We start from the raw sequence: 72089 nt of genomic DNA on the forward strand, positions 1-72089 counted from the left end.
AATTTTGTCCTACAAAGTCTTCCTATTCTCAAAAAAGTCTAATTCAGCATTTTGATTTTGAACTGTTATTATCTGCTCCTGTTACCTGGAGTTTTTCAGAGTACTTTAGAGAGTTTTTCTAGCAAAATCGTATCTGACAAATAAAACTATTGTTATGTTTTGCATTTAAAATATTGTAGTTACTGTTTCCATTTTGGCCATAGTTTTTTCTCATGAGCTGCCTGTGCCTTAGCAAAAAACCTTGTTTATAATTAATAAAAGAAATGGATGACTTATTTTTAAAGATGTCTACCCCTTACTTGTAATCTGGCTTTCATGAACTGCAGCTGCTCCAGCTTTAGAATCATTGATCAATCGTGTGTGTAGAGACACAATTCTTTCCACAAAAAAATGCATGAAAACAATCAGATAATTTCCTTCTGGAAACATGATCTATGCTTCTGGAATTGCTCATGAACATCTCAGGTGGTACTGTAAAAGCAAACTCTCAAATAAATTGGTTTATACTCTGCTTAACATAGGTAATAATTCCTTTTTAGGGTACTTCATTTTCATTTAGTCTCTGGTTCAATTATATGCTGACACTTTGCATTAATGCAGCAATGTGTTAATTGAACATAAACCACAATACAAATGCAACATCTCTGTCCTGAAATTAATAACCATAATTTGTAAACCACATAATGTATTTTATTGTAGGAATAATTTAATGATAGGGCATTTTATGCTTAGTAGTGATTAAGAAACTGTGCAATTTACAACAGAAACAAACAGAGCCATATAAAATGTGTAATAAAATGTGTGTAGATGTATATAAATTTGTTTATATGAAACACAAATTAAAAATTTAAATGCTCTTGTAATATAAGGCAAAGTAGAAGGGGCTTTTTATATCATTATCCCTCAAATTGATATGCAACCAGCTAAAGGATCCAAATTTACTGGAGGATTTGCTTTATATAAAAACAAACCTAGACGGAAGCATCTGTTTCAGCCATTAATAACGTGTAATGTATACGGTGCTTTGAACTAAACGTTTCCATTATAGCAGAAAGCCCATTTACAGCGACAGAAGCAGTGCCTGAGTATGATCAGTCATAGTGTCACCCTAGCATACGATAACTGCTGCAGAGCTAGGAACTTGGGCATATGGTTCACCAAAAGCCTCTAATGTCACTCTCAAGCAGCAGGGGGGAAACACTCAGTGCACCTTGACACCATTAGTGTGGAAAGTAACATAAGTTCCTATGATTTGCTTGGCCAGTCACTTAGTGCTGGTACATGTTTATAAAAGTTAAGTTGCTGCACTGAAATGTATTCCTGGTTTACGGTTTATTACCACCTCTCTCATGTTCACTCCTGATAACAGAAAAATGGTATCCTTTCCTCATTCTTCCACAATTGTTTCTCCTTTTTAAAGGACTGAGCAAAAGCCATTTTTAAGAGGAGTTTTAGGAAGAAGGCTTTAAGTTTTTAAAATGAAACTTGAATGGGAGAAAGCTTGCACCTGCATTATTGACCTTAAATACTGTTAGCTAATGTAGCGAAAAGGCATTCAGCAGATTTTTCACACCAAAGTTTTCTGGGCAGCATTCCAAAACATAGCAGTAGTTTAAAATGACCCCAACTTTGTGAATGTGAAAGGAGCCATTATAGGGTAATCGTCTTTCCCAAGCTTTAAGTTACATTTAGCTGCTTGGACTGAACTAAGGAATTTTTTTCTAAATGACAAGCTTTAACTCCTTATAAAGTTAATTCTTCTGCAGATTTTTTTTCAGCAATGCACAATGAAACCTTTCCTAGTTTGTCTATGTAAGAAAAGTCTGCAATGGCTTGACAAATTCAAATATTATAGTGCTCTCTTTGATGACAAGTAAGAGATCATCTTAGTGCTCAGGTTTTCAATACCACATTTACACTCCTTAAATATAAATTCTGTGCACAGCTTTGCTTCTACCCTACAGTACATTATCAAGAAATGTGTTGAGCATAGGAAGTAACATACATAGGGCTGGAGGGATGAAATTTAATTGCAAAGCTCTCTACAAAAAAAATTGTTTGAACTATTTTCTGGAACCTGTATAAAATGAAAAACATTCTATAGAAGTTCTAATGGGTTGATGCTGTGTGTTCTTTAAATCCCCCAGCTGCATGATAAGGACCCTCTAAATGCAGGGGTTCCCTGTTCAGCATGAATCACATGCCATATATGCCTTCATAATTTTGTATTTTGGAGGAGTGCTTAATTCAAGTTCTGCAGCTGGTAAGCTCCCAGAACTCCACACAATCACACTGAAAGCCTGTCAGCATAATTTCACAGAAATCATTATTTTTCTGTGAAATGTATTAGTATGATCAGTTCAGTAATCATGAGAATGCAGTCCCTCAGAATAGCTGCCCCACAGCCACAGAGTACATCTCATATTGTTTAAGCAAAGATTTAAAAACAAAATATTTTCTTAGAGTGAATACAATTTTTTTACAGTATTAGACTTTTTCCTTGTGGAAAAAGAAGTTATCCCATTGTGGGGAGGTGAAAGGACTTTTTTAAATGCCCACATGGAAAAGTCATGACAAACTTAAAAACTGAGGATGTGTAAGCATTTGGGGGCAGTCAGACCATAGGAGATTCTATACTTTATCTAAATCATGTGTAAGTGCAATTAATGTTCTACAGAGTATACTGTGATAAAAATATTCAATTTTACTTTTATTTTTGTTGTTCAGGCTATTCATACTTTATGGAAGAAAATACAATGCGTATAGGAATAAAACAATATCTTATTCTTTACTTATCCTACTTGTAGCTGAAAATCAGAAACTAGTATTAGTTGGATTACTAAAACAACTACATTTGTCCTGAAGCCATGACAGAGTTTGGTAACCCAGTGAGAAGTCTGCTTCTGTCACAAATACATGGGAGGCTCTCAGACTGTCAAGCAATTAAGTGGACCTGAATAATCCTATGTAATTAAGCTTCTTACTGCATAATTATCTTTATTTTAAATGTGTCTTTTGATGAAACATCTGTTCCCTGCTCTAGATTTGAAAAGATATACCCATGCGCATGATGAAAATGGTGCTTGTGAGGCCATCACACATGGTACTGCTGCTCAGTTCCTTGGCGACAAAAGTTGTAATTTGCTCCGTCTTTGCATGCAAAAGGCAGGTGCTGCTGCATCCGTGGCCCGCTTTGCCTGACCTTCACGCTTGCTGCAGCTGCCTTTCACATTGTTACCCAGAGAAATAATTGTGTTTGAAAACCCAGCTGAGGATCATCACGCAGTGAAGTGGGGAAGGGGCTCTCGCAGTGCAAGTGCTGTCAGAGCTCTTGGAGGTTGCTCCGCCAACCCACTAGGCAGTAAGAGGAAAAGAGAAAAGAAAATTGGGCCCTAATAAGAGTATTCTAGTTTTTTTCCCATCTGACATCAAATATTGCTTGACTGCTGCTACAAAGAAGGCTGTTGGATTTCTGTTAAATCGTCTTTTCCCAAATATTTTAAATTTGCAGAATGTGTACCTTCATTTACAAACTACAGTCTTTATGAAATAGAATTACCTTCTCTGACTGATTTTTAAAGCAGAGAGAATTTCTACTAAATATAGGAATTATTTTCCACTTGGGCTTAAATAGTACATGTGCTACTAACTGTAGACTTCTACTAAGTTATTTATTTTCAACAAAACCACATGAAGTACTGGTGAACTGTCCTTGGCATCTCTAAAGACCATGGTGGAAGCTTTCATTTACTCTCTTTGACTCTGGGATGCTCAGGAATGCATTCTTAGCCTTCCCAGAAATATACATGGCCTCAGATGAGACTTCTGCGGACCACCAGACACAGAGACATCTGCGTTTCATTCGTTATCCTCTCTTCTTTCTGTGATATTTATGTCTATATCTACAGGAGGAGATCATGTACAAGCACTGCAGAGACCCATGTGGTTCCACACCCAGAAGAGAAAATTACCCACTTTCTGGTTGAACAGACATTATAGATATGCTGCCACAGCATGGTTCACAGTCAGATTCAAGGTCTTTAAATTTGGCCCTCTCTAGTAAAAATGAATGCAGGCACAGATGTTAATTCACTAGGAACTGGACCGGATCTTTTTTTTCAGTACTACTCTGCTGTTTACTGATTTTGAGTGTAGAAACTGGCGGCAAGTAGCTGAACACTGTGCTTGCAGTTGTAGAGAAAGGTGATGGAAGAATAATAAATACATATGGTTACTCCTGAACTTTTGCTTACCTGCTCCTCTACCATACAAAGATTCTTTTCTTTAATAATCCAATTCATTGCAAAATAAACCACCCTGACTAAATACTAAAATCTCAGCTTTATGGTTATTTTTGATAAAACATGAAAACAATTGAGACAGTTTAAACTTGCATCACTTTTGTTGGTCAGCACATCTGAATGAGCTGTTGAAAATAGCCTGAGGATGTATATAAACAGGCTGACATGCTGCAGTATTTCAGGTTCCAGGCACAGCCTTAACTAAATTTTGAAATGTTTTGGAAGGAAAGAGTTCTAAGCAGCATCCTGTCAGCAGCCCTAATTACTGTCATGCATCTGATTTTCAAAACAAACTGATCCACTCTGCTGTAGGAATCCTGAGGCAAATCATGGTCTGGGTTGTTGTCAAAATTCCTGGACCTTAATTTTTCATGACAGTGCTTACTAATACCACTGGGAACAACTTTATGTCTAGCATTTATGATAGGGTGTGGGATAGTATAGTGGAATTATCCAAAAGTGACTGAAGTCTGGAAGCAGTGTTGCAGAAAACAGACTGGGATGATCAGCCATACGTAAGAGGAGCGCAGGTCTCAGGTCCCTGCCACAACGAGAAGCTACCTGGCCCACACAACATCCAATTAGTGCTGATCACACACCTTGGCCCTTTAACCTAAGAACCCATCATAAACCACTGTGAGAAAGGCATACTGCCTCCTTACTCCCTTACATTTTGGTCTGCCAAGCAAGAAGTCCCATCATATTCAGGCATCCAGACTGCAGTAATTTCCTGAGCACAACATTTTACCTGAAAAGCGATGTATCATGCTGATGGAAACCATAACAATGCTAATGGGAACACATCATATTGTCCTCTACTCCCCACTTTCACCATGGCATCCAGTGCCACTATAAGCATCCGTACATTGCATATCCCTTTCAAATTGTCTTTCCAATGAGGTTTGCCTCTGATTTTTTTCATGAGATTGTATGAGCACAAGATCCTTTTTGAAACTGGTAATAGTTACAGGGCAAAATGTTCGAGAATGTCTCTGAAGAATTTTCGGAGAGACCAAACAAGATGGAGGAGTAGGCCAACAGGAATCTCATGCAGTTGAACAAGAATAGATGGGAACACCTGACATAAGAAGGAATAACCCCTTGCAGTGATACGTGTGGAGACTGCCTGTTTGGAGCATGGCTCTGCATTCAGTTTTGGGTCCCCCAGTACCAGAAAGACATCAATAAATCAGATTGAACTTAGAGGGTCACTGAGGTGGTTGGGGGTAGGGTACTTCCCTGTGAGGAGAGACTGGAGGACCAGGGCTGGTTCAGCCTGGAGAGGCAGCTCCAGAAGCCCCTAAAAGCAGCCCCCAGTGCCTAAGAAGGGTTGTGAGGGACTCGGAGCTATGCTTTTCTAAGCAGGCCACAGAGGGAGGGTGAGGATCACAAGAGGCTGGGACTAAGGAAACCTTTCCTCAGAGTCACCAGTCATAAGAAAACCTTTCCTTAGAATCACCAGTGAGCAGTGACAGAGGCTTCTTCTTTCCCTTAAGTGCCTTGTTTGACTTCATGGCTGATGCTGCTGTGAGCAATATATTAGACCAGACACATCCTGAGCTCCCTCCTGACCAGAGTTTTCCTCTGCTTCTGTTCTCTTGGATGTAAGAAAACTTAATTTGCTGTTGGTTTATAAATGCACTGAAAATATAAGAACACAGTTAGTGTGGTATTCATTTGGAGGAGGGGATGTTAATAATGAGCTCGTGTAGACATGTTCTGTAAGATGCTTCTGCTCCACAGAATTCTTATCATGTTTTTATAACTTCCAAACTTTTTTCTGTTCAGACTCAGTTTTCCAACAGTTTGCAGTTACAGGATTCTTTCATTTCTGGTAATGGTATTAGGGAGAAATTAAGCCTGTCTTTACAGCTTTTTCTTTAGAATGGTGTCATTTGGAGCAGTAGATTGTAACTAGCCTCAGGACCAGACCTTGCTTCACAGATGGGAGAGGGAAATAAAAAGTAGGACTTGAGTATGGGTTTCATAGGATAAGAAGTGATAATGTCAGGATATTTGAAATAGGACCTTGAAGAAATAAAACTAAAGAAATTATCACAAGAGAGAAAGGAGGGAGGAACTGAGAATTAAGGTTTCTACCGAATTCCTATAAATGCAAAGTTTTCCATTTTTGTGTAGAAATGTTTAACACTAGCCATATTGAGTCATTTTGGGTTTTGCTGGCTTTTACCTACATATAGAGGTTGATTAGTTAGTCTTTCCTGAGGTGAAGTTCCACTGAGGTCAAAAGGGATACAATAAAAGATAGGTCTTGCTATGTTAAATTGCAACTGGGAGAAAATACACTTTATATAGGTGGCAAAGGTATAGCAGAATATTGAAATTACAGTAGCATTACCATGAATATGTTGAATTCTTGCAGACTTTTTAATATAATTTCCACTTGTCAACATCTATTCCAGATGGTTTTATTGCTAAAGACAGTTAGCAATTTTTATAAAATGTATTTTATGAATACTATCTATCCTATAGTCTTCTCTGTGAAATACTCAACTGCATAGAGAACTTTCCTTTTAAAGACTTTGAATGCTGACATGAGAATTGCTTTACTTTACAATAAAATGTGCAAATTGCATGCCCTTTTTGTGTGCACTGTATGCAAATCAGCTTGATTGAACTCAATTGAATGTCTTATATGCTGGATGGGTGTGTAATGGGTAATAAGTTTTTTAATGTTCTTTTATGTTGTTTTGGGGTGATTTTTTTCAAAGCATGTTCCAATGAAAACTCCTTTTCATATATTTAAAAAGCCCTTCCAGGGCATTTCATTATCAAAGAGCAAAGATGAAATTTTAGAAAGAAAATCACCTGAATAGAAACTGCTCCACTGTTCCTTCTTAGTTCTGTTCCTGAATTCCCTACAGATCAGTTTTAATTCTGTTTCTCTTTTGCAGATTCCTGTATTTGCAGACTGATGTCAACCAATGTATGGATGACATCTTCTTCTGCAGAAAGTCCAGCATGAGGGAAGGGCGCTATCACTGAACTGATAAAGCAAAAAGAACTCTCCTTCACACTGATAAGGATGTGAAGTTTCACCACCATGAAACCAGTTTATGTGAGAAAGGGATTTGGCCTCTGGGATTAAAAAAGAACTATTTTAAACAATTTTTTTTTTAAAGCAATATAAAAAAGGAGAAGAGGAGGAAAAGCTGTTTTGAATCTAGTTCTGATTGCTTTTGTTGGGAATTTTTCTGTTCACACAGGCACTGCAGGATCTGATTTTTGATTATGCAAAGTGACACTCCACACTTTATTTAGTAACTTTCTGAGCAAATATTTCTTCGGAGCTAAAGGAAAAGACTGTTTTCCATGTGATAGCCTGGGTGGAGAGAATATGTGTAGTGACTGATTATACTTCACAGAAGTTTCAGGTCAGAATGCAGGTCACAGCTGGAATGGCCGATTAAGATCTTGCATCTCTTTGGGGAATTTCTCTAGCACCGTAAGCTTGACAGTCGGTAACTTTACTGTGGATGCATATGCTAAGCATGCTGTTCTCCACAGACAGCTGGAATCGACACAGTGATGGAGCTGCGCCAGTGTTCTGTCTCTGCCTTTTGGTGAGCCCTCAGCCAGCAGCAGAATTTACTATTTCTGAAGTTCCAGGGAAAAAATATCCAAAGACACTTATGTTATTATGAAAAAGAAGTAAAAAAACTGAAAATAGTTGCTGTATTCTTCTCTCCTCAGGTTTTTCAGTAGTTTTTAGATTCAGTACAATGTCTCCACTAATTAACCCAAATCTTGGAAAAATCTCTTTGTGTATATCCACCACTCATTTTTTTATACTGATTGAAAGGTTTCTGGCACTGGACTTTCAGGTGCAGTGGCTACCCAGAGACTGGAAATGTAAGAGGGATTTGTAGCAAACAGATAATACACAAAGGAGGAAGGAGCTGCAGAGGAACTGATGATGTGCCATGGATGAGGGGCCATTTGAACAGACCATGTTGAAGTGGGAAATAGAGAAATAGCAGGAAAATGTGCTATTACAAATGCAAGAGAATGGGAAATCATTCTTGTTTCCCATAATGCTTTTACTCCATGCCAGCACTATCAAAAAGTTCTTAATTTGTGTAATGCAATGCAAGTTTAATTACCAGCCACTAAACATTACATTTTATGAAAAATGGATATTTTGTAAATACAAATTAGACTTTGAGATTTTTATACTGAAAAAGGACCTTAAAGCCACTTGTGCCCACACTGCTATATAAAAGCTTCTGAAAGGGAGTGTACAGAAAGGCAGCTTTTCAGTAATTTTTTAATTACTGAAGGGGGAAGGGGGATGAGAGAGTAAACAAGAGAAAAGGGAGAAAGTTTCTATAACACATTAGGATACTGGTATTTTACACTTTACCATGCAAAACAAGAGGTTTTGTGTGAAAAAATATGCATACGAGATCTCAAGTTAGAAGAGAATTAAGTGAGAAACCCTTTCTTGGATGATAATGGGTGCTTCAGACTGTAACTGCTTTGTTACTTAGTGTGAACCTTAAATTTCTTTGTAGTTGGAAATCATTCCCTACTTACATATGTTAGATATATTCTGTTGCTTAATACACTCCTTTGAATATTCTCTGAATTCTGAATAGAAATAAACTTTTCTCCCTGAAAAATCATAATAGTTTCTGTGAACATCTTAATTTTCTTCTTCTTTCTGTGTGTTAATGTAAAGCCCCATAATTATATTGTAAGTTATAAAAAAATTCTCTGTGACGTGTATTTAACAATCCATGTGCTTGTTTGATATAGCATCTTAAAGAGTGCAAGTTCAGGCCCATAACATATAGGGACAAGAAGAAAAAGAACAAGGAAGCATGAAAAATCTTGATCTTGTTACAGACTTGTTCTTTGGGAAAAAAAATCACATAATAGAATTTGTCGCAAACTGAACTTTTTCTTAATCATGATCTCTGGCTTTCCAAGAGAGTGATGATAGCTTTGTTGGTTTTGATTTTCTTTTCTTTGAATTTCAGAATCCTTGTGTGTACCACAGAATGTGTTGGGTCATATTGTTAGTTTCAGGGGTTTTTTTGTGGTTTTTTTTATTCCACTTATAAAAAGAAAGATTGAGTTATAGGAATAAACAAGAAAGTTGACAGACTCTTTTGGTATTTGGATCACTTGTAATCTAGGAAATGGACATTGAATTACAGATGGCTTAGCATAATTTAGTGGTAAAAGCATGTGAAACCATTTATATACTTCAAGGTTCCTGTTCTTACCTCCCTTAGTTGAGCAAAGAGAAAAAATGAAAGATAACAGTACCACCTTTTAAAGAATAACTAAAACCATGATCTTATTTACACAGTACATTGCATTAAAAAGAGTGTATCGCTGTCAGATGTTATTGCAATGCCATAAGTAGATATGCAAACAAAACAGAGATTTAAAAATTAAAAAGTCTTTCTTATGGGCAATATCAGCTATTGTTCTGCTCTGTGATAAATATTATTCATATTAAAACAATCTGAAATATACATCTGTTCACTAGTTTGCAGACAATTGTTGTAATGATTTCTGCACTAGCAGTGTTATCCTAGTTTGTATTGCTCTTGAGTTTTCTCCATTTCTAGTTAGACAATCGTATCTAAAATACCATTAATAACTGAATTATTAATTGTTATCCCCAAGCTCTGGGTAATATTTCTGTCCACTGTTCTGCTGATGATTCCCAAATTAGAATCATCATTCTCCAAGATCCACGTTACATAGTAGTTTACGAAAACTAACCCTTGACCATTTAATAAATTATTTCTCTGCTATCTTCTGTCCTTTGATAACTCAGGGTTGCTTTTGTCTTTTAGTCAGAGATACCAAGAGACAAATGTAAACCCTTTTTCTAAAAGGTCTTTAGGGATTTCCTTTGATTCAATTTCCTTTAACAACATGTAAGGGAATTGCCTGCAAGCACCATCCTTCACTAATACCTCTTAGGATTAGTTTAGTCACCTCTTCTGTCAGAGTTACATCAGCTAGTGATATAAACAGTATCACAAATATTGGAGAGTAGTAACTGATGGACAAAGATATAACCTACTTATTTTGAGGATTTTCTTCAAGGAATGAAATACAGATAATACTTGTATTTTTCAAGCAATCAATTTTATCTCTCCCACCACTCTTAAGGGAAATGTGCTTATTTCAAGGCACAAGCAAGACTTAATTTTTCCTCAAATCAGTTAAATTTTTTTTTCAGCACTTGGGGAAAAATATATGTCTTTTTAACATATTACTTGAAGGTTTTGAAAACATATCTTTGTGAAATCCATTAAGGGAGGCAGTAGAGGTTGAGGAAAGGATTCTAAATTGAGCAGTAACAAGGATAAAATAGGCAAATCCCAAATTTAAAGTATTATTAGTCATATTTCTAATTTCCAGACTGCTGTGGAAGAGTTAATAAGCACCCTTTCTCTTTCTAGGCAGTACTGCAGCACTGGTACACTCAGGAGCAGAACCAAACTTTCTTGAAGCCAAGCATTAATTCACACTGACTCTCCTTTTTCAATTCTGTGTGCACTTATCCTCTAAGAGTTGCACTCAGTGAAGACAGACAAACATCAAGTAGGCACTTCCCGAAAAATTCTAAATTCTCCTGGGTATTTTCCTCATCGTACCTATCTTTACATAACTACTTTAAAAACTGTTTCCAGAAATAAGATTGGGTCATATTGTTTTTTACCAAGGGAAAAAAAAATCCCCTACTTGTAAGAAACACTCTAAATGCTGTTCTAACCAATCTATATGCTGCATGTACTACACTGGTAAAGAGATATGTCTGGTTAGAGGTGTCCTGCATTCCCCTCAGTCTTCACACTGGGTTGTAACACAAATCTCTTAAGGGTCCTCTTTTCATATAGTGCCTTGCCTTGCCTTGCCTTGCCTTGCCTTGCCTTGCCTTGCCTTTGCCTTGCCTTGCCTTGCCCTGCCTTGCCCTGCCCTGCCCAGCCCTCCCCTCCTCTCCCCTCCCTCTTTTTTCCTTTTTTCCTTTTTTCCTTTTTTCCTTTCCTTTTTTTCCGCCCCCTCCCCCCTTTTTTTTTTCCTTTCCCTAGCACGTTAATCTGTCTCTTTTTCTAGCCATATGTTCTGGGAGCTGGGCTAGGGGAAATCATTGAGAACTGTCTGATGAGAGCAGATGGGAGGACAAGCTTTTTGCATGGGAGGACAGGCCTTTTGCTTTTGGCTGCATTTCTGTCTTAGAGCAGCTCAAGCTACCTGTGAACCAGCAAACTTAAAACAATCATGTTGCCTTGTTACTTTAAACATTTTGCCACTCCTTACTTGAAAGACCTTCTTTTCTATTCTTCAATGTTTGCCAAAGCTGCTAGGAGCAAGAAGTGAGAAGAGGTGAGGAGGAAGAGGAAGTTAGTGCTGGGATTTAACTATTAAGCCTTTTCTTTATGAAAGTGACAATTTATTTCAGTGTCAGCTTCCTTTGGTTTTGTGGAAGGAAGGGTTCTGTTTGCTTTGTCTGCCTCCTTCCCAAAATCCAGATGTCTTTGTTTGCTTCTCACAGGGAAAGATATTTGTTTTTTTAGGGCATCTTTTTCACTGAGGAAAATACACATTCATTATACGCTAATGGTTTGAAACAAGTGACTACGAGTTCCAGTATGTAGATTTTCTGTCATTGTCAATCTCACCTAAGTGGTTGGTCTGGTTTGTTCTTCACTTTTTTTATTTTTTTGACTTTATGCCACTCTTCCGTTATATTAATTATGTTTCCCTTCTTCCTGACTTTTATTGCTTTGTGTAATTTTGCCCAGAGAGTGTTTTGAGACTTGTAAAGCATCATTTAGATATTAAACATTAAATAGTAATTATGAGCTTTTAGACTTAGTTTCTGCTGATAGAATCATACTGATATGAGACTGTCAAACCAGTGCTTGAAAACAGAATGTTTAAGCAAAATAGGACCAGACTTTGGTATAGAAAACAGTTCCTAGCAACCCAGTTTGTAATGAACAGTAGACCAGGCAATAAGTACTTGATTAAGTACTTGATCCCTTTGATGTGGCTGCCACTCATGCAGATTAGTGAAGTGATTTTTATGGCATTTCTTTAAAGCACATAGTACATAGAACTTTGTCAACTGAAAAGTTGTCCTCCAGCATATTTGGTTTCAGAGTTTGATTTGGCATATGTTAACAAGAAATGGTCTTTTTGATTACTGTAGGCATAAACACAGAATAAGCCTTGTGATCTTGGGTAGAATAGCCTTCATGCCGTCCTTGAAGGTTGTACCCTGCCAATTCATAGTATAGCAGTGATTGCAGGATTTGTGGCAAACAGATTACAGAGATAGTTTATTCACCTACTGTATTTTGTCCAAGTCCTTTCTCAAACTAAAGCAGTCATTGCAGCAGGGTGAACTAGTTGCTCATTTGCTGCAGTAACCTTTTCAACTGGACAGCATCTCATGTCTGATTTCAAGTTGATGTCTTTTTCCTTTAATTACAGTGTGATGACAGGGAGGTAAAGCTGGTGATGTGAAGTGCCATATAGTGCCTGCAATGTGCTTCCTATACTTTTCAGAGTTTTACTCTAAACACAACTCAGTAGGACTGTGTCTTCTGAGCACTTTATTTGTATGCTTCATATTCTGTCTAAGCTTAAAGCCAGTAGCATGAATACATTACTATAGTATGTATGTTGAAATACATTTAAAAACCACTTGTGAAAGACAATGAAGTCTTTTTTTTTTTTAATAAGCCCTAAAATAACATTAAGCAACTTTTTCTTTTACATTTATATTTAAACCTTTAAATAGCTGCCTCAGGATATATATTAGTTTTTCTTGGTGTGCCAGAGAAGAATTGGCTTCCAAGATCTTGCTAGCCAAAAAGGAGAACTAGCAGTCAACAAAGTTTTTTGTAATGGTAATGATTTCATCTGGTTTAATTATTTCTCGATCTCAATTTCTTCGATGCAATTTAGAATGTAAATGTGGTATTTGTCAACAGGATATAGTACTATCACAGCTGAATTAGTATGAGGGTTCTTCACATCAACAGTCTGATTCCCTGATTCAATGGGAATTCCAAAAAATATGTTTTAATTCTCAAAATTGAAAATTAAAGGAATATTCAGTATTCAAGGAGGTAAGCGGGTTTTGTTTGTTTTTTCCCCTTCTTTGTATTGCAATCACTGCAGAAACAAATGCTGTCCTTCCATTTGCTGGTGGTGCATCCAAAGACAGCTTACAGTCTCTCCTGTGTAATTCCAGAGGTCTTTGGCCAGATCATTAAGGGTCCCTTGCATCTCTCAATCTTGTCTATTACAACTCATAATTTTCCTACATAGGTGAAACTAAGCCAAAACTTTCAGCTTTGAAGCATAATTTAGCCAGGTAAAATCTGAGTACATCGTACATGATTCAACATAAATCATTTTTTGCCTATCCTCAGCCCATGCTCCAATTTTCCTACTGCTATGGTGTGCCTGCATTTCAGTATGAGCATAATGGCTTTCAGACACACTCCAGTAGTTGAGCACCACTGCACTAGAGGGTGTTTTGTTAAATGTGAGGTCTTAACAGTGACTGGCTATGGGACCTGCATCATTCTGCACTATTATCTTAATCATATTGGAATACTTTTTAAACAACTTAAAATCTGTAAGTTAATAATGAAAGTTATAAAAAGTATTTCTATTACAATGAAAGAGCTTTGGTATTAGATTAGTTGGTTTTACTGGCTTAGCAGACTGAAGGCTACAAATGGACTAAGGGAAGAAAACAGAAAATATCCATATTTTGAAACTTTAGAAATTGATGATGGATGTGGAGTCGTTTTTGCTTTCCCGAGATTTATGGTCAGTATCCTTCTGCACAATCTGAACATTCTGTAGATTTTTTTATTGCTAAACTTTACCTAGATAGAAGTAGTTTAGATGACTTCAGTGAAATGTGCAGAAAAATGTCCTGACTTGTGATGTGTTTGCTTGCGGTTTGGCCAACTTGAGGTATATTATGTTCTCTGTGTTGAACATTTTCATATATCTTTAGCCAAATGCTAAAGGTAGTACAGTATTTGTGTTTCAGAAAATAAAATACAGACTGAATAAAATCAAACATCAAGGAAAAGTTATTTTAAGCCTACCATAACATTTATAATTTGCACTTATTCCACTTTTCATCTTAATCTACTGAGAAGTAACATGACAGAGAAAAGGTTTTCTATTGTTTACTTTTGACACGTACAGCAAGAACAAAGAGAGCAATCAAAGATTATTTCATTAAATCCATCTATCTGTCACAATATTTCGTAGCATACCACTGTGGCTGCAAAATTAGGCATGAAAATTTAAAATAAAATAAATGTAAAATGGTTTTGTTTTGTTTTGTTTTTCCTGTTTGGGTGAATAAAGCCAGTGCTGAAACACATGATCTATAACCGCGCTGCACATAACGCAGCTCTAAAGACTGTTATCTGTACTTACACTGAGATTCAAACTAAAAGCCCAAAAGTGTCTGTATTAAGAGATTTTGACAAAGCCTCTGACAAAGTTACAATGATGACAGAAAAAGTTATGTTCAGTTTGTTTGCACTTGAAACAGTTGCAACAGGCTGGTCCAGCAGACATGAGTACTCACTAGTAGTCTAGAAAAGATGTAGCTCTTTTTGCCAGAAAATGCTTTGAAAGGCATTGAAGGAAAGGGAAAAACAAGACAGCAGTCCAAAAAACATCCATTTAAAACATTCATTGTTGCATTCCTGTATGATAAGATGCAATATTTCTAAATGAACCAATATTAACAAAATGCTATCAGTGAACTGCTAAATAAGGGAAAAGAACTCAGAAGTTCTGACTTAAAAATAATGAGACTAAAAATATTCCCAATGGATGAGGTAGCTTATTACGTCAAATTACATTTGACAGATGTCAGTTTGTCAGCAAAAGTTTCTTCTCTTTGATTTTTTTTTTTCCATCTCCATTTGTAGAGATGTATTAGCTGCTTTGGTAAGACAAATTGGCATAATGAAGACAGGAATATTAACTGCTTGAGTTTGAAAACCAGCCTCAATTTTATACCCACAATTAATTATAGCCATACATGACAGCAGATATATGGCTGAGAGCTAGGCAGGTGGGCTAGCCACCGAACACTGTCTTTTGCAGCATCACAGTAAACCATTGAAAACAGCATTTATAAAACTTCAACTTAATAAAATAGCTTCTATGTGTTAAGCAATTAATCCAATAGAAATGCAATTATTTTGTTCTTATCTCTGGTTTTTGTACCATATCATATTTTTGTACCACATAAGATCTGAGTAGATGTGGCAGAGACCTGTAGAGGAAACAAGTGGAGCAGCTTAAGAAACTACTGGCATTACCTATAAGGGTATATTATAACTCCTGCTTCGCACCACTGCTCCTTTAGCAGACCTAGATGTCCAGAAAACATGGTGACACCATGCACATTCTGCACTAAAACTTTAAACTCATAGTCACTGGAGCTTTGCAGTTTGCTACTTGTTTTTTCATTGAAGATGTGAGGGGTACACGTGTAGTGGCTGTGACGGTAACACCTCTGGCACAAGTAGCACTGGGTTGTTTTAACCAGGTCCTATAATCTACAGCTGGTGTCTCAGCCATATTCCAAACTATTTTAGAACCTTCTAAATTTGTCTTCTTCCAAATTAGGCTGTTACTTACTAGGTCACTGGCATATAGTTAACTTGTGGACAAGAACAGCTGGACTTGGCTTGAAGGATGAATTGCTGCAATGTGGTGCTTATTGTTTTTCTTTTGCCTCTTCTTGGCATAAGTCATATGTCCAGTTTTAACTCCTTGAAGAAGACGTTTGCAAATGATTTCCATGACATATATGTTATCTTACGTTTTACCATTTCAGACAATTGTGTCAGCTATGACATAAGCCATGAACGATGTCCATCTAGTATGTAACTGTCTCTTCTGTCCACATTATAAATTTCAGTTAAATTTATACCATAAAGAAAAAGTTTAAGCTGAAGCAACAATCCCTTCAGACAACTTATGAGTATGTAAACCTGCAGGCAGAGGTTTATGCTGTCAAAACTCTATTAATTATTTTTAAACACATTATAAAGGAGAAGATAGTACAATATTTCTGTGCAGTTAAACCATTAGAGATTAATTCTGCAGGAAAATTCACCATATCTGTAAGGAGAAAGTAACCTGTTTCAAATGTACCATTTCACTTTCAAACTTCAAGAATTTCCAAACTAGGTCAGAGAAATGCTGACTGGGAAAGTAAGAGGGAAAGCAAGGATGTCTATAGAGCCTGCATGTGAAGAACAGCAAAGAGCAGAGCTAAAACTTTCCCTCTAAGTAATGCCTTAACCTATGCAAGAGGAAGGAAAAGTGCAAGAGGCAGAAATTAACAGATTTATGTCTCTGAAGTAACAAGGGTAACTGGCCGCACACAGAGTGATGAGAGAACTCCAGCAAGCAGAGGAAACATTACATGTGTGGATCCCTTTGTAGCTGAGCCCTGGTTCCAAGAATTTTCAGGCTACCTGTAATATACTGTGAACACTGTGTTGTTGCCAACCTGAACTTTCACAGACCATGACTCATCCTCAAAACACTCACAAGAGTGACAGATTAATGTGAGCACAATAACCAATGCTGCATAATTTTTATTTGACTTGTGGATTTTAATCCTCCAGGGTACAGTGGGCTTTGCATGTACTCTCATTTGGCTGAAGCTGTAAAAACATTTAAAACACCACCCCAAACAAACAAAAAAAAACCAAGCAAACAAACAAAACAAAAAAAAAGAGAGAAATAAAACAAGTGGACAGGGTTGTCACATAGTCAGTGATTCTCTGGAACCACAGTGCATCAGCTATCATTACATTCTCAGTGCTAACTCTGCCAATATGTCATCTTAGAACTCTGCCCATTGCTTCCCAAGAAGCTGGTCATTTGAATAATGAACACCCAAGAGGAGAAAAGCAGTGTGAAGCAGAGAGGAGAGGCCTATAACATTCAGGAGGAAGTGTGTGAAAGAACAAATAGGGAGGCCAAATAGCAGCAAAAGAGAGCAAAGTAAAAGGCAGGGAAGGCAAACAAGGAAGCAAAGCGTTTTTAGGAAACAGAAAAAGCATCTCAGTGTGGGAGGTATGAAAACCCATCAGCATCTTAAAAGAAAGTGATAGTGAAGTGGTCCTGTGAATGTCAGAGTTCAGGACCTGAAGGAAGGCAGTGTGATAAAGGGATAAGGAAGACATGGGGAACTGCCACTGATGGAGCACAGACTATACAAGGAGTGTCTGGGATGTGGACTGTGCAGACCAAAAGAAATGTAACTTCATGAACAAAACTTGGGCTTGGGAACATGTGGGCTGTGAAATTCTAAGAAGAGAGCTGAGACAGTGTGAAGGAGCGTAAAGTGGGAAAAAGAAGAATATAGCAGTTTGAAAAAGGCAGGAGAAAGGTGATTAAAGGTAGTACGAGAAGTAGGATTTTATATCCTTGCAGAGAGACTTAAAAGGAGTAGACCTGATAAAGAACCTATTCTGATGGACAGGACAGGCAGAAGTCCAATAGTTTTTCACCAGTGGTTGGTGTAATGTGCAATCAAATACCCAAATCATACTTTCGCTTGTGTGATTAGTATTCCAACAGAAATTAGAATACTTAGTCATACAGCATTTACATTAAAAGGTATGGCAATACTCAAGAGTTTCAAAAATTGGAAGGCAGAAAGAATAAAAATAAATATATTTTTAAAATTTCTTGTGATTGTTTTAGAGTCAGTCCTGTTATTTTTATGGCATCTTCATTTGTGACTTTTGAATATAGGGAAATTGCAGTGAGTTGTATTTTTGAAATTATTTCACTACAGTTTTGGGCAGAGAAGGGTTAAAAATACCAGTTAAGAAACAGACTTCAATTTTCATACTTTTCATTGCCTTTTAAGGTTGACACAATTCTTCTAATAGCAAAGTTTAATGAAGAGGTTTTGCAAAGCATGAAGTGGAGACTGCTTTCTTAAAAAATAGAGCAGACGGTGATGGATTCTGTTTTTCAGAAAGCCATCTTCATTTCCATTACCATACAACATATTCTGCACTATTTGGCTTTCATAATAAGAAGCAATGCCAAGTTATGTCCCATCATATGAATTCAGGCATCTTGATTAATCTGGCATATCATCTCTCACCGATTGTGTTGCCTGAGTAAATCAGTGTTTTGCAAAGTCATTAAAAAAAAAAAATGAAACAAAACAACAAAAAAACCCAAACATACACCAAAAAAAAATTCCACCCAAACTGAAAAGGAATAGCAAGTAATTCATTATCATCACAAAGGGGCTTTAGAAATCAGTCTGTGCTGCAACTGTGTGACACTGGCCTGAGGCAGTCAACAAGTCCAGATGGCAACAAGAGTGTCAGTGTCCATTCCATTTTATCTTTGTGTGTCTCACATTTAAACCTAACCTTGTTGATAATGCTTGCTAGTTAACATATTTCTGGCAAGATAGGAACCTGTAACTTGACGCGAGTGGAAACAAACTTTTCCGTATTTTAGTGTGTTAAGAGCTGCTTTAGCATAACTGATTGCAGCAATTAGGGAAATATTATTGCAATAGAGCTACATTTTGATTAGATGACGTGTGGCCTAGAGCAGACAATAAACTCCCTGCTCCAGCATAAAAACATTAATCATTCTCTAATAAAACCATGAAATGTCGACATGTAGAACTCTAATTGCAATAATGACCTCAAATTCGGGCATTTCTTTTGTATTAATCCCACTAGCTTTGGTAAAACTATCTAATGGAACCATAGAACTCTGACATGAATGGGTTTAATTGTAATAATCACTCCAATCATGGGTATTTTCTTAAGTTAATCCTACTAGCCTTCATTAAACCTTCTTCCAGGAGTTAAATATTTACTTAGAAAGATGGTGCTGTTTAACTAACTTTCAATAAAATCTTGATTCTGTAACAGCTTAGGTTTTGAAAGTGAGAACAAAAGCTAAGAACAAGCTAAAATAGTTCTTATTTCAATTAATTTGGTTTTTTTCTTTCATTCAAGTCAAACTCATCTTACTAGAATGGAAGTTCCAGTCTTTATTGTAAGTAGTGTTTTTTTCAGCATTTGTATTGATTTTTATTTTTTTTTTTACCATCCCACTCTGATGTTTAGTCTGAATTTTAACTGCAGTGTTTATTTTGGGCCTGAGGCAAATTACAAATCATTTCAGTGATACTCAGTGAAATCCCAGGCTTTTTTATTTTTGTGGCAAGGGAGGATAACTTCTGATTATCCATGTAAGCGTGTTTTGTTTTTTAAAATAACAATTACTTTCCAGAAACAATGACAATTATTGCTGTGCCTCTATGACTGAAGATAAATCTCAGCATCAAAATATTTCAGTTGTCATTGTTATATTAATCCTGGTAGTAATATGAACTACATTACAGCAGTAACAAATGTGGCTTATTGATGTTAAATCTTTTTTGTCAAATCTGTTGTGGAAATATACGAAAGGGAAATACTCTTTTTCTTGTGACAAAAAACAAAGGACTCTTTAATAAATGTGAAAGGACTATGACCACTGTTCCATGGGAAGAATAGTGCACTTATTCCTAAACAAAATCCATAATAGGAATGAGTACTATACATAATTCTCCAAAAATTTATTAGAACCTTAGTTAATGAGGTCTTGATCCTCATAGTCTTGATAAGCCTTGATAGTCATAGTATAAAAACAATAAGTAAGTTTTTTTGATGAAAAACAGTATGTGAAGAAGGTTTATCAAGAATGGATCACCCCTCATGACACTTAGTGCCTAACCTGGGTTGCCTCCATCTTCCATGTCAATAGAATAAATTTCCCATTGACCACACTGGTGATGTCCATGTGACACCTCAGCTACTCTGAAACCTGATTTCTCATTACTGGTGCCTTTTAGTAACTGTATCTGCAAGTAACATTCAGCTACTTTCAACTTCTATAGCGCAAACATGTCCGAATTTGTCCCCTAGACATGTCTTATAAGCACTGCAGAGAAACAAGTTGTTGTGCTTACTCATTTCAGGAACTTTAATCTCCACTAGGGTTAGATTAAGGAAGCCTTGGAAATTACTCTCTCCCTTAACTGATTACAGAGATTGTATGGATAACTTCTTCAGCTGTAGATGCCTACTAAGTGTTAAATGAGATGTCTCCCCCACACCTCACTTAAAACTTCTATTCAGATCTCAAGCTTGGCTTTTCTAAGATAATTGGGCCAGTTCAGCCACACAAGCCTTCTACAATGTCCTATGAGGATGTGAAAGGTAGCGAGGCCATGCACTGTCAAAATCAAAGTCCATCATAAGAAACAAAATTATGTAAACAAACTTTTCTACCGATCAAACCATTTTATGTTGCCCAAACACAGAACGTATTCATGGTCCCTACATTTGCAGAATGCTGTTGGAATTGAGACTGCCTATTTCTTTCTTTATCTCTAAACAGCTGTATTCTTCTTCTTGTCAAAATGAGGAGTATAAAAGGTTATCTGCTTCCAAAAGCATTGTGTTACAGCTAGACCTATATGATCTTTGACAGTAAATCATAATTTATTTTTCACCCTAGTAAACTTACAAGAGCAAGCAGAGAAACACGAGCTTTACCTGTGCACCAAATTCCTGCCTTGTCTGCTGGAAGATAGTGCACTGTACAGGAGAGCACACTGGCATCTCTTACAGTATGAGAGAAGAAATAATGTGGTCTGTGATGGGAAATGCATCTCATGTAAACAGAGTCAAGAAGCCTTCAGGATTACTTGTTTGAGGGAGATGGGAGAATTAATGGAGTATAATTGACAATCTCACTCTTGGCAAAAGTACCATTTATTGTGAATCTCAATAAAGCATTACACTCTCCACCTACGTATAAAGTTATTGTTAACATTAGCTATATGGATGAGGTTAATGAAAGTGATACTCTCCAGTGTGCTTGAGAATTTAAAACAAGTCTGAGCTGAGGCCTGTGTGAGGTAGCTACAGAAATTGTCACTGAAAGATGTCAGGCTCTGAAAAAGAATTGTTATTAATGTCATTCTTATCTGTTCAAAATCTTGGTTTTGGAGAATGAGTTGTGCAATAGCAGCATACATATTTTAAAGCATTTGCACTCACTAAGTGAAATAAGTAAGCAATTCAATGTCTGTGCCATAGGCAGCTTGGACTCCATCTTTATATTCCTGGCACATTTTTTGTAGACATGAAGTATAAAATCATACTTTTTAAGTTATAAAAGCCAGTATTCTGGTTTCACTTCACCACTCTGAGACCAGGAACATTAAAGAACACCTATAATGCTCTAGTTCAGCCCTTCACTACAGGTTATGGTATAGTTTCAGAAAAAAAAGCTTTATATTTAATATTGGCATGAGGTAAAAGGTGGGATATAGAATTTAATCCCTATGAGTCACCAATTTTCATTTCATTTGAAGGCAAAGGCCCTTTCATCACTGTTGTTAACTGATGTGCCAATCAGTCTTACAAATCTAATTGCAGTAATGATTAAACGATTAGTTGGGAGCCTTCTTAAACTCCACCAGTAGGGTTAACAGGGCCATGAGTTTGTTGACTAGAAGTGACACTCAAATATGCATGCAAAAATCCCTTTAATATCAATAGGAGTTCTTTTTCAGTAATAATTTGTCCTTTTTGTTTTAGTATTACCTCACGATTGTATTAATTAAAGATGCTGGTTTCCAGCAAGCTATATCCTTGTGGAATTTTGCTACAGTGATAGACATTCCATGGCACAGTGTTGAGCAAAAAACTTATTGTTTATGGGGGGAGTTCGTGTTTAGAGTCTAAAGTAGGACAGTGTCTTTGCAATCAAAATCCATTTTCCAAAAGACCCCTCTCATTATAGGTTTTGAAGCTTTTTTTAAAGGGGAAATGAGTATTACAAGAGGAAATGTCTATAAATTTATTTGAATCTATAACATACAGTGAATAGTATTGGCCTAACTGCAAGATTATAGTTCATGATATAAGGAATAGAGCTCAGTAGAAGATAGAAACATATTTCCTGAAGCTGGACTTCTTCAGGAAGGAGGAGTCATATCATCTCTAACATGTCTTCATGTACTGCCACATTTCAGCACAGTATATTAAATTAACTCACACAAAATGATACTGTAATCCAGGAAATGGGAATGGTTCCAAGAAGATTTAGATTACCTTCTGTAAAGCAAAATAACAGGGTGGAAAACACAGTGATAAAATCGTGAAGTTATTAGAAGCTGCGATGTGATCAAACATATAAAAAGCACATCTTTATTCTGTCTTTGTGTTCAGTCTTTAATCTCTTCTAATGAACTCAGTGGTTATAACAATTCAGCTTGCTGAAATACTGAATTGGATCAAGCTGTGTCCTTTTCCAATTTTTTTTCTATTAGTAGTTTTAATGCTTTTCATTAATTATCCATAAAATGGCAACAAATAGGAAAGATACACTGCATAAAAATTAATATTAACTACTTCTAGAAGTGTAGTTCTCCACCTAGGCTGCTGTTTTTTTCTTAGGACTCACAAATATTAAATACTTTAAAAAGGTAATTTATTTTGGTTGAAAACAGAGTATTGGTTTTACTATGGAAAGATTAAATCCCTAATGATTTTCTGGTACTTTATTGAAGAAGAAGTCTGTGAAATAAATAATGTGGAAGAAGTGCACAAGACGAGGATCACGCTGTAAGTGTAATTTCCATTTAACAGATGATGTGTACAGTAAGGGGGGGAGGGAGGGGAAAGATACAAAATTCCACATATACTGCCATAAATAGAAGCAGTCGCAGTTACACTGAGCAGTCCTTTCCACTGTGAATTCGGATTATTATTTGACTTGACCATAGAATTCTAGAATCATATAATGATTTAAGTTGGAAGGGACCGTAAGGATAATCTAGTTCTAATCTCTCCGCTACAGGCAGTGACACCTTGTGCTAGACCAGGTTGCTCAGAACCCCATCCATCTGAAGCTGGGGCATCCAGAGCTACTCTAGCCACTCTGTTCCAGTGCTTCTCCATCCTCACAGCAAAGCATTTCTTCCTGATATATAATCTAAATTTACCTTCCTTCAGCTTACAGACACTGCCTTTTGTTCTATCATTATATGTAACTGTAAAAAGACCTCTCCAGCTTCCCTGTAGGCTCCCTCTAGGTACTGGAAGGTGCTATAAGATCTCTCTAGAGTCCTTTCGTCTCCAGGCTGAACAGCTCCAACTCTCAGCCTGTCTTCATAGGGGAGGTGTTCCAGACCTGTGATCATCTTCAAGGCCCCCCTTCTGGACTCACTCCAGCAGGTCCACATCCTTCTTGCTTGGGGAACCCAGAGCTGGACAGAGCAGTTCAAGTGGGGTCTCAAAAGAGCAGAGTAAGGGGACAGAATCACTTCCGTCTCCCTGCTGCCCACACTCCTTTTGATACAGCCCAGGATAGGGTTGGCTTTCTGGGCTGCAAGAACACATTGCCAAGACATCTCATCCTCCAACACCTCCAAGTCCTTCTCCCTGAAAAAATGCTGCCCTTGAATGCTGATTGCGATGTGGTGTGTGTAACGCTGACCAGTCACTTGTAGTTAAAACTATACTAGTTAACTACTTACAATCACATTAATGTTTTATGTTTGACAAAAATTAATCCAAAATAGAGAGTGAGTCTCCCTTTTTTATCGCTTTTATAAGGGGATAAATGCCCCTTATAGAGGATAGAAATGTCTGTGAGGGCTGTGAAAAGGTCTGCATCCAATGAACAATCTACTCATCCTGGATCTGCAGAAAATAGCCTTTGAAGGCTTCCTTCATAATCCTACTGAGACCGGGACACAGAGCAACTCAGACGCTTCCTTGAGTGAAACAGGCAGAAGCCCGCTCTGGTATAGTCTCCACACAGAACTTTCCAGGAAGTACAAAAAGAACAAGCCAAAATGAAAAAAACGAAGTGATTGGGATGGGTATCACTACTGCAAAAAGTCTAATAATTATGCATAAGAAAACATGCAGCAAAAACACTATATAAAACTGTTACAAAAGCTTTTCATTTAATGAGTGCACCTGGGTGATCATGAAGAGCATTGCTTATTTTAAACCCCAAAACATTCATATTTGTTGATTCTAAACAAATTTCATCTAAGGAAAAAAGAAAGGAACCAAAGTTATGTCTTTGCAAGGGAGCAGGCATACCACAGAATGCATGTGCATTGCCTTTATGTAGCTGTCTCTACCAGTAAACTGCCTTCAATAGGTGATGTGTGAAGAGCAAAAGAAGAGCATTTTATATGTTCCTAGATGACTTTCCCATCCTCCAGTATGTTGCAGCCTAGGGACCTCCTGAATAATAGGAACAGGAATAATAGTAAATAATTATATCAAGTAACACTTATGAATTATTCACCACATAATATGTATAAACATTCTTTTTCTCATGCATACACAGACCCATAAAATTTGATCTATGTTGCAATGTTTAAAAATGTTCATTGCCAAAAAAAAAAGGCTCTATTTTCCTTTATGAGTGAAAGAGAACAGGAGAAGAGTCACAGGAGGGGTTTTTTCCTATACTATTTTTGTAGTACTTTGCAAAGTCTGAACTTGGCAGATTGTTTCTATAAAAGAGGAAAACTTAACCAGGGAGGTACATATCTCTTTGTAATCTATTCTATTTACAGACAATATCTAGTCATGCTTTCTTTAATAAATGAGGAATCCAACACCAGGATGTGGTTGACATCCTGTCCAAAGGGTATCTCCTTCTGAACTTTTGCTTTCATGGATATGTCTCACTGTTGAAGATTTTTTTCATCTTTCTTCTTGTCTTGAAGACCAGCAGGCAAATGGAGCTCCACCACATGGGACTGTCTTCAGTTATTTGCTTTAACAATATCCCTTTGGACTGTGCGGTTCTGGTTTTGTTCAAAATACAATTGTGTTTCTGCTACCTGACTACAGAAAATGAATTTTATATAGCTATCTTAAGTAAGAGATTGTTTTCTGTCCATCATCTTCAAATATGTCACTTAACACCTAACAGTACCAATTCTTGATCACACGGTGTGACTGAAACTGCCTTGTTTAATGGAGAAACAGAAAGGTCTGCCATGTTGAGAATGAGAAATCTCTAATCTATGCCCTTTATTTTAAGTATTTGTGAGTGAATAACAAAAAAAAAAAAGAAATAAATATAGAGGCAAAGGAGTTTTTTATCATTTTTTAATTGTTGTTTCACAATAAGATAAATATTGCATGAAAATATGGAGGCAGCAATGAGAAGAGACTCTCAGTAGAAGTACAGGGATTACTATTTCATTAATTTATTCTCTAGGGGATTTAATCACGACTTGAGGTAAATAGTTCTTGACTGAACTGTGCATCTGGAGGTAATCTTGTTAAGGGTCTAGTTTCCTTTAGATCTAACATGGTAACATGAACAAGACCATTGAGATCCCTTCTGTGCAGCAGTCTGCACTGGTTCAGTAAGTTTCTCAGGCATAGCATTTGGTAAGCTCTGTCCAATGGAAAAAGAGACAAGAAATGCCTAGGAGAAATACAGTGGTGTGCTGAAACTGCTCATGTGCAGTGTCTTGCATGTTTGTTCTTTGCTGCGTGTGAAGGCAGTGAAATAAATAATGATCTAATGAATAGCATGCCTGCAGTTTAGATAAAAACTATTGATCTGTGTAATTTATTTTCTTGTTAATTACCTTGTATTTGAAATAAATTCATCTGTGTGGGTCTACTCAGCTCAGCCACACATATGTATTTTAACACATGAATAGAGCTAATACATGAGTAATCATATAAATTTATGCCTTTCCCTTAAGTATCTTGCAAAGAAGAATTCAATTGCCACAGAAAGGATGTTTACCAATATCTTCATTTAAATATGCTTGTATAACGGATTTAGTTATATTTCCTGAATACTTCATTTTAGTTGATTTAGATAATCAGGAGAAGTAACTACAGGAAAACTTACCTTTCTGCATCTGGCTTGACTTAAAGAAGAAACAATATTTTATATTTTAAAAAAGTGTGAAGAAATAACTATTTGTATTGAAGAAACTCTTTATTTACCTCAGTCTTACTCACAAGGGCTGCTCCCAGGTTCCCCAAGTCTCAGTACATGATATCAAACTTTGAGGTGAGACGTGCTTAGAGCAATGGAAGAGAAATGCATTAGAGGCTGCTTCAGGGATTTGAATATGAACAGTTTCACTGCACAGATGCCATAGGTTTAAGGATGTCGTAAGAGCTGTATGGCATTGTTAATTTGTCCTTTTTGAAATGTTGTGGAGATTGGAAGAGATTCTCAAAGACTGGAAGAGGACAAATGTTTGTCACTTCTTCAATGAAGGCAAGAAGTATGTGGAAGCATGAACTGGTCTCATGTCAACATCCAGGCAAATAGTGAGCACGAAAGAGAAGAAGGTGATTGGAAACAGAAAGTGAGAAAAAAACTCTTTGGACTTCTGAGTTCCCAGGATAGAGGTCAACAGTTTGAAACCAAACTATCAGTCAGCCATGACTGACACATTTTGGTATTAAAACTGTCATGGAAAGTGTTCAACAACTTTGCCAACAGTCTAGCCAGTGGATGAAATGGACCCTCAGTAAGTTTGAAGGACACCATGGTGGGGGCAGAGTGAGTAGCTGATACACTGGAGAGCAGACCTGCCTCTTAAGGGGCAGGAAACATGGGCGAACAGGCACCTTACAGAGCACCACAGGACAAATGAAAAGCTGAAGTAGAACAATTACTATTGTTCTGCTACATTACTGCAGGAAGGCTGGGCTGGCAACCCAACAGCTCTGTCAGAAACACTCTGGGGGTTCTGCTGGACAATCCGAACAAGCTGAATAGAGATATCATCTCAGGTGTAAGTGTGCGTGTCTGGAATATTTTCATTGATTTTAGTAGTTATTCTAGATAACTCCATCAAAGTTACTGCAGATTTACGTCAGTATGAGATCAAAAGTGAATATTACTTGCCTTACGGTGGAAAGTAATATGATTGATTGCTCCATTTTAAGTTTCCTTCTACATACCTGTGATAGCTTTGTCAGTTCTCACCTAAACTCTCACACACAGGGAAACCACAGTGGATATAGATTTAACATCCAAGAAGTTACTCCAAGTCTTCAAAGAGTACTCAAGCTATATTAAACCTCCTAATGCAAAAAACATTCTAATTCCACAACTCGGCAGAAGGTTATTTGGAAATTGTTGTGTTTGCTTCACAAACCAGGACCCAACATTCTCAAATACTCAAGACTCTAAAAATGCATAATATTCTGAAGAACTCTGTTTCAGTTACTCTTGGAAAGTGAGCACTTAGAAAATCATGCACTAAAAAAACAAAGATGAAACGAAGAGGAATTATGGCTGACCAGAATAAGCAGATCTGATAAAATAATTATCAAAGGTACAAATACGATTAACCTTAACTTCACCCTGTGCTGCTCTTTTTGTCTTGGCTGTTCTAGACCATCATCTGCGAGGATAAGGAAAAAAAAGAAGACTGAGTAGGAAAACAAAGAACATACCTTTATAATAGTTTGCTATAAACATGCAATTATTTGGGCATCAGGGGAAAGGAAGTAAAGTCACATCTTCATGGCTCTGATAAACTTACACAGTAAAAAAAAAGAAAAAGAAACGTATCTCAGACACAGAGATGTTTTTTTTAGTTTTCTGTTACTGAGGTTAAGAAAAAGCATTCAAACTTATTGTCATTGACAGTGACCCAGATCTTGTTAGGTATCAAATTCAGCCCTAGTCATTTACCATCTTATGGTTAAGGACTATGTAGTTCTTACAGCCTCTCATGTTCACTTCTGCTTTGTTTTCACTAAGTAGTCGAATCTTTATTTAGAATTCCTTGAAAAGCTACCAAAACTGTTTATGTTGCCTTCTATAGAAATGCAGATCTTTACATCTTTATTTTGCGTTTACGTGCTTTCATTCAGGAGGGTGAACTGAGTACAAACTGAGTTGTACTTGTCCTGTCCCCAGGCTATTATGACTTTACATTTCCCATCCATGTGTGATTAATCATATTAAAATTTGCCAAGAAGCAACTTTGATCCCATGTCAAATAGACAAATGATATCTTTACAAAAATACTGAGCCTGTAAAATGGAATATATTTCCTTTTTTTGATATGCAACCTATTCTCTATCCCTTCTCTCTATCCCTTTATAACCAAGAATTATACTCAGCTTAGAAAGTAGAATTTTTTTCAGAGGTTTAATACAATTAGCAGGACACAAAATTACAGTTTTTTCTGAACTGAAGTAGTCTCAAAGAAAGACAAGTAAAAAGGTAGCCAAATTCTCTATGGTTGACAATATTTTCTGAGATCATCACAGAGATCATCACAGCTGGGGCAACTATTAACAGAGGTCTGTCTGTCAGTGACTGGCATCACAGTACATCGCCTTCTCAGCCTTTATGTCAACTGTGATTTGTAATAGGGAAAGAAACCAGCTCCTATAAGCGAGACAATGTTCGGTAAAAAATCCCACTGAGAGAATTTATCTTTCTTGCATATTTAATCTCCTTGGAAGCTACCATCTGTGTGTCACAATATATTAAAATATAGGTGTGGATTTTTAAAATATCACTTTAATTGCAAAAACTGTGTGTTAAAACTTGTTTAATGTTCTTGCTTGTTTTGATGTAATACACTGTGGAAATATATACCCAACACAGTGAGGGCAGGAGGGGAATTCTGTTAATCTCATTTTACCAACATCTTCCATGGTGTTTTTCTTTTGCTGTTCTTATTTGTTTGGTTTTTTTCATTTGTTTGTTTATTTGTTTTTGTGCTGTATCTGAATATAAACCCATCTCTTTTAGGCACTAATATGTATCTTACTTTGTATTGTGATATCCTGTGCCCTGTCACACTGGAGAAGACTGCAGCTGTCTAAAGTTTAATTATGCATGAATGCAAAGCCGAGATGCTTGGCCAATAGTGCCTCAGCAGAGTATGGTTTCTACTTGTTTTTGTTTGAATTATAATTGGGTAGATTTATATTTCCCAAACCATTTTGCCCCTTGTGCATGTTCCTTCTCTCTTCTGTTGCCTTTGTTTGAACCAGCTTTTGAACAAGCCTTTTTCAATGTGAACTGTCTATTAGATCTAAGGTAGGTCTTTAATGGATTTGACAAATCTTTTCACCTTTAAGGCAGTTAAAAAAGGTACAGAAATGAGTACCCTCCCCTACCAGTTCTACTCCAGATGGTTGGAGGTGGGGTGTTCTTTATTTTTTTAATGAATAGTTAAATAGAGGCTGGCATCTGGGTTGAAACAAAGGAGGCTTGGAGCCAGACTTCAGAAAGGGAGGGTAGTATCAAGCAGTAAAGTGCTACACCTGCTAAGGGGAAGGTAATAGAGGCACTGAAAGCACATTTGTAGTCACAATTATCCTGTATAGAAAGGCTTTAGACAATTGTTGTCAAGAAGAGGTAGGTGGTCAATCTACAAAGTCAACAAATAACATTGTCAAGGGTAGTAAAATATATGGCTCTATCATTTTATATGAATAGCACAAATTGGCAGCAGCAATAGCACCTATTTTCTGAGAGACCTACATATTTATTCAGACTTGTTCCCAGCAGATAAGTGTCTCTGTTTCTGCTCTGCCTTTTGTTAGATTTATGGTGTCAGCTCCTGCACACTGTAAAACACACTTTAAGTCAACATCTGCATGCACATCCTTTAGAAATGCATAACCATAACCATAAACATGGAGACATTCAAAGGAAAACTAGAGACAGATGGCTATGTCTTTGTGCTGACTGTCCTAATTCCAGGAAAATTAATCCCTTTTGGAATTGCTGTTATGAGCTGTGAAAAGCTAGAAGAAGGTGCTGCAGCCATGAAATAGCACTAGCAGCATTACCTGAAGGGTAGCTGACAAATGTATTTATTTCCCCACCGTTATCTTCAGATTTAAACGCTGATGGATAGAGGATTATTGCTCTTTAACTTTCTCAAAGGCACAGGCACTTGCTAGCTTCTCTCTGCCATGATCCCAGTACAGTCATCAAAACTTTACTAGTTAGCAGAGATATTTTATACCCCATTTCATTTTGTGATGCCATTCTGAAGATAGGGGAGGATGTTAAAAAAAATTGAAGCAATGCTTATCTCTGTCTTCCTCTTTCACCCCTTCTCTGGGAGAGTTTTGCTTGGCAGAGAGCTGTCACAGTGCTCAGTGAGCTGCTGCCTGCATCCCTCCTCCCTTCCCTGCATCCACCTCAGACACAAGCTGTGCCCAAGAGAAGGGCAAGGCCTGTGGCATCTCCCAGCTGCTCTCCCTGTCTTGTGCAACTGCTCCCCTCTGGTCTTGGTGAGCTTGAGTCCAGGTATTGCTTAAGAGAACTAGCCCTCATTAAAGATTTAACACACAGGAAATTTGAATTGGCACTAAACAAATGACCACTGTGTCAAATGGTTCTGCATTTTGACACGTGATTCTCTGTGGATTTAGCTCTTTTTTAACATCAGTTTAATGTGATTTTAACAGTGACCTGAATGTGAACAGGATGAGGTTTTTCTCTTCTGCTTCTTTCCTAGATTGTAGCACGTCGTGTCAAACAGATTTCTGGTAAGGTTTTCTTATACATGCAGGTGCTTTTAAGTATGTATTTTTATGGAGTATAAGGGAATCAATTTTTTTCATATGTAATGTATTATTTTCTGCTGATCCTGACACATACCATTCAACATATGTCTTACAAGGGACAGCAGAGTAAAAAAAATAATATCCACAATAGATAAAGGTTGTTTTGCCCAGTGGATGATGGGAAAATGACTGGGTGTGCAGAGGGCAATTCCTTGCCCTCTTGAAATCTGAGGCCAGAAAGATGGAGCTTTTGTGTGTCTGTTTTAAAAGGAGTGAAATCCATTTACACATCAATGTCAGCTCCTGCTAAAGAAAGCCAACATTGTTGATGTTATGCTTGTCAAATACAAACAATTTGTTTTCAAGGGGAGACAAGTACAAAGCTTCTTGTCCACTAAACAGAGCACATTAAATATGACCCTTTCTCTGGGCACATGTACACTAGAAGAAAGCACAGGAGATATATAATTAATATTAGCTAACATACAGTAAGGTTAATTGTTACTTCTCTGAACACTTAATCTGCAAGCAGTTGATAAATCCCACAATGAATAAAAGCAGCTCGTATTTAGGTCACACAAAGTCATTGCTGTTTTTTAATTTAAACTGTGCACTAGATTAAAACACAAGAGTATTGCAGGAGGACAATTCAGAAGCAGTAGCAATAGGCTGTCATTTGGCGTAAAAAGTTTCCCCAGCACACCCTAGGGACATGTTAATCAAAGCTTTTTTAATGGATTCAGTCTGATCTGTGACAGGCTTTGTTCCAGAGATGGCATTTGCAGGATAGAGCTGCAAGTTATCAATAAGACACAGTAATTGCTGGGAATGATTGAGCCTTGTTCCGTAGGCTTCATACCATTCACTCCTTTTTATTATCAGTCAAGGCCAGGGATGTCTTGCAATAAGCAGTCAAGTGATGGCTTGTTTCTTTCTTTAATCCTAAGCCATATAATGAGAGAAAATGAAGCAACATGAAAATCTGCATTAATTAAAAAACGTATAAAACTCGTTCCTGTTTTTCCCCTGCTATGTTTTATGTTATTTTTTTGCCAGGATTTACTGGTAATTCTTCAGCCTCTATCATGTACAGATAAATCCTTTTTAAGCAGTCAAAGCCTTTCACTGCTCGGTTAAAGGCTTCACTTCATCCATTGACAGTTTTTTATTAAGTTATTCATTATCTTTTGAAAATCAAAGCATTGGCACAATCAGTAATAACTAGGGATAACGCTTATCACCTACATGGATAGTTAGCCCTACATCCATTTAGGAAAGATAACTCCCAATACTGAAATGAAAATTCTTCAGTGCTATTCAAGAAGGTAATAGAAACCTAACATTTTTATATAGTGAAAGGTCATAATCCTCCTTTTATAACACCACGGTCATTCCCATAGCAACACATTATACCTAAAACCACTAGGGATTATGACCTCTCAGTATGAGCAAACAGAAGGAAAAGTTGTTTAGAAGAGAAGGAATCTCTTTGATTAGCAAAAGCCAACCTCCTGTGTGTGCACACATAAGACAGACACATACACAGCAGCTAAATTGATTTTGGTTTAAAGTATGAACAGATAATGAAATGATTGTTAAATTTGTTGGTTTCAATGAGGTTTTGTTTTATGTGGTAGCCAAACAAAGTACAATAGATTCTGCTCACTGTACTTTTTTTTTTTTTTGATTTATGTTTGTTGGAAATCGAGCTGAGATTTGATTGTTCTGATAACACTATTCTTGACAAAGCTTGGTGATATTAACAGGTGAAAGCTACCAACTGAAGAATAACAAAGCTGGGGAGTAAGAATTAGTCCTCTCTTGTTGTTTTTACTACCCAGTAAATAATCAGTCATTGTATAATTACAGATTATCAGAATGATATAGATTTGAGGTTGTGTGATGAAAGTAATTCTTCTGTTAAAACTTCATTTTATTTCGCACCTAACTAGAAAAACAAAAAAAAGAGACTAAGTATCACACTACTTTGATTTATATAATGTGCTTGATTAAATCTTGTTTTACTTCTAGTGTGTGAAATTAATAGATTTTTTTGCATATCTCCTTTTTATTTTAAATAGTTAAACTCTGAATACATTATTTCATTTTTATTGAAAAAACTTCTGAAATTTTGAATTGGGATTTTTTTATCTATTCTAGTTTTGATGTGGGGGAGTGTCACAGAATTTCCTATGAAGCAGGAAATGTAGTACCCACCCTGCCCACTAATTGTACTTTTACCTCACAAGGGAATTATTTGCTCTATGTTTGGGAAATATTCTGAAGTTTTCAGCCTGAAAACATTGGAAATACAAATATTATATTTTTCTCCATGTTAGTTATGTCTGTGCTGAAATTTAAAAAAACATTTGAAATATTTAGAGACTGAAAAAAATCATAGATTTTAATTAAAAAAAATTTACAAAATTTTAATTTTCCATCATCATTAAAAGCTGCTCAGTTTTCTTATGATATTGTTAATGATATTGCCAATGATTTGAGAAGAAAAGTAAGACTATTCTGCATTCAACATATGAAAACTGAAGCACTTCCACTGAGGAACAACATTCTCCTGATGATATATATTATGTTGCCATTTTCTGCTTTCTCTTTAAACTGCAGTTCTTATAGTAGGCGTCTGAACAAGAGAGGTCATGGTGCAGGAGCTATACAGTAGTAGGACACTGGAATATAACATGACCAGCCCATGTGCCTTCTGCTTTGCTTGTATGAGGTAACGACATAAGGCAAATAGTGATACCTTATTTTAATCTTTACTCTTAAAAGAAGAATTTACTCCTTAAAGTTTTTTGGGGGCTTTGCGTTGTTTGTTTTAATCTTCCCATCCCCCCTGTAAGTATCTAAAATACTCAGATATTTATTTTTCATAAAAATATTGAGTTTTCAATAACGTGCATCTAAACTTGATAGAAAAAGGTAATGTGACATTTGACTGTATTAAAAAAAGCTATCTGGAAAAGAATAGGGAGATGTAAAACAAGAAAATGGAACTAATGGGACTAAAAGATAACGTTATAACAGATATGCTAGCAAAAGTACATTATAAGTCCAGTCCTTCCTGGGGATTGAACCTTTCATATGCCAATAACTTCAGAGAGAGCTGCTGCAAAATAAGAATTCAACACCTTTTTATGCGTGGTGAAATGTTTATGCTGGCTGTCACAAGAACTACAGAGGGAAAGCACTCTACGTGCTCTAGGAATGCAATTCCGTAAAAGAGGTACAAAGCGTGATGCCTCAGGAATTCAGGAGAAACCATAGGAGAGAGGCAGTGTGACATGATGCTAATGTAAAATTTTGACTCAAAGAGAACTGTGGAGTCTGCCAAAAATAGAGTGGTTTATTGCCCTCTTAGTGCTATAAAAACTTGCCTTTCTATTGGTTATACCACATAACATTTTAACACTTTATATATTTACAAATGTATTGTGAATACTCCTGGTTCTCATGAGAAGACAGAAAAGCTTGTACTTACCTGTTTTTGCTGTTAAGTAGCTGAAGAGTGGAGAGCCCACTACTGTCAGCTTTCAAGATATTTCAGTATCTATTTAGACAACAAATTACAGTATAAAGAACATAGTACACAATTTTGCTACTCCCAAAAATGTGACACTAAATCCCTAATGATCAGTGTAGAGCCTTAAAAAAGAGAGATTTTTGTGATATTTTAAATAACCACAATTGGCTTGCCTTGTGTTAGACAACGTAACTGTGTTAGAGCCAGGATATTAGGGCATCCCTCTCTGACTGCAAGAACTCATTAGGAACAGAAATTTATTGCAAGCACACACAGATTTACCAAGGAAATTTTATCCTCTGCCATTTTCTCCGTGTGATGCTGTGAGTTAACTCTATGGGTAACTAGCATTAACCTGAGTTACCAGCAGGTCCTGTCTTACAACTGAGTATAGGTGAACCATTGGTGTCCACAGGCATGCAGTCTAATGCTATACAGAAAACAAATACTGAAATAAAGCAGGGATGGAACTGAAAAATAAAGGTGATTTAGTTCAAGAATAGTACACAGTATCAAAAGCAAACATTAGTAAACTTGAAAGTTTGACTACATACATATATATATTTGTAATGGATATTCTAATAAAACTGTGATTGATCCAAATTTCCTTTCTAATTTTTCATCTGAGTGAACACATTATGGCTATTTAGGGAAGGCAGTGCTATCACTCCCATGCTACAAAAATAACAGCTCACAGTATATATTTTTAGTTTTACAAGTGTGCCAAATTCTACAAGTATTTTTGGCCAAAGGAAATAATTATTTTATGTCAAAAAGTGATTTTATTACATCTAAAAGTGTAATACTCGTCTTTTAGAAAGCATCCAATTGCAAACATTGAAAGATATTAAGTTGCTGAGACATCCTATCCTAAAGTCTAATTTGATGTGGTCTTGGATTTAAAAATTTAATGATCCAAGGAGAAAGTTTAACTTCAATAAGACTTGAAATAAGATCCCTTTAGTTTTGGAATATTGTTCAAAAGGCCAAATGCAGAAGAGAAAGGAGGGAAAGTCTAACAAAAAGATGTGAGATGAGCTAAAAACTTAAAATAATTATAAAATTATAAAATGCTATTATTCTAATTTTGTTCATAAAACATATTTTAACAGGATGTTTGTTATCCCAAGACCCATCTTTTCTATCATCTTAAAGGAAGAATAATCATAGAATCATTAAGGTTGGAAAAGACCTCTAAGATGACCAAATCTGACCACTGACAGCACCACCATGTTCACCACTAAATCATGACCTTAGTGTCACATTCCTGTGTTTTTTAACACTTCCCTCGATGGTGATTCCCTTCTTCCCCAGTCAGACTGTTCCGATGCCTGATCAGCCTTTTAGTGAAGAATTTTTTCCTAATATCCAATCTAAACCTCCCTTGGCACAACTTGAGGACATTTTCTTCTGTCACTTTTTATGTGGCAGAAGATGCTGACCCCTACCTGGCTACAACCTCCTTTCAGGTAGTTGTAGAGGGTGATGAGGTTTCCCCTGAGTCTCCTTTTCTCCAGGCTAAACACCCTCAGCACCATCAGTCACTCCTCATACGATTTGTGCTCCAGATCCCTCATCAGCTCTGTTGCTCTTCTCTGGACATGCTCCAGCACCTCAATGTCTTCCTTGCAGTGAGGGGCCCAGAACTGGACATGGGATTGCAGGTGTGGCCTCACCAGTGCTGAATACAGGAGGACTGTCATTGCTCTGTTCCTGCTGGCCACCCTATTTTTGATAAAACCTAGAAGCCTTTGGCCTTTTTGGCCACCTGGGCACACTGCTTGCTCATGTTCAGGTGGTCATCAACCAGCACTCCCTCATCCTTTCCTTCTGGGTAGCTTTCTGATTACTTTTCCCCAAGCCTAGGTCCCTGCATAGGGTGGTTGTGACCAAAGGGAAGGACCTGGAAATTTGCCTTATTGAACCTCATCCAATCAGCCTCATCCCATGAATTCAGCCTGTCCAGATCCCTCTGCAGAACCTTCTCTCCAGCAGATCCTGCCCGATCTGGTAGTGTCATCTGCAAACTGACAGGGGAGACTCAATCCCCTTGTCCAGATCATCAATAAAGGTGTTTAACAGGGCTGTCCCCAGTACTGAGCCCAGGGGAATACCAGTTGTGACCAGCCACCAACTGGATGTAATTCCATTCATCATCACTCTCATGGGTCCTACTATTCAGCCAGTTTTTCACCTAGCAAAGAGTTCACCAGTCTAAGCCATGAATAGCCAGTTTTTCCAGGAGAATGTTGTTTGAAAACACAGTCAAAGGCTTCAATAAAGACCAGATAGACACATTCACAGCCTTTCCCTCACTCACTGAGTGCATCACCTTGTCATAAAAGGAGATCAGATTAGTCAAGCAGGACCTGCCTCTCCTAAACCTGTGCTGGTTGAGCCTGATCCCCTGGTTGTTTTGCACATGCTTTGTAGGGGCACTCAAAATGATCTGCTTCAAAATGATCTTCCTCAACAGGAATCAGGATCAGGCTGACAAGCCTGTAGTTCCCCAGATTCTCCTTCCAAATTTTCTTGTAGATAGGCATCACACCAGATGACCTACAGGTGACCAACATTCCCAGTTGTCCAGAACTGCTGTGGCTCAGTGTGCATTTCTGCCAGCTCCCTCAGTACCTCAGTACACTTGGGTAGACCTCTGCCAACTCCATATACTTTTATGTTTGTCACTGGTCATTTCCTCCTGGATTATAGGGGCTTCATTCTGTATCCTGTAACTGGCTCAGGAGCCTTGATACCCAGAGAACAACTGGTGTTGCTGTTAAAGACTGAGGGAAAGAAGGCACTAAGTACCTCAGAAACAGTGATGCTTCCCTCGCATCCAATAAAGGATGAAGATTCTCCTCGGTCCTTGTTTTGTTGCTGACGTATTTATAAAAACATTTTTTGTAATCTTTTACAGCAGTAGCCTGTAGAAATGTAACAGTAAGGCTGATTACTGCTGAGATTTTTGTCGTGTGCTGTAGTAGGGTACATGTTGCCATATTTCACTTACTGGGATATCATGAAACAAAGTGAGTTATATGTCTGCTATCATGTTTATTAAAAATGCAAATGATGCTCAGAAGTATGCTTTTAAATTAATTTGGGAGAAAAAAACCCAGTAAGTATTAAGAAATGCAGCCAGCATATTGTTTCCTTCAACAACTACTGTGCTTCACTAGTTGTTTCAGAAGAAAAAAAGAAGACCCTACAAGGAAAGTATTACATTCTTGGTTCAAAGGAAAAATGTGTGTGCTAAAAGATGTGAAATTATTCCTACTTATTTCAAGTGTTAACATATATTTTAATAGTTAATACTACACTACAATGAGTTTTTTAAAGTCAAATTACAGTCATATCAATGCCAAGGAAACCTTAAGATTCAGATTTTTACTATGGTGAAAGTTCTTTGGTCCAAATAAACATGGCTTTTCATTATTCCACAAAACAATTGTTACCTGAGATGCTAAAAGAGAAGAGACTCATTACTATCAGTGTTTTCTGTCTCCTTGAATTCAGTTCAAATTCTTAGGGAGAAGAATTTGAACTCCACTAGTGAGAACAATTTTCAAATGCTACAGTCCAATTTTGTTTCTTCTTTCAATTTGTCATTTACCTTGTTTCCCCCTTATATTTAATTATAAATATTTAAATTATTTTCCCCTATTATTATTAGACAGTATTCCATTAAAATTTCTGATTGTACCTCTTCTGCTCTGGCACTGGGTGTAGCAATAGTGGGTCAAGATTTTTTTAATCTTTGTATTTTATAAACATAAAGAAAGGCCATTTTGGAGGACCTAGAGACTGAATTCTGTGCCTTTGCACAGGAAGACATTAGTCAGATGATGTTTTCACACTGACTTCAGATGTTTCTTAGATCATGGTTCTAGCGCTGTTCCTTAACTTGCAGAGCATGAGTTGGTTCCACCTTTAGAGAAGAACGTTGTTCCATGTCACTTCATCCTGCCCCGTTGCTGACACCTTCTAACAGCAGTTCTTCAGGGGAAACTCTGGTGCCTTGGATCGCTTAAGACTATCTAGCAGTTCCTAGAAGCTAACAGAGGAGACTCTGTGCCTCCCTGGTTCCTCTCCCAGCCACGAATTTAACCTCTCACCACCGCCACCTCCAGCGTTCACACCCTATCCTGAGATGATTAGGCAGAAAATTAACCAAACAAAAAAGTGAATAATTTCTGTAGTTTGTATTGCATTGATTCTAAAATATCTGTCTACTTCATACTGAAAATTCATAAATGAGAACCTGTATGAAGAAATTAGAAAACAACTTGAAAAAATGTCAAAAATACTTTCGCTTTCCATAACTAAGGTACTGCTAAGTTTCTGTCTCCTAACTTTTTCCATCAGTGCATATGAGATTTTAAAATACAGAAACTGTCATACAAATGCCTAGATGTAAGTTTAAAAATAGCTCCAAACAAAACAGTATTTCTCTATCCCATTGATGTTTATCTCCTTATCACCCCTTCATCCAGCAACATCTTGTTAATGGTAAAACAGAAACAAAATTAGAAATGGATTTTGAAATTATTTTTAAATCATTAATTTAAATGCTAACATCCTAAGATCAAAAATACAAAACATACTGATTTCCTGCAGGCAAGATGAGCACTAAATATGGTGGGTTTTTTAGCTAGAGCCTTCCAAGCTAATGACAGAAGACCCTCTTTCATGTATAAAAATATAATACAATCTATGGAGTTGGTGGAAGACTTGGAAGGGCACTCACAGAACTTCCTCCAGTTCTGGGAAAACAAATATTAAAACAAATATGTAGCTACTTCAAAACTAAGTGAAGGTTATACTAATTGTTCATCCTGTTAGTCCTCAGGTCTCCTTACTGTGATGATTCTGTGTTCAAAACGGTTGTTCTGAATTACCAGGGCAGTCATTGCAATGGTTAATATCCAAATGAGCATAACTACATGATGTGAACTATATCACATATTTTCCTCCAAGGCATACATGTAAGAGTGCCAAACCTTTACACAAGGTTTTCAAAAATCAATACATGATTTTCAATCTCTATCAAGTAACAAGAAATCTGATGACAATAAAATTACCATATAGTACACACATGCACACACACCATATAAGCTTGACTTATGTACACCCTTATAATAAAAATAAATTTAGCTGTGCTTTTGCTTGAAGAAAACAGGAATTTTTCAAAGATGGTGTGCATTATTTTCCAGGCTACGCGATGTCTCTACCCAACAGTTCTAATCAAAGAGAATAAAAAATGAGAGACATCGTTTTTATCTGATAATAACTCACAATTGTCATGTCATGTTCTGTAAATAAGGGCATAAATTTGAATAAATTTAAAAACTTTTAACAATATATCTCGTATAACATAACATCATATATAAAGACAAAATCTCAAAAGATTTTTTTACTTCATGGAAATATGACTTTTAAAGGAAACTTTTATTCTCTTGACAGGTATACAAACAGATGTCATAGCACTTAGAATGTAGTAAAGGTTTGAGGTGTTCTCAATGTGTTCTTTTCTGCTCAAGAACAAACATTTACATATAGGTGAGCAGAATTAAAATTTTGTGTAAGACAAATGCAATTTCTCTCAGTGTCCAGACAAAGAGTGGACTAAAATTGAACAGAAGGTATATTGCATTCACATAAGTATGTAAGAGTAAATATCGTGTCTTTTTTTTTTCCCAAAGATGCTTGTAATTTTGTAACTGGGCAGAAATTTCTTACTACTACCCTACATGGACAAAACCCCAGTGAACAGGGTAAGACGTCTGAATTCAATATACTGTAAGTGCTTTATATAAACATCGATAACTGTATCATAGATAATCAGAAATGACAGTGTTGTAACTGTGCTGAGGCTTTAATCTCAGGCTGAATTAATTCTATGGTTGTTTATTACACAGACTTGCCTACAACCTTATTGAAGAAGGATTTGAAAGATATTCACTTGCTTTCCCAAACATCTCATTTTAGTATTAACCTCCTTAGGCTCTCTCTATGACCGGCTGAGAGTCAGGATCCATGTCAGAACAATATGGAACAAGAACTAATTATTCTCAGCTGTGCTAAGGAGGAGCTCATCTCTTCGCTTTGAAGACAGACAACCACATTCAACTACATCAAAAAAAGATTGAGAGAACCTCTGTGACATCCTTTGCTTCTCGTTAGCAAAAATCACAGGATCACCATGATCACTCACTTTATTGTTGTTCTAAAACACTCAAGGCATACTGGGAGGAAAAAGGTATGGAAATGTGCATTACTACTATTCGTCATGATCTGAAGCTTAAATTAGTACTATAACTTGTAGCAGAAATATAATTGCTAAACATCTAATAATTTATTTCATATAATATCTTTCTACTTTCCTCTAATCTCTTATATTCTCTCGATTGTCTGTTTTACTTCTTTCCTGGGTTGAAGTGAAAATGGCTGGTACACCTGGCTTAGAAGTACTCTTCCTTTTTTTTCCTCCCTGAATATTTGTCTAAAATCTCATCTTGTCCTTGCAGATACTCATTGTCAAAGCACAAGAAGAACGGCTGACTATGACAAAGAAGGGCACCTTTTTGATATGACTAGATTGAGCAAAGAATGAGCAATGCCATGAAAATTTTCCTACATAAGAAATAGATTACATGGGTCTCCACCTCAAAAAAAAGTGACAAATAGGGTCATGAGGCTGAAAAGTTTTAGAGGTTTTTTGTGGCATAAAGAAACTGAATAGGAAATTAGTAGTTTCTGTTTCTTGTAATTAAGAATTCAATTTTATAATACAATGTGAATTAAAGGAAAATACCAGATTCAAAACAAACTCCAAGCAGTGTTTTTCACATGATATATAATTTTTCTCTAGAACTGCTCTCCTCAGATGACAGTCTGCTGTTTTTCAGAAAGCAGTTGATTAAATTGATATCCTAAAAAAAAAGTATTCCTAAGTCATCACATGGATTAATTGGGTTTTTTGAAGGCTGTTATCATCTCTGGGCAGAAAGTAAATCTCAAATATTTTTGTAAAGTAGAGGCTGGACAAAAAAAGTACCAAAGTTGAAATTAACTCTTCCTTTTTTTCATCACAGTTTTGTATTGTAAGAGAGTTATAGAGAAACTACATTGAGTTCATTTGATTGTTCAATATTTTGGTATCCACTAAAGTGGTAGGGAAAGAGAAATTCAGAAGTACTGGCCTCCTCCTTTGACCAGATTTACCCTATGTAAACATTAAAGGATTATCATCCTGAGCCCAACTCCTGTGACTTTCTGACCAACAGACAAACTCAGAAAAAATCTTAATGAGACAAAATTTATATTTGTAAAGTCAATTGATAACTAACGGAAAATATAGTGTAGACTATAAAGATCAAGCCTACACAATGGCACGTACCTTGTCAGACATGGGTACACTTGGCATAGACTAGTGGGACAGTTCCTAAACGAGTCTTGCCATTCACTGGGAGATAAGAAAGGAATTAGCGTCTCTCTCCAACAGATCTCTCAGTACTTGACAGTTTTAGGGGCAATAATTTCTGAGTTTTGTCTGTTTACATCTTTTTGATCAAAAGTGACGGCAGTGATTTTTGGATTTATGGATGAGTGGGATAGGAAGCATCCTGAGACTTAACTCACAATGTACCTGCTGGAGCCTCTCTAATATCTTTCCCTTTCTTCCTCATTCATCCTGTGTTTTGAGGTAATTTGTTTTTTAGGTAAGATGAGTGGTTTTGGACCAGATTAACACTTTTTCAAGCATGCAGACCCTTGTTTTGTGAAAGTGAGAGCAATAATACCGTTAAAAATGTTCAGGCACACACCAGAAAACCCCAACAGATGTTTGACCTCCTCACCAAATAATCCTTTCCAGTTCCTCAAGCAGCTTTCTGAATCATTTGTGAGAAGACCTGTGGAAGGCAGCCAAACTGTTGTAATTTAAAATGCTTAAAGAGGAAGAACTTCTGAGGACAGCTGAGTACAGGTGTTCTTTGACTACAAACTAAGTGAAAAAACATTCTTGGGACTCTGAATGTTGTTACTATTTCCAAGTACTTTATTGTCAGTAATTTGGAATCGAGTCTTCATGAAATGGTATTAAATGGTCTCTTCCTAACTACTTCTTGACAGTCTGAATGCTGTACAGGAAAGCATGGTGAAGCCACCTCAGACACTTTTTTTTGTCATAACCCAGGTTAGTGCCCATGCTTTATGCCCACACAATTCCTTTTCACTGATTTTTTAATTTTATTTTATTTTCAAAGTTCTTCTTCCTTCCTGCTTACCATTGAAGTAATTTTTTTCTGCATTCCAGAGGTACCAAAAGCTCCTAATCCGATTTCTTCTTACTTCAGGGAGTAGAGAGAATCTGGCTTACACAGAGAAAGAGATTTCTAACCCTCACAGGGACTCTTTGGCTATATTTTCTATTACTAACATATACTCTGGTCATTAGAGTTGCTCCAGCAAAGATCTGTATTCCTGATGGAGAAAGAGGGCAAAAATAGGCCCATGTATATTTTCCTGAGCAATTTTTTTTTCTTTAGCAAAAAGAAAATCAAAAGCATTATCCTTCAGTCTTTGGACATCAGCCTTTGATTCTGTTGTCTCTCTGCTATTTCAATGAAATAAAAAAGTCAGCAAGAGATAGGCAAAGACGAGGAAAAATGAATACCCAAATATTTGATGTATTTTTTTTTACCAGCTCTAAATATTAATTTGAAAAGCCATGAAACTTTTTAACCTATAGGTCCAAGATTACCTTTCTGCATTTGAAAATCTATTTTGCATAAAAAATTTTGTGGACAAAAATATTCAAGGTAATCCCAACAATTATAAATATTTAGCAAAAGCTATTTCTATCTTAAATCAAGTGAATAGCTGAATGAGAGAAAAAAAATCTAAATTCTATCAAAATACAAGGGTGGGACGGAACTTTCATTCCAGTTGGTTAATGTTGAAAAATGGGTCCTTCTAGGGTACTACTCATCTTAACCTGATGTAGGCATCTAAAATAACTCCTTTTAAGGCGTAATGTACCTAATACGTTTTTCTCAGCTGACAGTAAGGGAGAACAGAGTGACTTAGACAAATGTATGCTGTAGGTCTCTAAAGGCGAGAATTACACTGACAAGGAGTAATGCAAACTTTATTACAAAATTAAGTGTATCAGCACTGGTGCACACCATGAAAGTTAGCACAGTCTCTGTGCTAACAAACCACTGGAAAGACTGCACAGTATTTTAAAATCATAAAATTGTTTTGTGAATATGAGAGGAAAAAGTTGGTTGTTTCTGTCAAAGATTCTCTTGAGCTGAAACTGTTTTCATATCTCTCTCACCTAGCCACAAACACAAGACAAGAAGTGTAGAAGATTAGATGAGAGGTGATGGGGGTGTTCACTTTGATATTTTTATCCTTATAAGTTTAGTGAACACCACAGAACAGAGGTGTCTGGTAGGCTAATCCAGGAGCTTTGTTTGTTTTGCTGAATTCTAGCTGTCTAGATTATAAGGTCTCTAGTGCAAACACTACTTTTGTAATCTGCTTTTCTACACAGGCTAGCACAGTACAGCCCTGATTTTTATCTGTGCTCAGCTACAGGAGTAATAATAATTGCTGTAATTATTATTATAATGATTAGTCTTATGCAGTCTCCTGTATGTTATGGAAACAAGTTTACATGAAAATTAATGTTAAGAGAAAGACATTGGTTTGATATTCAGTATATCAAGAAGTTTTGAATGACATAGATGTAGAATTGTCATGAATATGTAAAACATTGTGGTCATTGTCATGCTTAGATAACCGCATTAGGAACAAGCTGGCCATAAAATAATAAACTGGCAGTACAGAAAGTCATCGCGATGCCAGCTATAAATACCAAATGTAACTAATTATTTCAGCCTTAAAATGGTCCTGTCAAGTAATTTTTAATGAGGTAATATGTTAAAAAATGCCTTTGTTTCTAATCGTGTTTCTACATGCAACCTGTGACATAGAAGTCTATTTTGAGATGCTGTCTGTATTAGTAGATACCTATTTGAACATAAAATAGGATGAAACTAATCTTACATTTTCAATGTTCTTTAGCTGTTCTGTGACTGTTGTGTAGAATGCAGGCAGATTCTTTTGTTGCTGACATCAGAAGTGGGGGTCACTCTGGGCCCACTGAGTACATTCTGAGCTCAAGCAAAAATTGATTTCCTTTTTTTAAAAAGCAGCTGGCATTACAATGAATAGCTTTCTTTCGATTTTTCTTTTTCACTGAAGCATTCAGTGAATGCAGCAGGCATAATAGGCTGAAGTAAACAGTGTCAGCTTCTGTTATATCAAGAGCTCTTTTAAACTAAGCAGACAAGCTATCATCAGTGCCTGAAACCCTGTAAATGGCAGCAGAGGCTGAAAATGAGTTTGTTTCCTGACAAGTGTTTTGACGACATTTTGAAGAATAGAAGGAGATGCTTTGCTAATTACTGTGGCTGCCACACGTTGTCATGATACTGTTTCATTAATGAGCAAATATAAACAGGCTGTGTAAGGCAGTAATAGAATAAGAGATTCAATGAAATATATGCCAGCCTCTCAGATCATCATAAGCAAGAAAAATTTAGCTTAGACCCTCTTTCATTTTGCCTGTGTTCACCTTTATTCATCGAAGGAGCCTGGATCTCCCTAAAAAGCTTTTGTAAAGCAAGAGCTGTGGTAGGGCAAGCTAAGAGCAAGAACAAAAAGGATAGAGGTGAATTTTTTTTCAGTAAATTCAGCTGTATGGGGCAACTATCCTTTCATTGGAGTGTAAATTAAAAACCAAGCAGTATTTGTAGCAGTAGGTGCAATCAGATTTTCTGCATATGGTCTAGCTTCAGCCTTGGTGAGGCATTACATTAGAAGAATTGCAAAGCCATGGGCAATTGGGATTAGACATATTGTAGCAAGAGCATCCTAATAATACATGACAACTGGAAAACAGTGCTTCAATTGACCACTACCCTTTCTGTATTAGGTTTCAACAAGGGAATTTCAGTTTTGGTTATATTCAGAGTTGGCTCCAAGTATAAGAGCATGTGTTTACTCATTATGAAAAATACTTGGGAAATCGAAAAAAAGCTTTTTCAGTGTTCAATGAGTACGGCCATTTGACAAAACAAAACACACACACAGATATGCATATATATATATATATATATAAAACTTTATCTATCAGGTTACCAAGCACTGGATCTTAGTGGATGATGTCTGTTCCTATTGCAGGACAGTCTTCTCACGTTACTAGTCTTTGGAAATCAAAAAGGAAAATGTCTTTTGTGTCATATATCTGTTCTTTTATGACTCATTATAAAGAGGCATGTTGGGACCTTCCTTTTTGCAGCTGGCAGTGGGGAAAGGAAATCTCTCTGTTCTAAGAAATTTCTGGAATTTTGTTTACTTAAACTCCCTTATAGTGTTTATGTATAGTTCATATCCAAAGGCTACTCTTCTCCTTTGAGAAAGAGAAGATTCTTGCAGCTTCTCTGGTGTCCTGCAGTTGCCAGTTCCAGCCTCCTGCCTTGTTCTTATTCAATTTTCTTCTGAAGTACATGTGCTGCTGGTCAAGCTAGAACATAGCTTCAATTCATGTTGAAAAAAATTTTGGAAAAAAGCATTTAAAAAATCAATACTAATTAAAAATAAGTTGCTGAGGGTTTTTGTTTGTTTGTTTGTTGTTTTTTTTTTAGAAAAGTGTGCTTTGTTTTTTTGTATTTTGATGCTTTTGAAACATTTCTAATAGCACGAACAGTAAGACTCTGTGACTGGGTGGTACTCAGAAATAGTTCACGAGGAGGTATAAGCTGAGTATTATGTAAATGGTTTAGAATGCGGGAAGGATGTTAAGATATTAACGTGAAAGTATCAAAGTGATAAAGTGGCTGGTAAAGAAAACAGACTTTCAAAGAGCTTAAACACTGCTAGTCACATCAAACTGAGCACTAGCTATAAAATTAAGGATAAGCTGTGATGAAAATATACTGAAGTTGCATATATCAAAGGCCCAATCTCAGTATTTAAATTAGATAAGGATTTTTTTTCTGATACTGCTTTTAGTCCTTGTCCTCCAAAGCTTTTTTAAATTATTATTTATTACTACAGAGAGTCAACAAAAACATAAATGAAGATAGTTTTCAGTTTACATAACTATATATATGTTTATATGTATTTAGTAATGTAAGCTGTCAAGAGTGTCAATGAAAAATAAATACCCTAAATGTATATGCACAGGTTGAGAAGTTTCTTACTTTGATTTTACTTATCAAAGTTACACATGGGACAAGAGACAGGAGAGTCTTTTGACATTGGAAGGGATCTCTTTCCTTACTATGACATGTGGTCACAGCATTCTCATTCAGTGTGTAGACGAGTTTAAAACTGCTTCTTGATTTCTAAGTAACTAGAAAATTGCTTAGTAAATTAGTTACTAAGATTTATCTTGCAGACTAGAGCTGTACTCTAGCCTTATGACCACTGTATTGGTGGAGCCTCTGGGGAGGACAAACGGCTTAAAAAGAAACTTGTCTTTTGACAATTATTCTGGGCTACAGGACATTACACTACTGCCAGGATATAAAAGAATATGGGATGGCATTTTCAAACAGTACTGAAAGTATTTCAACAATTTCTAGGAATCTTCTCTTGCTTTTACCATAAATTTCAGGAAAACAGATATAAATTATTTATCTAAAGGACTTTGAGGCTTTTTTTTTGCATAAAAGTGGGCCTCCTAAGAAACCAATAGACTTTTGTTTGTTCATTAGCAGGTTTTTGTGGAGATCCACCTTAAGGAAATAATAGCATTTATACTGAAAAATCTTCATCTCATGTTTGACCGAATATTACTCATGCTAAAACAGTGGGCAGTGGTAAGAACTTGATCTTCCCCAAATAGAAATTGTCAAAACCATGTGAGTTATTATCCTGTAACAGCCTTCTGATTTTTTTTTTTAAGAAGGCATCTATATTTGTTACATTTCTGTCAGCTACAATTCCAAGCTGCTTCTTTTGACCCAGTACAGTAAACTATGTGGAGAGCACTGCAAATAATTGTGAAGCTACATGACTTTAGGATCAGACACCATTTAAGACAAGCTGTCTTTATGGAATTATTCAGTGAGTCCTGACCTGTTTATTTGGAACAGGATATAAATATCCTTAGATGATACTGTTTATCATTAAATGTGGCATCAGTGACACTGATGTAATTTTTGCCTTTCCAGAAGTCTATAAGGCTGCTCTCTTTTGTTCATACACATATTAACCTTTTTTTTTTGTCTTGGCCTCTAGCTCCAAAACCTATTGATCTGGGGTTGTAATTTTCACTGAGATTTCATAAATGGGAAGACACTTTATATTTTCTTATGAATGCCAACTCTGTTAATCACATGAAACTGCCTGTCTCCTTCTGAGCCTTGTTCTCATGGCAGGACTCGCAAGAAGGAATGGGGAGAACAATGGCGGCAGAGCCATGTTGTACAGTGGTATTGCAAAAGAAATATTTCTTTGCTCCAATGTACTGCTCATCTCCATGTCAGAGATGAAAGACTGAAGATTTAACCCCACAAGTGGGATTGTGGAAAAGCAACACTGTCTGTGAGCCATGGATACTATAGACATGACAAGCAACTAGTGAATTGCTTTTTCTTTTCACAAAGGCAGTACTCATATAGGTTTAGGGTGTGTGCTACTGATGACAAATTGCATCTAAGAATTAATTTGGTGTTATAGTCTATATTCTGTTCGCCTGTCCAAACAGAAATTTGAATATTAGAAACAGAACATATTTATGTATTCTTTCAGTTCTGTAAGGATGAAAAAGAACTTATTCAGAGTAACTTAGAAGGTCATCTGAGTCCTTCTAGGATGACTCTTTTAGATGACTGGATGTCACTGATAGCTTCTGAGAACAGTTTTGTCAAGCACATTGCAGTAAAAAGGCACACTTTGTGTAGGTCATGGACAACACAGGTGTATATTATAGACCCTGAAAATGAGCCAACAAGAGGTCTTCTTCCTTTCCTTGCAATTCCACTGTGGCACTGAAGATCTGAGTTTTGTCATTCCTTGGGGAAGACACACCAAGCAGGTATTTATGAGTGCTTACACTTCTAAGCTGAATGTAATTATTGAGGAAATTAACTTCACAGCTACAGATTGTGGTGTCATGATAATTTAAAGGAGTGAATGTTTTCTGAGCAATCACTAATCTTGTTTCCCCTTTCTTTTTGGTTATCATTAATGGCATTCATTAAAACTGATAACAAGAATCACTTTTTATATTTCCTACTGAGTCTCACTTAAGTGAAGTTAAACTTTGCTTGGAAAAATATATTACTGTCACACTCAGTTGACTTTTTTTCTAAAAGTAGTAAATCTTTTGTGCACATTTATTCTTAGCAGAAAAACACATATGTTGCTGATTTCTTGTTAAAATAATTGTGAATGCCAACTCTAGTTGTCAGGCACAACCTTTCTACCCCTATGAGTAGAAGGTTACTGAAGTTCTTTCATGAGGGAAAGCTGTCTGTGCCTTTGGAGTCAAGAGGAGGTTAGCAGACAGCAAAGGTGTAAGCTTTCATTGTTATCAAATCCTCTTCTCATTTTCTACTCATTTTCCCACTGTGGTTTGCAGCAAGAAAACTTTGACTTACAGGGCAATTATTTTCCTTCTGCTTAAGTTCAGTGTTACAGCTACTGGTCATACCAGAACAAATACCTTGGTTATCCTTTAGACAAAACAAAAAAAAATAGGTTAATCCACAGTGAACAGAGGACATTTTGTGAGTTTGGATCCATAATACTTTTTTATAACATTTTCCCTTTGGGATGGCATAAGAAAAGTTGTTTGTCAAGACCCTCTCCTGGTTTCAAACATAAAAGGGTGAAGTGTGTAGTCAAGGAAAGCTTTCACTCTATTGAAATTCTATTGCCCTAAATGAAACAACTAGAAATGCAGCAACATTATGCTTACTCAGGAGTTGTCTATTTTAGGTGGCATCACTGGTTATAGCTATTATGTGTGCACATGGAACCAAAAACGCAGAAATAAAGATGATGTAAATATGAGTTGCATTTTCCTCCTCATAAGATTATAAAATGTGTGCTAGCCCATGAAAGAAGAAGTACCTTGGCTTCCCAAAACAATATATATCTAAAACCAATCATATAAATAGAAGGGTTATCATAGAATCATAGAACAATAGAATCAACTGGGTTGGAAAAGACCTCTGAGATCATCAAGTCCAACCGTTGATCCAACACCCCCGTGGTTGCTAGATCATGGCACTAAGTGCCACATCCAGTTTTATCTTAAAAATCCCCGGGGACAGTGAATCCACCACCTTCCTGGGCAGCCCATTCCAATGTCTGATTACTCTCTCTTTAAAAAATGCCTTCCTAATATCCAACCTAAACCTCCCCTAGCAGAGTTTAAGATTATGCCCTTTCATCCTTCTGCTGGTTGCCTGGGACAAGAGACCAACGCCCACCTGGCTACAACCTCCTTTCAGGTAGTTGTAGAGAGTGATGATAGTTATGAAACTATACCACTCACCGCTCATCCAACTAATCCTTTAGGCTTTCAGCTGGAAGAACTGTTAATCAAGAGCAAAGACTCTGTCAGCTGCAAGAAATAGCACAAACATAATTTTGCAAAAGCAAAAGATGTGCTCGACGCATAACATATGAACACTTTTAGACACCCAAACAGCATTACATGAATATACAGGAAATGAAAATAGCACTTTACATTGTAAGTTCATTTTTACTGAAGCATCAAAGAGTCTCATGACCTTTTATCTAGCCCTTAGGATAGCAATAGAACTCACTTTGACAGCCAGGCTGAAAAATGTAGCCGTTTCACGGAAGGAAACGGCTCAGTGAAGGACAAGTGCTAAAATTGATCCAGTCCTTGACTAGCGGTGAAGAAGGTAGTTTGTGGATGATGGCTATCATATGCAGAAGTTTTTATTTCAACGGTCTTTGCTCATGTGTGTTCTCAAAATGAAGATTGGAAATCAGACTGAAATGCCATTTCTCTGTCTCTGGATGGTAATTGGCTGCTAGAAAAACTCACTGGGCTGCACTCACAATAAGGGACAATATCTAGGACTTTGTACAGCCACAACATCTGGAAGTCTATGGCAGTGTTCAGTCTGTGTAGGTCTAGAACGTGAAGTTACTTGTAACTGAAGGTCGGGTGCATGTAGGAAATAGCAACTACAAACACACATATATAAAACATATATAAATACATAGATGTAAACATAAAAACACAAACACAAAAACATATAGCACAAATATAAAACACAAAGTATTAGTTGCAGGTTGGACAGTGTGTATTGATTAACAGATTCTGTTGTGTTCAGAAGTGGTACTGAAAATGAGCCAGCAGTTTCTTTCCTGCACTAATGTGACACAGAAGTGCTTTATAAGCAATTTTCCATCCAAATCTAAATTATACTGGTATCTACTTCCAAACTTGGGGGAAAAAACTGTTGTAAAGTTTGCATGTTTTGAATCGGAGTAAAAAGTGCAGAAATTGAATAGTGCTGTCCCAGAGGGGAGATTGCGACTTCCTTGGTCTGTTTCTATAGCTTTGATATTTAGGAAAAACACAGGTGACACAGGAAAAAAAAGTATCAGGAATTGTACAATAGTGGCAGTTCCATACTTACGAATTTCTAAAACATTTATTTCACATTCCCACATATACATCCCACTGCAATTTTAAGAATGCTATTTTCAAGAAGTTTATGAATTCTTAAACACTTTTTTATTTGTTTCACTTGTGTGAAGTATCCAAGAGACAGTCCTGAAGTGTGAAGCTGTTTGTTTATCTCTATACATCTGTACTCATATCTTGAAAATGTAAAGTTTGGGCAAAAATTCAGCCACTCTAACTTTGATATGTCATGGGATTATCGGCTGAAGTGATAAATATTCTGTTAAATCCTTTAAATCCTGAAGGCAAAAGGCTTCATTCATGATGCTGGAAGGCTACCTGTAAATCCAGCTGAAATTTTAATATCATAGGCCTAAAATATCTTTCAAAAATCCTTTTGGATAGTGGAATTAAAGTAAACATCTCACAATAGTTTAGAGTATTTAAACTAGGCAAAGTAAATCTCTTTAAATGAGTACATTACTATTGCAAAGTACAAATCAGCTATCTGATAGCATTTAAGATTGTTCATTCAATTCTTTAAACTTAGCAGTAAAAAAATAAAATTCATAAGAATCAAGCTTTGTCTGGCATCTGTGGCTTGCCACAAGGTCCAACATGTCAGTTGGAGCCTATATTTGAAGAGGCACTAAAGAGCTGTGGTAATATCACTAGTGCTCCAGGTTGTCAAATGATAGGAATTCAATCTTCCCAAGAAGTTGCTATTGTGACAGTATTCTGAGAAAAATGGTTATTTCTTTCCATACTCTTTGCAGACAAGATTTAGTGGGGGGGGGGGGAGGGGAGGGCGGGGGTGCAGTGGGAGGAGGTGAGGCCAGGAAGCAAAAAATAAAATGAGCATTTACCCCTTCTTTTTTCTTTTTTTCCCTCTATTCCAGTTGGAGATACTGTAAATAATGATTGACTTCACCATGCTTGTGTTTTCTCACTTTTTATTTCTCTATGTTCTATGTAGTTTTTATCACTTAAACTTCAATTATAACAAAATTATCTGGATTCGACTATACTATATTTTTCACGGAAAACCTTTCACTAAAAAGTAACAATGATAACAACATGAACTTCTCAGCCGCTAACAGTCAGATAATGGTTCCTGTTGTTCAAAGATACTGTGTTTCTTTTCTATGTAAGATATTCAGTAAAAACTGTACAGAACTTGTGGACAGTCAGGTGAAAGTTAAAGATATGTAGATTAATATGGCTGGTTTTGTTACAGTTTCTGAGAATTAAATTCATATTTTTAATTCATTCTGTGTTTGCCATCAAATGATCAATGACCTGAGGATTTGGAGATGCATCTAAACTGGAGAGTTATTAATATTGTTCAATATCTGCTAATGTCTTATTAACCTATTTTACTGTACATATTATCCTAGTGTCAGACTATTGCATCTAAGAGAGAGAGGTCAGTGCTCTCACATCTGTAGAAACCCCAAAAGCTTTGCTGCTATCCAAGGAGCTGCTAAACAAAATTAGGACAAGAAATTTGGCTTATGTTAGGCAGAGGGTAATGAAGTTTCCAGGGAAGAGGCATAGCTGCATTTTCCTTCCCATCTGAGTGGTTAATGGTTAAAGTCACAGATCCTGTGTGTTGATGATTCATTATTTACTGTTCCTGGACCTCTTCTGTGGTATGTCTGCATGAATAACATCCACTACTTGAAGCCAAAGGCCAACCATTTCTTTCTCCTTTTAGTCACAGAAAATGATTGATTATCTAATTGCTTTTCTCAGTGATGTGACAGCTTTATAGCATAAATTAATTGTCCTATCCTTAATGTATTTTCTTGCCATGCAAACTTCTAAAGATTAGCGTAAACATAGGCTTTTTGTTGCTTTTTCCTTTTCAAACTTCTATTTTGCTACTATTACAGCTTTTTGCAGTACCAGAAAGTTACAAGCTTCCCAAGGGATATGTTTTACATCCTTATTCAGTTGATGTCAATATTATTATACCGAATTAGTATGATAGTATGAAATTTGAGTTTAACAAATGTTGTTAAAACATGTTTTAAATATTAGTGCTACCATTGAAATTTAGACCAGGTGTTTAACACCTAAGACATTATAGATAAATAGTAAAGTAGAAAGTGTGAGAAGAATCTCTTTTCATTATTTTTACCTTAGTCTAATTACTCATATGTAAGAAAACGTAGAGTGAGAGCAGAGCTGGGTCTGGCAACCCCAGCTGTGACACCAGTTGAGCAGAATAGGGACTGTAGGCTGTGTTATCATTGCTAAGATAATAATATTAAACAACTAAACAACTAATTAGATATATCACAGTGAACACTGGAGCCTCAATTTAGCTCTGGATGCCTGGTCAAGTTCTTCCTAGAGAGTGGGAAGAACCAGGACATTAGGTCCAGACCACTAAGAAAATGAAGTTTTGGAAATCAGTGCTTCAAATGAAGCCAACTGGGAGTCTCAGCTACCATTTTTTGAAAATGTGAATATTAAAATGCCTTTATTTATGAAGCTGGGCATACGTAATCATACACAAAATACCACACTGTAACATAAGTAAACTACTTTCATATCTAGAATATAACTTTTTTATGCTTTTTTTTTTAATCCAAGTGCAGAAGAAGCAGCCTAAACAAAGGCGACCTCTAAACTTTGAGACATCAGTGTTCCACACCTGCTATGAATATATATTGTTATAAAAACACTATTCTGATCACCCTTACTGTATAGTATTTCCTTGGACAGAATCTGCTAGTGTAGATGGAGCAATAAGATACACAATAGGAAAAGAAAACTGATAATCATTAATTTTGTCTGGACTGCAAGAATGAGAGAGTTCTTATTTGTAATGCACAATAGAAGAATGCTGGTGCAAGTGGAATATCCTCCTAATCTACCAAAATTACGTTTTTGCACTGAATGGACATAGCATAAAAGCATAATTCAGTGTTCCTGGTAGATCCAAGCTGAAAGGTAATGGTACATATTAGACCATCTCAGAGTTTCAGTTTTTCTCAAGTCTTCAGGAGTGATTGCCTATAACATTGGGAAGTCTGGACTAAAACTCTGCCTAGATTGCAATCTTGAATTAGTTTGTTATTCATGCTAATGATAGAAAGGTATTTCTGTGACAAATTTCCCACAACATGATTGGAAATCTCTGCTAACAAGTAATTCGGGCTGAGATAAATGGCTTCAAGTATTAGCAAAGTAGGCAGATGCATAGGACAGGGAATAACATAACAGAATGCACATAGAAGAATCATGAACAATTTCCCTGCTCCCCCAAGCTGTGTCTTGAGAGCACTGTCCTCTGGAATCCACTCCAGATCTCCTTCCTTCCTACATGGGAAGGAATCCTACATCCTGTTCCATGGGCAGTGACTCAAGTTTTGCCTGCATGTTTGAAAGGCCTTGAACCAGCAACAGAACTGTTAAGGTTCACTAACAGAATTCAGACATATATGGTCTCTCATTCCAGTTTCCATAGAAAATATCGCTCTGAGTCCTGGTTGTTGATAAAATGTACAGCAAAAGATTTGGATGAAATCCAACATCCACTAGTATCAGAGGACTTCACATTTCCAGAAATTCAAAAGTTTGCATAAACATTTTGAAGTCTTTGCTGGTTGACATGCAGAGAGTAATCAGCAAAAACTGATCTTATCTTCTCAGAATGAAGAAATCCAAGTTCTATTGAACTGTTAACTGAGAATGAAAAAGAGCCAGTTGGGGTGTGTCATTTGGTCTTCAGATTGGCCTTTAATTTAAACTATCAACAGTATGTGTTCTAGAATGAAAATATTCTTTTGAGCATTTTGTTCAGGATAAAAGCTTGGATTTTTTTGTTTAGTTTATTTTAGCTCTTATGGCATGAAAATGACTAGCAAGCATATGTATTTCTTTCACCTTTCAGAAAACAAAATTGTTTCAAATTTACACAGAAATTTTGCTTGGTCACACAGGACTAGTTCTGTTGTTATTTAATACATACTTTCTAAAATTTATAGAAAGAGGACGTGAATGAGAGAAAGTGAAACCTGGATAATATATGTGCTGAGAAAATAATGTGTAAAGAAAATTTTTCAAGGAATTATACTCTGCACATTTTGTAGATTACTTGCTGGATATTAGTTTATATATTTTTTCTGTATAGGCTGCTATGCACAAAACTAAAAAAAAAAATTATTTATTACTAAGCTATAGAAGCAAGTACACTCCAAACAACAGGTATCTTATCTAATGGAAATTTACAATATCTAATTTCAGCTGATTGGTTATTTCTAGAAACAGGTCCTAACATCTTTCACTTGATATGCTAGTCTGGATACTGCATATGTCCACTTAGGGAGCTAACTAGTGAGTTCAAGAAAACATGCTCAGAGGAAGTGACTTACACAAAGAAAGAGAAGTCATCTCATTCCAAACCATAAACCTGAGGTCTGAACACTTGACATGGTGGCTGGTCCCAGGCACTGGAGCATGTACGGCTTGGCTTAAGGTCCAAGCTGTAGATTTGCTCTGTAGAACAACACATTCATTCTTTGGCTCATGGTTTCCTGCTTTCAGTTTCTCTGCCTCAAAATGCTTGAAAGCTCTCTGTGCTGTCAAAATCCAACAGGTTTCTGCAAAGCAGTTATGATTACTAAGAATAAAGGTGTGTGAAAAACTTTCACAAACACCACTAAAATGGTGATACTAGTGCTTTGTTTTTATGACTGATTAATTTTGCTGTGTGCAGGGGGAAAATTCTAATAACTTTTTCTAATCAGTAAATCTGCCCTGCACATAATTCAGGGAATTAAACTATCAGACAAATAGAAAATTAGCTAGAACATAAGGACTGAGCATGAGCATGTCATAAATAATAGTGGAACCAAGTGATGTGGAACACTTTTTAATTTTTTACTTATTTTTAGAGTTATTTCCCATGGGAACTTAGTTCTTTGACAGTCAAAGTACTGAGCATTAGTAAGCAGAGGAAACAGTTGAAATTGCTGCTTCACAAGAAAACAGTAATATTCCCCTCCTTTCGTTATCTCCTTACAATTCTCTTATGCTTCCTAAATTTCTACACACTTAATGTGAAATTCATTGCAGTTCATTGGTCTGTATTTCCAAGGGAGCAAAACTGTCTGGCTCTCACTATGAGTGTGCACTGCCACCTTCTCTTTTTTTTCTTCTGCTGACAGGCTTGCTTGCTTTGTTCTTCTGCTCTGAGTGTGCATATGACTTCAGTGGTGCTCTGGAGAGTCCCACTGATAGCGCTGGCACCTACTGCCTGGATAGTTGCCTCAGTGGGCCTTTAGGGGAAACAAGATACCATTCTTCTTGTAGATGAGACGACTTTCAGATCATATTCCTGGTTACATCCCCATCATAAGCACCATAATATTAACACATTTTAGAAATAGGAAGAAGGCCCATTTTTCCAAAGCAGATAGGTCTGACAGCACTGTCAGAATTGCCTGAGGTCAGGTTTTCTCAGGGGAGTCTTTATCACAGCATGCTTTTATGTACAGAGTAGTATCTCTCTATATTTCAGTGAGCTCTTGGAATAGTTCTCGATGGACAGTTGGACATCTCACAAATCATTCTTCAATATATATACCTATTAGCCAAGTTTCAAAACAAGCTCTTGTCCCTGAACTGGGCGACCAAATACATGTTGGCTCTATCTAGAAAGTGGTTTCTGTCATACCATGTATAGAGACTAAGAATTCCATGCAGATGTACACTGAAGTTTGTCCCTGGATGACCAATTATAATTTCTCTAGTGAGAAGACTAGTCATTTTTTTTTTTCTTAGCTATCCACTTGTTGGAAAAATACTTTTGCTAAAAATGACAGTTTCAGTTGGATAAAACAGGTAGAAAAAGTGATTTTGGATATCAACTAAGTATTCTTTTCTTCTTAAATATTCACTGTTTTGCTGGCTTTCAGTTATTCAGAAATTCTTGACTGCATTTACCTTTGTACTTAAGCAAGATCCTTTATAGCTTCTTTTCTGTAAACTCATTAAAACCAATATTCCTATGCTAAATGTATTAGTATAGTAAAACTGTAAAACTCTCGTTGGGTGCTTTCTGGAGTCAAATACATGACACTCCTCACCTGAGACTCTGGGTATGTTGGTGGTGTCATTCAGAGATTCCAGTCTCAATGGGAAAGTGGCTAAAACATTGTTCCTCTTCCTCTGGCTATGAAAATTACCCTAGTATTTCCTTTAAAAATTTTTTTAAAGAACTTAGAGGAAGAAACTCAATTCCCAGTACATGCTGTGCACCTTATCCTCTCCTGCCACAATATTTGGTTCTGTCACTGTATTTCCCACTCTTTTGTAATTGCAGCTCATGATTGTCCATTTATAAAGCAACCTGGGGTTTGACAGTTTCCTAATGAGATGTTACAAGCCCTCATTACAGCTACTTTCAAACAGCTGAATGTGATGTCTTTGGGGTTTTTTTTAGATCTTTTTTGTCATAGTTTTCACCCCAGTGAGAAGGTTAAGCAAGCAGGGATTCTTTTATTTCATTTGTAGCCTCTTATTTTCAGTTCTCCAGAGAAGATGATTAACAGTGTAGCCCTAGAGAGCTTTTAGTTTTAAATGTTGAACTCCACCTGAAGCAGTCAGTCCCAGTTGTAAGTTTTGACAATTTAGAAATACATTTTCATTCTCAGATACTCTGAACAATAGCTTCTCTCTAACTAAATCTAATCTTTGGAGGACTGTCTGATGCCTTTTTCATGTTGTTTGGCAGCCATATGAAACAACTGTTAATCATCCTCTGAGTCATACTTTGCCAGCTGGATCAGAGGATCCTGTTTCCTAGGCAGATTAATCTATCTGTTGCTGCTCCATATCCTACCTTGAGCCTTCAACCCTCATTGTGATGGAAATATACAGCATAATGATGGAGAGAAATCAGCTCCTTTGCACCCCGTAAGGCTGTTGTCAAGTCATTATTTTTTGAAATGTTGGACGACTTTTTAATATTCTAAGAACACAGATAGTAAAAGTTTCAAGATGGTCACCAAAGGGCAGTGGCCCTACTTCAAGATTCGGCCTTAGTGTCATAGGGATATCAATCTTCATTTGCAAATTGGATGTCTCCTATGCATTAGTTTTCAGGAAACAGAACCCCTAGTGTGCTGTTTATACAGTATACATGAAAAAGTAAGTAAATACGTGTTGTGACTTAAAGTTGGGGTATCCAAACAGAAATACTTTGGAATATGTATTTCTAAAAGGCAAATATGCAGTCCTGTAAAGATGTTCCAAATACATAATTGATCTATTCTAAAAAAATTAATGTGCAAACAGTAATTTATACATATATGTACTAGGGGAAACACACACATAAATACATTCAGTCACATGTATATTACAGACAGAGATGAATATTAGCTTTTTTTTCCTGTGAGAAAGAATTTTTTTATTCAAATGTTATCAATTACTATTTACAGTGCCTATTAAATCTCCCACTACATTTAGCTTTTGTGACGTATTTCCTTAGTTTGAAAGTACTTTTGTGATATCTCCACAATTATAGTCTTGTACATTCTAGTATACAATTACCTATTAAACTGCTCCCCACCTTTTACAGAATTTGGAAGCTACACAGTGATTGAGACAAGGTACAGTAAAACAAATAGATAATGTCTTTACCTAACTAGCTAAAAGTCAAGCTAGTACCCCGACAAGATACTAGCTAGTTGTTTAAATCAATTTCTTACCTAAAGTTCATTGAAGTTCCTTATTTTCTAAGCACAGAGTTTAAGAAGTTAGTGATGATTTCAGAGCTCATTGCTGTCTCTGACATCCAAGAGACTTATTTTTGTGTTTACAAAGTGATGTAAAATCTTTTAATATTCTGAGGACACAGGCTGTATGTTTTCTGAACTGTGAACCCAGAAAGAGTGCACCTACCTCAGGATTCAGCCTTAACATCTCTGTGATATCAAACTCTATCTGTAGAACATGTGAGGCTGAGAAGTTTTACACAGCTGCACCTGATGCAGAAGTTGTTCCTGAGAAAGTCTGCAGCTCTAAATGCCAGGAAACTTTAAATAGTGTGCAATAAGTATGACCATAACTTGAATAAAAGGAACCAAAACATTAGCAAAAGCATCAAATTAATAGAGAGAATGATTTTTTCAGGGTGCAACTCTTATTTGTGGTATTGAGTAGGTAGGTGACCTGTGGAAGATAGCATCTAATTTCATATTGTGCCCAGTGTATTCTTCCAAACAGGTTAGGAAAGAAACTCAAATGATGATGAACTGACAGACCAATACCACTGACTTGCTCAAAGACTGTATTTGTTGCTCCATTGTGAAATTGTATTTTGCAATTATAATTTAAATTGTTTTAATTATATTCTCTTTAGCAATCGTTTGCCAGGCAAAGTCCAAATAAACTCAGAAACTAATTAAAAGAGTTATTTTTAGCTTTAACTTTTTCTAAGTTGTAGACAGCCCTATGGCACAAGGATTCAGGAAATAAATGAGAAACAAAAATAAAAATTGCCTTTTGCTTATACTGGGGCTATGAAACTTAGGAAATAATGTCAAATATAGCAATATAAAACTCCTATACCTTCCTGTTACCAAAAAACCCCAGAAGTGCCTGGCAAAAAAAAAAAATTGCTTAGGTAAACCACCCCTTAATTCTGTCTTAGCTCCTGTGCGTACTTTGTGGCTTGAGCACAACCCAGGTTTACTGTACCCTATCTGATTACAAAAGTAACACAGATGTGGAGTATTCCTTTTTCCAACTACTTTGATATATATTCTCACAACCATGAGGGATCAGAACAGTTGTTAAGTTGACCTCTATTGGGCTTTTGGATGATTTCCTAAAGCATCTATAATTAATATTCTTTATAAAATTTCACGTAGATGTAAGATCTTGACCTTGGGTTCTCCTATCATTCTAGGTGTTTGATTCCATCTAAACCTACTTCGTTATGAAGCCACCAAACTTATCCATTACATGCTGCTCCTTAATTAGTAGATATATCACTTTCAGCTCTAAAACTTGGAACAGATGTGTTTGTCAAAAATTTTTGAAATGAGGGCCCATCTCCGCTGTGACACTTCCACAAAGTGCTACAGGGAATTTTTTTTTCAACTATCATATGCAATAGAACAAGATATTATTTTTTAACAGCAAATGCAAATACCTAGGGCATTACTGAGGCACTGCTCCCTCTCTACTGGAAAGAAGCATGATGCCAAATTGAAGGTAGAACTGGAATGCCTTATCATGGAACAGATTTCAAACATTGTGTAAACAAAACATTTTCTCTCACCTCTTGCTCTACCATTGTGTCCCAGGTTCTGGAGCTGTCAGTGGTTTCTTACAGCACTAGAGCCTTCCCAAATCTTCGTTCGCGAAGCCTAGCCATGATTACTTATTAAGAATGCCTTTCTTCTTTCTTTAGACAGTGTAGGTCTAAAGACTGCATATCACTCAGACTAGGCTAAATAAGAGACTTTGGGCTACCAGAGATTAAGAAACCCTCATATTGTAATTGTTATACTACAGGTAAAAGATTTTCTGTTCTTCTTTGGTAGGTTTTTTTTTTTACATGTTTTTTTACATACAGTTTTTTCTTACATTGCCTTTTTAAATCTCTTTAATATGTTCAAGATTATTGCATTTTTTGATATCCAAAACCTACACAATGATATCATTTTATCTGCAAATCCTAAGTACATATTTTGGAAGGTATCCTCTGGGATGATTCAAAATAATCCTTTATTTTATGTTCCTCTGTTGTCTGGTCTCTGAAATACAGCTATTTTTCTTCTGCAGCTGATATAAAGTAAATGGAGAGGATTCTAATTTTACTTTGCTAGTGTATAAATGTGTCATTTCATACAACTAGCTGTTTTTCTTTGTTGTAACTTCTTTCCCTCTGTTTTAGCCTGCGGCTCCCCTTTTTATTTGATCAGTATAGTTTAGAGCATCACTTCTTCCCAGGAGAAAAACAGGATTTCAAATTGCTACTCAGGATTCCTAAGGCAAACTGAAAGGGTGCTGACTGAATTAATGTTTCTCTTGCTGTTTTCAGGGCTTATTGGTTTTATTTCCATTAGCTCATGGATCCATTGTTTTTTCTACCCCAATAACATTCTTTATCCAAAGAGTGACAATTATTTTTTTACTCAGTAGCTTACAGTTCACCAGAATACAACTTGTTAAGTAGAAAATTAATCAATCTGAATATTATCTGACACAAGAGATGAAATAAAATTGCACAAAGCCTAGCGTAAAAAATTTTTATCTAAGTCATCATAGGGAAAGTCATATAACCTGATATTCAGGTTACCTACTCGATGTCTCCAGGAACAATTCTTCCAGAACTGGAACTGTTGTTATTAATTTCTTAATATACTCAAATTCATAAAATGATATATTTTTCTGCTTAAAATAGTTTCCTAAAACACAACTATAATTAATAACAGTTTTAAAGAGAATCTTCTTTTAAAACAAATTAAATTTCCACTAAGGAAATTCCCATCATTTCTAGTATAATATTAAAAAGAAAATTTTAGGCATTGCCATTACTGCTTGAAGGAATTAAATTTTTTTAATTTATTTTGTCCTCAAAATCAGTATATCTATTGTAAATTTGATGTTACAACTTTGAAGCCATTGGCAAATCTGACAATCAGATCAACAAAACCAGCCTAGACTTTAAAATACTGTCTCTCTTCCATATTTATATATAAGAGCATAGATATAGGTTATTTATTCCCCATATAAGTAACATCAGAAGCTGTAACTGAGACTGATAATGTAACTGAACTTGATAGTGAAGACCCATTCTCCTTGCCAAATATTCAGTTTACAAGATTACCTGACAGAAAATTTTCTGTAGTCCAGGATTCTATCTTAAGTACTTATATATAGAAAAGAAGCTATTGGTGCTCTTTACTTAATGTTTCCTCCCCAAATCTGATTATATATCATACTATACTTCTGGAATTTAGGAAAGTGTACCTTAGAGGGATATTACAGGGGCAACAAAAAGCAGCATACAGACCATCTGACTCCAAATCTTCTTAGGACAGACTACTAGGTGTATCTACAATGAGGGTTGTGAGATACTAGAAGTTGTTGCCCTGAGAAAGCCATTGCTCCATCATTTGAAGTGTTCATAGTCATATTGGATGGTGCTTTGAACAACCTGGTTCAGTGAAAGGTGTCCCTGCCCATGGCAGAAGGATTGACTAGATAATTTTTAAAGGGCCCATCCAAACCAATCATTCCCATGATTCTATTTTTCTGTATTCCAGTATTCGACTGCCTTCCAGCTCACACAAAAGGATGATTCCACACAATTCTGGCCCAATGAGTTTGACCATCTGTCTTTCACCAATAACTTTGACACTTTTAGTGATGTCATGCTTCCATAGATTTATTGATGTTCTGTTTGTCATTTCTGTTCCGGTAACTCTCTCTCAAACAATTATTGATTTTTCATGTTGGCCTCGAAACTTTTTTCCAGTCAATGCTAGCCCTAAACAGATATAAGGGAAAAAATAAACAGAGGAGAAAAAGAAATTTGAATCACCTGTGAGGCAAGAAAAAAGACTTCTCCACAAAGTTATGTTGCTCTGAAATGTGTTTGTGGTTTTTTCACATCACATTTTTGGGGGATAGTTCACAAAAAGGAAAAAAGGAAAGAAGCACTATTTCCTGGGAGCAATCTATTTTCCATGAAGATGTTTTCTATCATCTTCAATAGCCCTTGTTCATAATTATTTCACAATACCATATGAGAAGATATGTAAAATTACGGGTCAGTTTATAGTTATGGGTCAATTTTTAGTATTTGGCGCTTGTAAAATGCTATTAAGTTGGTAGTCGATGTCTCTTCCACCCTTTGCTTTCATCAATGATTGAGGAGAGGGACATTTTCAGTGGATACTCTGATCTCAACTGGGCTGAATCTAGACCCTGAAGTCTATTTAATATTCTTTCTTTCGGGGGTACTTTAAAAAATTGACTTAATGCAATGATGTGTTTTACTTTCTCTTGATTAGATTAATATATTTGCAGTAAGTCGAGATGACATAATTAGCTCATTGGGTCTTTGATTATCTGTGGGAAGAATATGGAAGTGGAGAGGCTGGGAAATCAGGGTTAAGCAGTCACTATGAAGTTCTGAATATGCCATTTGGTATAACCTTTGGCAGAAAAGTCAGAGCTTGAAAACTTGTTTTATTATGACATTGTAGACCAGGATCAAACTTCCAACAAATGTTCCTTCTTCATACTCACAAAAATGAATTTTAATTTTTATAATTGACTCTGTATCAAGGCTCTGGCTAGGGATTTGGTCTATCCTTGTTGTGAAGGGTGTGTTTATGTTTGTCTTCTTCATTCCCATAAACTTTAATAGCCTCATGGTTATTGTTTTTGGGAATGCAGGCTATTAGTAATCCTGAGCTCTGTTTTAAGGCAGAAGTCAATAATATATTGTATACCTACCACATTAAACCATTTTAACCATCCACAATTTGCTACAATCCATCAATATCACCCGACCTAACACTGAATGAAATGTGGAGCTTTACCAACAGATTCAGATAACTCTGCTATTGTTGCTAAGGGAGAAGAATTAGCAAGATGATGTATGGTTAGGCAGTTATGATTCTATAACAGCTTCCAAATCAGAGTCTTGATGAGGAAGGCATTTCACCTTTCTTTCTCTGTGTTAAGTAGCATCCCATACAAAAATGTTTATATATAACTGTAGTATTTGTCTGCACTAATCTTCATTTTTTGATAGCTGTGTGGAATTTTATTGGATTATTATCACTGGCTGTATTAAAAAACTTGGGAACTGTCTTGGAAAGTGGGTGGCAAATGCTTCATGCTGCTTCCTATATCCTGATTTGGAATGGAAGTGGAGATCAGCAAGTCCATTCTGGCATATTAGCTTGATCATTTTAGTTAATTTTTCACTCTCTTTATTAGTTCATACTTAATTAGCAAGAACAATATGAAAATCTACTAGAAGGTTGAAGATATCTCTGCCTGGCAAAGAAATAAAAAGCAACACAAAAAAAAGCGAAATTCAGGCAATCTTTGCAGCATTTCTTGGTCATTGCAACCTTCCATCTCTGTCTTGTTTGGAAGACCCAGTAACCTCCACCATTTTCATACTCCTACATCTCCCTCCCAGGCTGTAAGCAGTCTTTCTGTCTCAAGTTGCTTTGAAAAAAATGCAGAATCTACAGCCTTTGATGACAGCAAAACCTATTTTCAGGCAATAATGAAGTAGATGTGAGCAGTCAGGTCTATGCTCAATTTCTCTGAACTTTGATGTATTTGCCTTACCAAAGCACCTGTGAAAGGTGAATAGGATTATGGCTACCAGTGTAGCCAGTGAGTTCAGGAATTACTTTACTTGTAATAATAGGGTGCATGCAGGCATAAAAATCCACCTAAGTAACTCATTGTCGTATTTAACTTGTAAATACTTGAAAATTATTGTCATGTCTTTGGCAGCAATGAATTGTATAGCTTAGCTATTTGGTATAAAGGAGAGGTTTGTTGCCTCTGCTTTTTTCTCCTTGGCTCTCCAGTATGACAATGTCAGAGTGACAGCAGCCAGGAGTCGCTGGCCTCCTTATTATAATTCTATCGGATATCAATTGACAACTCTACAAAATGCTGACACTTTTTTCACTGACATTACAGTATGTAAAACGTTACCTTGGGACGGACTACAAAGTTAAAAAAAAATGCTGATGCAGCCAAAATATTGCTGTATAGTGCTGTTGTGGCAATAAGTGACCTATACTTTTGTGTTATACTTTGCTAAACAGAAGCACCTCATAGTAACTAAAAAGGCATTTTGCTTTATGAATACATTTCAAATCGTATTTAAAAGCATAACATTGATTTTTCTGTACTGTATGGTTTTAAAGATTGTCATATTGTGTGACAATTTTATCACACTTTTCCAGGAAAAGACTTCAATGACCTAAGGAGTCTTTACTTTTAAATGACATTTTACCCCTTGTCTCAATGCATGGCCTTGCACACGTTACTCAAACATTAATTTCTTCCATCTATAGCACAGGGAATCTAAAGTTTATTTACCTGTCTAATAGGTATCTTATGAGAATTATGGTACTGATGTTCAGTAACATATTTAACTAATGTAACAAAATGAAGCTAATTAGATGTTTAAGCATTGTTGTTAAGTGGCTGGTCCAAGTGAAGATAGAAGTCATACTTGAAGGCAAACTGGAATCATAAAATTTGAAGTGAGGAATCCCATACTGTTTCAGTTCATTATGGTCTATGATCATGACATTTATATTTGAATGGGACAAGTGGATTCCAAAGCATTTCTGTGATAACTTCCCCAGATCTTGAGTTCAGGTTAAGTACCTTGGAAATCACAGATCCTTGCTGGTTTACTTTGTGCTGGGAAATCAGCTTACCATGACCTCTGACCATATTAATACCTTTTTATAAAGGGGATCACTCTTCTGTCTACAGAAAGGAGCAGGTTGATTAAACTGCTACTTCTGACTTGAAAGTCAAAATACTCCAAAAAGCTAGCTAGAATCAAAAACCTCTAGCTAATCTTTTCCCCTGATGTTCACTTCAAAAGTATTTTAAGAGCCCCAAAGGAAATTTATGCATTACCCTGACAGAAGACTGCTTAGAAACTGTTGCAACTGTCTCTGAAAATCTCATTTGAGTTTAGTGATTCAGATTTTGGACCTTGCAAATTTCCAAGTTCTGTTTTCAGGCCATCAGGCTCAATGTAGTCATCAGTTGTAGGAACTCTTCCAGTCTACAACTAGGTGTCCTTAGAAGCTGAAGTAATGGTACTGTTGCCATAAGAGACCACTGAAAAAGAGATTCCTGGCCAATTAGCATAGAAGATAAGATAAGAAAGCAGAAAGCTTTAATGAGCCACCAGGCTCCTGTAATACATCCATCGCACACGCCCTTCGACTCAGGTGTTACAATTTTTATAACAATGTCCATCCAATCCCTGCCTGTCCACCCCTAGTTCTGCCCCTCAGCTCACCCCTTTGGGAATTGAGTCTGGGGGAGTTTGGGACCCCTCTTTCGTCATCTTCCTCTTCATCAAAGCATGTGCAGCCCTTGGAGGTCGTTGTCTATGTTTACATTCCTGAGGCAGGCGTTAGGGTAGAAGACTAAACAACTATCGATTTAATGGAATTTTGACATGGGAAGGGGGTTTGATATGTACAACCATTAGGCTCGTGCCATTACTTCTACTGGAAAATACTGATAGAAGATATAACATCATGAGAAACACACTACAGCTACATTTAAAATCTACATTCACTACATAACTACTTCTAAAATCTATACAAATTAAAAAATAAAAAAACTCTACGGCAATATATTATCTGGAGCAGGCTTACTGTGATGTGACTAACCTTTCAAATGTATGTTTTTTGTTAGTGGATATGATATCTAAGAATTGCTAAATACAGTTTCATGGAAGATGCATCAAACATGAAGTTTATGTCTGAAAAATGCCCTAGCAGACCCTTTAGAAAAAGGAATAGTTCATATAAGAAATGATTGATCTCCTCTCATGTTCTTTCAACTTCTTCTCCACAGCAATTTGTTGAGTTTACTTTGTGCTAGGTATTGCATTTGGACAGTTACATTTAATAGACCCCAGCAAATCTATCTTCTACTTCCTTCTTAAATCAATTTATGCATTTGGACTTGTTTGTGGGACTATGTCTGTTCTCCTCATTTTTATGTATCTTATGAAAGAGTATTTCCTTTGTTTTAATCTTGCAGTCCTCTCTTTCTTTTGAGAATCAATGACTAATCTCACTGCCCTTCATTATTTTACAGGTAGTAATTCACTTGCACATGAAAACTGCCCCACGTATCTGATCACACATATGGCCCTTCTTAGTTGTTGCCCTTAGTTCCTGTATCCCATGTGAGAAAAGCAACCAGAACTCAAGTGCAATATTCAAGAAATTAGATTTAGAAAATAACCAAGATGATGATTTCTGTCTATTTTCCAACCCCTTTTTAAATAAGTGCAAATATTCTACTTCCACTTCAGACTGACACTGACCATTAAACTGATGTCCACAGGGATTTTCAAGTGATTCCAGGTCATATGCATGTTTTCGAAAGCAAATGTACCAATGCATACAGTTTACTATGACTTGGAGCTACTGGTAAGATTTTATTTGCATTTCTGTTATTTCCAAGCAATCTTAAAATGAAGCATACTCATAGAGCTGTCTTGATTGCAAATTGCAAAGAATTGAAAGAATGTCAAATGTCATAGCAGTGTGCATTTTATTACCATGGTAACACAAAGGTAACTGAGTAGGTTAAGCCACAAATTACCTACTCAGCTATTTAAAGATCTCAATGAAATAAAGTCACTTAATCAAGCTTATCATTGCTTGTGCTCCATAATCAAGACAACCCTATTAAAGCCAAAGTCAAAATGTTGGGTGTTTCTGTGTTGTCTCTGTTCAAACAGCAGTCTGTGTGCTCTAGTGTATAAACGTGGCCAATCAATTAACATTACTTATTGTTACAGGCTGTATTTTGCCACCATGCTAAATAGAAGTGTGTTTTCTTTTGCAAATACTCCACATGGTGAGCTTTCTTACATCATTTATAATTAAAGCTTAATCTTTTCAAATAAATCTTTTCATATGCTGGATGCACTGCAATTGCACACATCTCAATTAACAGTAAAAACAGACGCGCTGAAAAGTACACTTCTGGGTTTTCTACTTCTAACTCAAAATTATATCCATAGAATACAATTTTAAGCTGCGATTGTTGCCAAATAAAAATGCATTATAATCAAAAGCACACAGAATAAGAATAAAAAATTAAAATAAAAAAAATTCTTACCTGATGCTGTTCGAGGATAGTGGAAAAATATTTATTTGGAAAAATCAGTAACAGTATTTGCTACAATTTATTTTCCCATTAAGGTAGTAGAAGCTTATATTGCTTAATGACATTGACATTGGTTATAACTTATATATAGCCTCTACCATCATGAAGTACCTTGTAGTGTTGTTCTACAAATTTTAATATGATTACTGCTCACTCCACAGACACAGTTGTTCTTAGCAAGTTTCCAGAGTTTTGTGGCCCCATGAACAAAAATGCTATATTTCATTTTTTATGTTTTATTTTTTAGAATTTAACTAGAGACTTAAAAAAAAAAAATTAACTCCCACTTGTTCTTCCTAGTGAAAATGCAAGAAGAATTTTCAGAAGCCTGGGCAAGGCATAGTGTAACATTCAGGAAGAAATCTGCAAAACAAAACAAAACAAAAAACCCAAACCAACCAACCAACCAAACAAAAAAACAAAGTGCAAATGTCCACTTGAATTTAACTCTTAATATATTAATGGAAATGCTTTTTCCCATACGACAATCCCATAGGCTTGATACTTATGTTACCCTTTATAAGTATGAACAGCCTGCACCAGTGTTAGCTTACTGACTTAATAATTTCTAGATAACAAAGTGGTTACTCAAGTGTTACTAGTCACCCTATCTTTACAAAGCATGTGATATGAACACAAGTGACTGTGTATGGTTAGGGTCTCCTTCTCCAGCCTCTCCTAAAGGACACCTCCTGTAGCAGACACCTTCCCAAGGATTCAGACCCCAATCTAGAAAATCACCTATGAACCTATTTAAATTTAAGCATGTGAATAAACCCATTCATTTCAGTGGGAATACTTACTGCTTAAACTTAAGCATATGTTTGAGTTAAGGCAGATGAGGGCTTATGGTGTACTGCAGCGAAACTTGCCACCTACCATTCCATCAACATCATGTCCTACAGCACCTGGGTTTTCTTTGGAAGCTGTCCATCTTGTTAAAAAACAGACCCAAACTTGATTAGCTTATAAAATCTTGAATAACTTGCAGTCTGAAGTAGCTCAGCTGTATATGCACGGGCAAGAGAATTTTTGTGCCAGGAAATAGACTCCCTCATTTTTCAAAATAAGCTAATTTTTTTTCCAATGATGTTTTATTCATATCAAGATAAATTATTAGAAGAAAATCACAGTTTATTCACCTCATGAAATATTTAGTCTTGTTGCTATTTTCGACATATCAATTTGGTCCTCAATTCAGTTCTTAATTTCAAAGGAAATGAGATCAAACCTATAGAAAATAAAACTAAGCTTTCAGCAACATAGTTCTGCTAAAAATGTTAGCCAAAAATTAATAATTTTGTTTTATTTATACAAAAACAGTAATTTTTTTCATAGTCATGTATATTTGGGGTTTGCCTCCACTAAACCAAACGGAGAAAACCATAGCTTAAACTTCCCAGAGAGTTTAAGCCGGGACCAGGATCGGAACCAGACCGGGTTCATGTGTCTGGCCTCACTAATGGTTACTAATCACTCGTTCCAGAGCAGCTCATTGTATCATGTATGGCTGACAATGTCAAAAGGTCTCTTTAATTTCATATGATTCTGGTCAGTAACTTCTTGAGGTATAGGTACATAGTAAGACAGGAAAAAGACCTTTTTGAGGTAATCCAAAATAACATTCGACTATTTATAAAAAAATTACCTTTGCTGTAGCTTTTGTAATGTGTCACACAGAGAATGAGCTTTATGTGCGTGTGCATGTCTATGGTTAACAAATCCATTTAAACATTGATGGAATTTTCTACTGCATTTGCTCTGGGGCACACTTTAAAATGTTCATAACTTCATTATTTTACAATCAACTCTTATACAATCTAGAAAAATATGTACTATTCACTGGGGACTAGTTACATCCTGAGTTTCATATTTCAAAATTTTGTCATTTCTTAGCTATGCTAAGGAGGAAAAAATCAAGTTGAAACAACTTTCTCCTGCTTTATTAAGAAATGTAGTTTTTTCACTCAGCAAAAAATCAGAAACACTTGAATGCATTTTACCCAAACTGTAAAGGTGGGGTGGGGAGGGAGGTGGAAATCACTTTTGAACAGAGACCAGTTATATATAATCACAAGGCAGAAAGGTGAGAATTTGGAACATGAGCGTCTTCAAACAGGTGCTTTCAGCAGCAAAAGTTTTCAATCTTTACCCCACTTCCATCTCCTTTCCCTCGTTTCTCTTCCACTTCACTGCCTTTCTTGTCTTTCTCTCTCACCTGACTTCCCTTTTAAGATAGTTATGAATTTGTCATTGCCCCTTTTCAAGGTTAGTAACCTTCCTTCATCCCTCCTCCCACTGCCCAGTTTTTGTTGGTTCTGTGGCTGTTGATACCTGGGAAGCAATTAATAATTTCCTTTTATGACAAGGTAACCCACCCACTTGATCAAGGGAAGCCAGTTGCTGTAATCTTCTTGGATATCGGTAGAGCTTTCTATACTGTCTCTCACAGGATCCTTTTGGACAAAATGGCCAGCACACAGCCACATAAACACATCCTGTGGGTTAACAATTGGCTCACGAGTCAACTGCACAGGATGATAGTGAATGGAGTGATATCAGACTGGAGATCTATCACTAGTCGGGTTCCACAGGGCTTCATCTTAGTCCCTGTGCTCTTCAACATCTTTATAAGTGATTCAGACAATCATCCTTTGTGAAGGAAGCTAAAGAAGGAGAAAAGTGAATATAGCAGGGAGACGGGCAGCAAATTCCAACTGTATGTAGAACAACCTAAAAAAATTGTCATCCATGGGCATGATGATATTATTGCCGTGAATGACACATTTTCAGAAATGCTTATCTGTAATTAATTTTTCAGTTATACACCATTAATTTATCATACAACTCTATCTACCACTCCATTTCACTTGTAACCCCATCAAGTGAACTAATCAGATGAATCCTTGGTAATGAACGGATACATAAATGATCCCATGTGCTGGTTTTGGATTTGTCCTGAACACAGGGTTGATAAGATAGAGATGTTTCTGTTATTGTTGAGCAGAGCTTGCACAGAACCAAGGCCTTTTCTGCTGTTTCTGCTATGCTGGCAAGGAAGCTGGTGATGCATGGAAAGTTGGGAGGAGACACAGCCAGGAGAGGTGACCTCAAATGACCAAAGGAATATTCCAGACCATATGACATCATGCTCAGTATAGAAAGCTGTGGGGAAGAAGGAGGGAGAGGGGGACGTTTGGAGTGATGATGTTTGTCTTCACAAGTCACTGTTACATATGATGAGTCCCTGCTCTCCTGGATATGGCTGAACACCTGCCTGCCCACGGGAAGCAGTGAATTAATTGCTTTGCTTGTGTGTGTCCAGCTTTTGCTATTAAACTGTCTTTATCACAACCTATGATTTTTCTGGCTTTTACCCTTCTGATTCTCTCTCTGATCCCACTGGTGGTGGATGAGCGCGTGGCTGTGTGGTGCTTGGCTGCTGGCTGGGGTTATACCATGACATTCTAATAGCTGTAGGCCATTCTCATTTTTCTCTTTTGTCAGACATAAAGTATTTCAGAAGAGATCTTCTGACATAAAGTATTTCAGAAGAGATCTTCACAGTGTACTGGTTATCTGTGTGAATAGAAATGGTGCTTGAGCTTCATGATTAGAAAGAGGCAGGATTTTTTTCCGTAGATAAGTCAGGAACACTAAATTACCCACTTTGGCAGATTTAATCAGGTTTCTTCCAAGGTAATCAGTGAGCTTTCTGACAGAACGATAAGAATGTTTCAGTGCTGCCAAGCTGATCAAAACCAAATGGTTGTCATTGAGAGCTTTGAATCTGACTCTGTCACTTCGGTGTATATCAAGTTTAGCTCTTTGTGCATCCTTATATATGACCATGATCTGTTAGCTACTGAATTTAAATCCAGAGTTCCCTGTAGGCTGAACACACCAATATGTGAAGTGTGTATGTTTAC

Source organism: Pseudopipra pipra, chromosome Z (assembly GCF_036250125.1).
Source record: "Pseudopipra pipra isolate bDixPip1 chromosome Z, bDixPip1.hap1, whole genome shotgun sequence".
NCBI classification, from domain to species: Eukaryota; Metazoa; Chordata; class Aves; order Passeriformes; family Pipridae; genus Pseudopipra; species Pseudopipra pipra.